The following is a 72,089-nucleotide window of genomic DNA, read 5'->3' as shown; positions in this document are numbered from 1 at the left end:
AAAATGGGGTTTTTATTTAGCAGCTGATAAATATTGAGTTTTATCCCTTACCTACTTTTTATGGTAAACCGTAAAACTATACACATGTAACGATAGATACTTTTAGTTTAACGTAAAAAATTTAATATTAAAAAATAATCTTATATTAAGTAAATAAGCAATTTTAGAAAATACTTAACATAATTGTTTTTTTAAGTGATCTCATTTTTTATAGTTTTCTAAAAAACCTGTCATAAGCGATTGTTTTGTAATTTACAAGCTTTATTATTATACTTCAATTGAAAAAGCTATTTTAATGTAATAATAATACAATAATTAAACTATATTTGAAATTTTTTTTTAATAAAATAACTCAAACAACAGAACAGCAATTCGATTTGATTCTTATTGTTATCTTAAAAACTTTTGTTAAGTGAACAAAGGACGTTCTTGTAAGAATTTAAGTTACCGTAGAAATATTTAATTGATAGTTAAACAAGTTTTTTAAGATGAAAGAGTAAAATTTAACGTTTTAAATGCTATAAAATATAATAGTGGAAAAAAAAAAGATACGAAATGTTTTTACAAATTATAAATATTTAAGAAACCATAAAACTTTTTAGCAAGTGTTTTGTGGTTGATTTTAAAGTATTTACAAGCTAATTTAGGTATTAAAGATCGGAAATCCAGTCTTTGCAAAAGCCGAAAACCCAAGAACTTAGAAGTAGAATAAGCAAGCTTAACGGTTTTGTTAGTTTTTTTATAGTTTTTGACGATAGACATAAATTTGAAGTAAATATATTATGTTCCTACTAAGGTTATACAAGACCGTCAAAAACTAAGTAGTGTCGACATTTACAAAATCTAAATTGAGTTATTTCAAGTTTAAAATTAGAGTTAAAACTACAATACCAAAATTCTTAGAGTTTTAAACATGTAAAATTCTCAATCATAATATTATTAAGGTTAAAAAAGCTCAAATGTTTTAAAAGCTTAGGAAATAAAGCTAACTAATCTTTCATCTAATAAAAAAACTTGGCCAAATTATTACCAAGAATATTACATTACGAACTTTATAAACACCTTACAAAGTTACACAAGTTTTCAAAGTTTAGGTCATACCGTAGACATTTTTTATAAATTTTATAAAAAAATGTTTAAATCAATGTTTATGTAATAGATTTTTATTTGTATATAGATAAACTCAAATGAGCTACTTAGTAAAAATTAAAACAGTTAGCGTATTAAAAACCACAGCTATATCGAGTTGTAAATTTATAATGTATACAAACTAAGCTTAAGCCGTGTAAATTTTTGTAAAACTGTTTATATTTTGTTTACCAAAACATCAAGCAAGGCAGAACTTTTGTTTTTAATACTTACAATACATCTTAAATAGTATGTTGATAAAACTCAATGTTTTGTATGAATAAAGCATCTTAAAACTCTGTCTGATGATTTAAATGATTTTTTCTACTGTTCTTTTATACCTTCTAAGATAAAATAGTTATAATACTTTTGAATAGTAACTATTCTTAACTATTCTTAATAAAAGTTTTATTTGTTAGTTTTAACATTAGTAAAAACAGTTAAACAATTTTTCTGTTTACTGATTTTTCTCAACTTAAACAAACTTTAATAACTATTAGAATAAAAACTTTATTGTAAGATGTTTGTCTTATTCATAAACCTTTGTATTCTATTTAAGATTGTTTAAATCTAAACAATTTGGAATTAAGTATTTCAAAATTTTTATAACACACATGTTTTAGATATAAATAAAAAGAAAATATTTTTGTACTACATTTTCTTTATAGCCTTAATAAGTTTTTAAGCTCCTTGTTTTAGAGTTGTAAAGTAAACATACTTACAGTAAAAATTATATATTTAAAATAAATTTTATTAAAATAGTTCATTTGTTTCAAAATAAAATTCTGAGGTGGCTTTTGAAAATTAATTCAAAACCGTTTTCAAACTAACTAATTTTCTTTTAAATTAGCTAAAAACGTTTTATATTTTAATAAAATAGTTTATCATTATTATAGTTTGTCAGTGAATTGACAATAATTGTTAAATATTCAATTAATATGAATTAAACAATGAACGTTTTTTTAATAAACAAAAATATTGAAAGTTTTCGTAAAGTATTTTGCTTAAAGATAGCAGTTCACTAATACATATGAAGTATTTAAAGTTTAATAAAGTAACATATGTATACCAGAAAAACATGTCAAGCAACAGAAACACTATAAACCTAAAAGTTTCAAGCTTATATGTAAAACTTGTTTTGTTTTTTACAGAAAGAAACATTAATTTAAGCTGAGATCAATTTCATCGAGGCTTTATTACGTTTAGAATTTAGGAAATTTTGAGTAAGCCTTCCTCTATGATTAAGCTATTATATGAATACAAAAGAAAAGGTAAAACAAAGTTCGGACACACATATTCTTTTGTTCAGGTGTAACCACTTCAAATTATTTAGATAAACCACTAAATATACTCAAATTTATATCAAAGTTAGAAAGCAGTTTAATAAAGAGATTAAATAAGTTTAGCTAGTTGAGTACTTTAGTTCATATTAATAACACGCAAGTTCTGTTCTTTTTTAATGTGAAATAAATACAAGTGCTCTAAAAATATATTGAATTTTTGAGTTTTTTAACGATTATAAGCATAAAAGCATTTTAGTAACTGAAAAACTTTTAATAGCTTTAATGAGAAATTTTTATAGCGAATGTTTATATTTTGTTTTGGGGATTACGTATCACTATATAACCTTGTGACTTTTCATATACTTCAATCTGTTTTTCTGGCGCTTTGTAAAAAAGTTTAGACTATAACTTTGAATATAGCTTTAAAGAGCTTTAGAATAATGAAATTGTGCTAATAAAAATTATTACAGTTTATATTTTTATCTAACTTAGAAAAATCAATGTCACCTGCTTTTAAATGATGTGGTTATAACATGACATGTATATCGAATTGTACTAAATACTTAAATTAAAGTTGTTTATACCCTTTATTTAAAAGTAGAAAAAAAGAGTAAAATACACTGTAAGTTCAAAACTTCACCAAAATTTTTTTAGTGTAATTTAAGTTTATATTTTTTTACATGTAGACCAAAAATCTAAAAAATAAGTTTTTGTATAGTTATTATTTAGAAAGTACTTGGTATACTTTAATGGACATATTAGATTTTCTCTTATCTTCATTAATAACTAATTATAATAAAAATAAGTTATACATTAGGTCGTGAAAGCTTTTATGTTCTTAAACTAGCATTTAAGCTTTAAATTGGGTATGTTGCATTTTTATCTGTAAAGCTTGTTTGCGCATATTTAATTAAAAGCCATCAATTAATAAATGAGAAGAAATATACTTAAATTCTTAATAAAGTAAGTGGAAAAATTATCATTTAAGAAAACTAAATATAAATAAATATCCATAAGTTTAATATTGAAAATTAAGTAAAAACAAAATGAACTATTTTATATTTAGATTACTTTAAATAGACTATTATTCTAAAAACTTGAAAATTATCCTCTATGAAATTACTTTCTATAGGCTAAAAATAACAAATATCTTTGATAATTTGTTGGTTATTGTTAATGCATAAGTTCTTACAATAATCTCACTGTTAACTATAACTACTAAATAAATATAATTTATCAATCGTCGAAGCCTGAGAATTTTTTCTGATAGATTGAAAAGCATTAAATTTGATTTAAAGCTTTAATATATATGGTTTGAGGTATTATATGTAATAAACTACAATAAGTTGTTAATCGATTAAAACTTTTCATTACTGTTAACTATAACAGCAATAATAAGTCGTTTTAGAATGCTACTATATGTTTTTGCTTATCAGATATATAAATCTAATTTTTTGTACCATGAGGACATGTTGTATGCCAAAGGAAACATCACATAAACTGCAAAATAATTAATTAGGAGATTTTATACATTAAAACAGTAGATTATTGGTTGAGATAAAAATTTGACAAACCAAATTTTGAAATTTTAAAAGCCATTATCATTTGAAGTAACTTGAGCACAAGTCTGCTTAAAGCAGAGTTAAATAAGTAGTTGGTTGAGAAAAAATAAGAATAAAATCATTTTTTAGACAACATCAATAGAAATAAAGAGTTTTAAAAACCAAAAACTTAACAAACGATCGTATGTTCTAAGTCTAACTTAAAATATTATGCTCGAATATTTTTCAAGATTCAATTCAAAAGAATTTCAGATTGCCAATATGCTATTAAGTATTTAAATCATAATAAAGTTTAGTTATTTATGAAAAAGTTAAAGTGATAAACAAATAGTTAAACAGGTACAAGTACAACATTATTTATAATTTTCTATAATTAGAAGAACTACTTAATGGTAGGGTAATTAAGTAAAACTAAAAAAGCACTAAATTAATATTGTAAGAAGCTAAAAAAAGCATCAAATTGTCTGTTTACGCTAAATGTTCTCTAGTAAGTATACAACTTACAATACCTTGTTATTTTACGAAAGGGAATTTATTATTTAAAGTAGCATTTATACCTTGTAAGGAAATGAAAATTGATGTATACTTTATCAGAAGAATATTTATTTTAATTTATTTTGTGTATAGTGTATTTTATTTACTCAGTTATTTTGAAATTTATACAACTCACATCTACAGTCTTATTTTATATCTTGAATTATAAATTTACTCTATAAGCTTTGTAAAATTATTAAAAATAGTATTTTAGAAAAAAGAAATTAAACTATGTAACTTTGTTTTATTTATGAACAATTTTTATAAATTGATTTTAACTTTATTGCTAAACAATAAACTTATAAGTTAATAAAACTGACCAAACTTTTAGTATTTAATAATTCCTAACATAAAACACGGTTAAATTTATTCTAGTTTATTTAATAAGAAAAACAGAAAAATCTAGACATAAAATTTTGACAAAGTTAAAGTTTTTGTTCCGTGTAAAACTATGATATTTGATATGTAAAAAACTTACGCAACAACAATTACGTATTTTTGCTTTTTCAAATTCAAAATAAAGAAATAAATCTCTACTTTTAAATTATAAGATAAAATCTAGCCTAAAATTACTTTTTTATTATTTGAGTAATACGTTAAATTAGCTTGTTAAGATATGATACTAAGTTTTTTTTTTGCTTGTAGTTTTATAAATAAATACTCAACTATTACTATTATAAAAGAAGATAAATAAACTGTATTCTATTGAACTTACGTATTCTTCTTGTTATAATATTTGTCAAGAAAAACAATACTGTATAATTTTTTAATAAATTATGTTTTTTGTTATGCTATAATAACGCTTTCTAGATGTGGTTACTGTGAAATTAACCTTATTGTAGAGCTTTTTACATAAAGTAGTAAAAATATATGACAGGGGTCGGGTCTGCGGGCCAAATACAGTTATCAAAACCATTATCTGCGGCCTGCGAAACGCTTTTTAACTCAAAAACGAGACATAAAAAATATACATTATGTATAAATTATATTAAATTTTATGTGTATGTAAATTGTGAACTTTTTGAGTACAGTTTTAATCTAAGGTCAAACCACTAAAATTAGAACATTTAAAGCATTGCGTATAAAGTTTAGAAGTTTATAAAATTCAAGCACTTTTGTTTAAAAGTGTTTTCTTAATGTGCACAGAAACACCACTAAAAAATTCATCATTTTTATGCAAAAGGTTTTTTAACTTCCCGTAAAAGAATAACACATAATATGTTTGTAGTATGAAATATAGTGAACTAAATGTTTGTCAAAATCTTAAAATGATTAAGCCTAATTAAGAATGAAACTAAAACTAAATACTATAAATTTTGAATATTAAAGTTTCACAATTTAATTACTTAATAAACTACGAAAAATACGGTAAAAAACAAGCTGTTTTTAGTTTATGTATGATATATTTTCAAGGCTGTTTGGTATATATAACACAAATACTATTTCTTTATTTGAATGATTAGTCAATAAGTTTAGTCAAAACATTGCTATACTTTTTTTTTAAATATAGCTAAGCTTTTTTGAATACTTTAAGGTAAATTTAGAAATTAAAGATAAAACGTTAAATTAATTAAATGCACCAAAATTATTTAAAAATACGTAAATACAGTGTGAAAATCATACACTATTTATTTGCTCACCTAATTACGGAGAAAACTAGAATTTTTTTCTTATTGGCCGCAGTAATATAAAATAATTGAAATTATAAGTTTTGAAATATTTTGTATACAAAATCACGATAAAACAAGCACTAATAAAGCTCTAGATATTAGTAACTATTAAATAAAGGGCCTTATTAAGCAGGATAAGTTTTCAATTGTTCTAAAAAAAGTATGTTTCGAGCTGAAAAGCATATACTATTACGTTGCGGGTAGCAGTTTGCCGATCCCTGAATTAGAAAGTAAATTCAAGATGAAAAGTTAAAATAATAAAATTAGCAATAATACATCGTTGCTGATTTAATGATGTGGTTTAATTATTACTGAAAAATATTTGTACGATTGTGTTTTTAGTATTTTTAAAATTATACGCTTATCGGTTAAATTATAGAAATATTATTTTCACTGTCACACTTGAAAATAATTTTGTAAACTAAACATACTTTTACCTGTATTACCATTATATTAAAACAACTACCAATTTCATCAGTTTACGGTTACCCTATAAAGTATAAAGTGTTTTAATACATACTTTAAAATTTTAGTTAGACGGATAGTACCAAACAAAGTTATTGTGTTCAATCGACCTTTACTAGTTTATGTTCAATAAAAATTTTGTTCCAGTGTTAACAAAATTAAATAAAACTGTTATTTCTCACAGATTAAATAAATTAAAGCGATAGTCACATTAATTTCAAAAACTTGTGAACTATTTAAGCACTTACATTTTTATCAAAAAAATGTTAACTGTATTTATTCCGTATGTGATAACCAATCGAGACTGTTAATTTTATGAAATTTTAAAATATTTACTTTTACAACTATTAATTAGAGCCTAGGCTATTCTAAACTATAACTTTTTACTTGGCGCAACGTTAAACTTGGTATACTAAAGTACAACTACTTAAATAATTTGGTCAAATTTTTTCTAGGAAATATGCAGCTATTAAATTTTTATAATTTTAATTTTTTTACACTTTTTATCGATATATCAAATGAAAACAAGTTTTTTTTTCAATTTAACCTTCATGAAGCTTAAGTCAAATCAGTTAAAATAAGAGAGAAACTGGTTTTTCGACAAAAAAACGTTGTTTTATAAATGTTTGAAACTTTAATGCATGCTTTTGTAAAACAAAAACGTTTTTACGCAATTTTAAAATCTAATGTTACAACAAAAGAAGTTTTGTCTGTGAATTATTAATATACTCACGTTTATTTATTTATAAACAACAAAAGGCTTACAATAATTTCTTTTAAGTGACCATAATAGGACTAGACATTTCTACTAACTTCAATGAAAATTTCGGGTTTTATTTGTTTTGGTATTAGATAATTTATACTGTTGAAAAGAAATTCAAAAAAAGAAAAAACCTTTGACTTAAGCTTTAAAAAATGTTAAGTTCTTTAAAAAAATTTAGCACAGTCTTCAACAGTGCAGTTCAGTTTTTGTAAAACGTTTTATAACAGCAACTAAAAACTTTAAATCAAGTATTGTTTCACAATATATTTAACAAAATATGTTTTTTTAAACTGATTATAAGACGGAAAAATTATTAAAAATATCTTTTTATATATGAGTTGAAAAAAGCCAAAAAGACTTATAATAGTTTAGTTGTTATATACGAAAATAATTTTCTTAGTACTTTCTCTAAAATAAATAATACAATTTTTTGCAAAATTGGTCTTGTTTAAAATGTTATTCAATAAAGTAAAGTTAACAAAAATAAAATAAACTTAAAAAAAGTAAAAAATTTAAATAACTGCTACGGAGAGTGATATATTTAGAAGTAATACATTAATTAAATTTTGTACAACTTGCTAATAAATAAAAATAATTAGATACAAGCTTTATGCTGTTTGCATAGAAATTACATAACATTTTACCTTTAATTTAATTTGGTTAAAGATAACAGTTTTAAAAAAAAATGTTTTTTACCGTGAAACCAACAACAATAACTTACAAACATTTAGTCTTTTTTAACTTTTTTCCATTCTGTTTGTTATCAGTTAAAAACTATTTTCATTTTTAGCTTTAAAACTTCAATTATTTCACAAAATTGTAGTAAAAAGTGGTAAAATAAATGAAATATTTTGCCAAGATGTTATAACAGTGACATTGGTGGTAATTACATATTTTATAAACATTACAATGAGAGTGAGTTGAAACATTTATTTAATCCTCTTAAATAAGTAAACTGGTTGCAAATAAAGCGGCGAGCTGCGTAGTCTGGTAACAATACCAAATAACAATAACTTGAAACGCTTCATATACTAATCATTTCAAGTTCAAAAACTTATAGTCTATTGTTTCATGAATCAGAATAGTTATGTAAATAAAACTTTTAATATCTAAGTTATTATATTGATACCCCGAAATTACAAAGCTTTCTGTCATCACACACTGACGATATAGTATATAATTTAAACTTCAAATTCAAGGCTGTAATTACCTAACTCTGTGAACATTAAAAGGACAATGGATAGTGAAGAAAAATAATTTAAGCCGCTCAAAGGAAGTAAAAGTTGCTAAGAAACCAGTAAGTTGACTGGCAACAAAACATCAAAAATAGTTTGAAACTGTTAGTTGTTCAAACATATGAACTTCGAAAATAGTTGTATGTCACTTAAGAACTTGTGTAGTTATTTTTCTAAGGCTGTTAAGGGCTGAGTTATTATATTGTTGCCAAAATTGCAAAGCATTATGTCGTCAAAAACTAACGATAAATTTCAACTAGACAAACAATCATATCTGCAGGCGATTGAACTTGAGAATTAAGAAATGACGGATTAACTTTATAACAAGTAGCACAATGGACTAACGTCAATAGACACCAAAAAAAGATTAGTCATAACTGTTCTTTTGTAAAAAACGTTTAATAAAACTTATAACGTTCTCCACTTAAACCACTTTTTTAATTACTTGAAATAGTTTTTCGGGTTTCTTAAATCAAAGTATCACAAATAAAACTTAATAATAATTTTGTAATGCATTAGAACAGTTTCAACTATACTGTTGCTGGGTTTGTATTTATTTTTAAATGCAAATTTTGAAAAGCATTCGAACTAAACTCTTAAAAATTTCTTATTATCATAAGTTTAAAAGCTATTTCACTTGTATAATTGAAGATAGTTTTTTCTGGTTTATTATAGTACGACAATATTTTGCGCAACCTATAACATACATCTTCATTTTGTCCTTTGTCTAATCGGTTAACCGGTATTTTTAGTAAAAACAGTTTTACTTTTTGTGTTGTTTTTATACTACTATTTGAGGCTATCAGTTCATACTACTTGCAAATGTATTTAGACACATGGTTTTATATTTAACATTTTGCAAACTTATTGCGGCTAATTTCTTAGAAGCAATACGTATTTATTACATAACAATTAAAATTATTCTCATTTTTTGATTTAATGGTGAGTCTTTTGTATTAATGTCATGGTAACTATACGTTTTATGCCTTTGTATAAGGTCTGCTTATGTTTTTTTATGTTCTATTTCAGCTCAAAGCATAAGCCTTTACATAATTCCGCTTTTAATTTTTTTTATTTTATATCTTTGTTAAATTTATAAGCCGAAATTTCAACACACGCGTTTCAAAGACTATAAATTAAGCATAATTTTTTTTTAAATTAATCACATCAATAATGTTAGAATTAAAAATTATATAGACTATTTATAACATTTTTAATGATAAATTATAAGTCTTTAGTTTGAGTATGTCCTTATTTATAATGCATAGGAGAATTAGTTAAAAGTTAAGTTTTTAAAAAGTAAAACTAACAAAGTATATTATAGTAACTATCAGAATAGAACTAGTTTTACACAACTTAAATTGCCTTTGTATAAATAAATGAAATAAAACGTTTTCAAACATTGTGAAATGGTGCCAATTGTTTTTGTTCACACTTAGTTCTCAAAAATATCATAAATAAATGATACATATGCACTTATATACACTATTTTTATTTGTTATCCTATATACTAATAAATATAAAAGTGATTAAGTTTTTTTTGTTAAATTATTAACTTTATATAAATAATATAAACAATTTATTTTCGACAAACTGAATGATAAAAAATTGTTAAAAACACTTAACATTAACATTTAGTTTTACAACAACAACTTTTACCTTTCTAAAAGTTGATAAGTTTAAATTAAATTTTTTATTTATTTAAGTATTAAGAAAAGTAACTATTAGAACAATGTACTTTTATCAAGAATTTACATGTCCTACTGATATCCAAGGCTGCAAATTCATAAAATGTAATATCAATTAATATAATTACCCTGAAATATGACAAAAAAATAGCAAGCAATATATTTCTCGATTATTGTCCTTTAGTTTTCGAAATAAAAGAATAAAAGACTTAAAACATTGAAAATAGTTTTAGTTTTAATATTCAAAAATCTTCTTTTGTTGCATTCTTTTTATTACGTTAATAAAAAAAACTTACTGTTAGTTTTTTGTTTATTTACAACATTTTTTTGTTCTTTCTCATATTATTTTTGATATTGCTTAAACTTAAAAATTTGATTATTCAGATGATAAGTAAAGTTTGATAAACCTTTATATTTTATAGTTTTCTCAACTAAGTCTCAAGTAAAACTGTTTTAAATAACTTTTAGTTATAAAAAGATTTTGATCAATACACTATTTTTACATACAAGACTAAATTTGTACAATTTAGTTACATGAAGCGGTGAAGCCAAAAGGGATTAAGGAAACAAAAACCACATTACAATAAATTTCAGTTTAAATAAAACTATTGTATGTTATTATAAAAAAAGATGTCTCTAATAAAGCTTTACACGTCAATTATTTCTAAGCGTGGAAATCGCATTTAGTACAACACAAAATTTTCTATTAAACACCTTTATAAGTTTTATTCAAAAATAAATAAATTTAAATTTATTAGAAGGATTTTAAGTTACTTAAAGTTGTAAAACTTTATTTTTATATATTTAAAACTTTTAGATATAAGATAATAAAATATATGTAAACTTTAAATATTTTGAGTTTAAATTGATGAAAGTATTTTATAAATTAATACCTTAAATTGTTAAAACTAAAACAATATTATTAAGTTATAAGTAAAGTAGAATATGTTAAGAAAAAATATGAAAATAGTTTTCACAAAAATATATATATTTTTAGTGTTGCCTTTATCAGTGTCATTTGATATTATAATAACTTATACAACAGCAGTTTAAATGTACGTTTTGTTCTACATTTGAAAGCAAGAAATATTTCAAAACAGATTAAGTTCAAAAGTAACTTTTGTAGCTACAGAAAGCACACCTACCTATAAGATTTAAAAAATATATTTAGTTTAAAAGATTTTAACTTTACATACAAATATTATTTTTTGTAGATAAGTTTATGGTTACTTCATTTACAAAAAAAAGTTATGTCACCACAAATCTAAATATTTTTTTATATAGAAAGTTATATAAAAACAAAAAACTGTTAACTTTGTTTTTTTTTTTTTCCCTAGTTATTCAAAGAAGTTAATCTTGCATACTTTTTTTTAAATTATTTTTGCAAAAATACTTCTACTATTAAAAACCTTTAAGTAATAATGTTTCTTAACTTGTTAAAAAACGAATAAACAACAATAAAAGATTGTAAAAGTTTAAACTATATATGTTAAGCGTAAACTTATTTAAAGATATTTTAAGAAGAATTTTGAACTAATTAAGTTATAATATTAATTATATCAGATAGTTTTATAAAAAAAGATTATTATAAAGGTATAGGTAAAAATTGAATTAAATATTTGTAGATTTGATTATCAGCAAAAATTAATCATTTGACTTGAGTTTACTACTTTAAAGAATTTTATAAAATGAAATATTTCAAAGTATTTATTTTAAAATATGCAAACGAATAGTTTATACAGATTTGTAAAAAAGATGTGGTAAAATTAAACGTAAATAAAAAATTTCAGACACAAAAATTAATTTCAAAAGCATAACAATTTTTTGCAATAACATTTGTTTTAATTTATGTAAAACATTTAAGCTTATACTTTTGGGATGATTTTAAAATTTTTACCTGGTCAACTTAAGCAATTTGTATCGGAAATCCAGTCTTAACAAAAGCCTAAAACTTTAAAGTTTATTGCTAGCTTTTATCATTTTTAGCGGTTTAGTTTTTTTTTTTTCCTTCTCTGATGAGGTATAAAAAACTCTGATGAAAATGTATTATTTGGTTTGTTTTTGAATAAAATAAAAATTATTTTAAAATTAATATTGAAGTTTCAAAAGATAATAGATTTACATTTTTTATTACAAATTTAGCCTAGTTACTATAAAATCTATATGCTATGCTATTTTAGTATTTTGTTGTTGTTGCTAGTGATACTTTTTTAAGCACAACCAAAGAAACTTTCTAAAAATTTTAAAGACTAGAAGTTTGTAATCGTAAAAAGAAAAACAAAACTATACTGAAAATTTTATTTCAATTTTCTTTTTCTGTTTTGCTGAGCTTAACGTTACTAATAATTAAAAAACCTCATTTTTCTATGTTTTATAAAAACATTTTTTACCTTTATAGTTTTACATTACTAGAACTAAATTGTTTTGACTAAATGCTTTAAATTGTATTATTACATTTATATACATACGTGCGGTTTAGTACAAGTTTTAAGATATATCGTATAAAAGTCCACTATTAATTCCAATTATTAAATTATACTGTGTAAAAATGTGATTTTAAGCCGATAAAAAATGCTTTAAAACTATTTTTATATTGTTTACTAAAAATATCCATTAAGATTTCTTCTTTCTTTTGTAACACAAAAATAATTAAGATTTACAATAGGTCTTAATTAGTACGTAAATAAATCTAATAAACGTTCAAAACGAAAATTGAGTCTAATTGAGATTAAATTTATAATTTCATATTTTTTATGTAATTGCTCTAAATATAATATGTTAAAGCATAATTAAATATTACAGTAAACTAATGGTATAAAAGAACTTATAATGCAACTTTTTCGAATAAAAACATACATGCTTTTATTTTGTTAAAAACAGATCAAAATATAAAACGTGCTAAAAATTACACTCTCCGATTATTATCTATAAATAAACATCGAATAATTTTGATAGAACTTATAATAAAAGTGTTTTCTATTACAATTAAGTTGTTAATAAAAAATTGATGTCATTTTTAGAATGTTATTTAAAAGCATGTCCGTTTACAGTTAACTTTTTTCTCTTCTAACATTAGTTATATATGAATTTAAATAAATCTTTTCATTCTATGTTTACTTATCAAACCAAAACATTTGATCTGTTTTGCTTGTGAACTAAGTAAAGTGTATTGGATATAAATACTTTTTATTACTACAAAATATTATTCTGAAAACTTTGGAGTAAAAACGAAAACTTTTATCTTCAGCTTTGAAAAAAGTCTAAAGTTTTATTAAAACAGTTTAAAGTTTTTACTTTATACAGTCTAAGGCTTAGTATTTATTTTAGTTAGCTTTCTGCAAATATAAAAAATTAAAAATAAAAAAGTTTGTAGTTTATTTGATCGTAATATGTAAGATTATAAATGCAATTAGTGTTTTTTTATTGAATTAAACAAAAATTTGGTTAAGTACTTCAAATTAACACCCATTTGGTTTTAACTGTAAGTATTTAAACTGAATGAAAACTAACATATAAAAAGTATAATCACCAAATAAGCAATATATAAATTTTAATATAAAACTAAATAGTTAGTGTTTTGATGCTTACTAATTATGTTTAAAAGTAAGTAAATTTGTAAGTGTCATTGAAATAAGTTAGATCTAGTTTTTTTATAAACAAATCTACTATCAAGGTTAAGAATTAAACTAAATAATTGATTGACTAAGCATTTAAGTTTAAAGTTTGAATATTTATTTTTTAAAGTGAAAACTACACCGTTGTATATTGTATATGTTTCTTTAAATATAGAGTTGACCTTTGAGTATATTTTTTTTTTACTTATTACTTTATTGTTACACTAAGAAACGTAAATTGGTATTAGATAAAAAATCAAAACTTTTTTATTAGCTAATAATCAAATAATTAGAAAGACATTTTGAGAAACATATGTTTCTATAGAGTTTTTGTTTAATCATTGCTGAAAATGAGCACAATCTACTATCTTTTTGTATTAACTTTTCTTAAACTTTATAACTATGTTCACAATCTAAATGTTTTAAGCAAAAAATAACAAGCATTATCATTTCAAAATATACAATCCTATCTGTAACTTTTAATAAAACGGAAAACAAAGCTATCTAGTCATTATTACGTTATAATATATAGGAAACGCACAGTAAGTCCTCCTCTACGATTACCCTACTATTGAAATACAAAATAAAGTATACGATAAAGCTCCAACACACGTATTCGTTATATTATTACAACCACTTAAAACAAATGACTTAACCACTAAATGGGCCCATGTTGATTCATATCAAAATTGAAATACATTTTAATGAAGAGAGGCAACTAGTTTAACTCATTAAGTAATTTAATTCACGATAAGAACACATAAGTTTTATTGTTTTCAACTAACAAATAAAATGCGACTGACGTTTAATTTTGCTAAGGTTTTTATTGTTAGCCAATTAGTTTTAAAAATATTTTATAAGTTTATTCGTCTAATATACAGAAAAAGTTGTCACTTTGTTTTATTTTAGTTTTAATACTTGTATAACTATTACACTAAAACTAAGTTAAGCTGAATAAACGACTTTAAAATTGGTAGTTAATGATTAAAATTAACATGTAAAAAACATTATTACCTATGTATTTTTGTCTGTTATTAAGTAATTTAATATGTGTACAAAAATGTGAAAAGTGTTTTGTAGAAAGTATTTGATGTACTTTAATGGAAACATTAGATTTTCTTATATCTTTAATGATAGTCAATTAAATGCTAAAAGAGTTAGGTCGTAACAGTTATTTTGTTCTTAAACTCGCACATAAGCTTCAATTGAAGTTGTTTAGTTTTTTTTGCAAAAGCTAAATTGAGTACATTAACATTTTTAAAAGTTTTCTACTTTTCCTAATGTTCTAAAGAATTTAAAAAAACACGCCTAACATAATGAAAATTTATAATTGAATAACTAAACTAGTTTTTTTATTGAATAGCTGTAACTAGTATTTTTTGTTTAACAACTTGTTTAATCTGTTTTCCTTTTTTTATATTACATCACTTTTTGAGTAATCAGAAAAACTTTAAACTTAGTTTTGCATAGCGTGGGAAAGTTTTCCAAAGGATATGTAGCTGAAAATTGCTCAAGAATTTAATTTGCAACCTGTCTTACGAGTATACATACTTTTTCGTCCGATTTAAAATCTCGCTAGAATAAACACGCTGTTTTTTTAAGAGAAACAAAAAACTCTCAGTGCCGTAAATTATAAAATCAATTTATTTTTTAAACTAAAAAAATATTTAACACTATTTCATAAATGATACAAAGTAGTCTAAAAATATTTTGCTTTATACATATTTGGTTCTAAACTGCAATAACTTAATGTATATTTCTTAGTTTTATTCTAAATTAATGACTCATAGAAAAATATGTTTTACTATTTTATATGATATACAAATAACAAACAATAACTTTTGCATAAAATTTTTAGATCAGATTTTTAAAACACTCGGTTTAAAAACTATTAAAATATTTTCTCTTGATTAATCATTAATAAGATCGAAAATACTTTTATTATTATAATTAAATATTTTCGGTTTAGCATTTTGGAAGTTTTTATGGCTGCTAGATTTTAACCTTATTTAATAACTTTAGCATATAATGTTTTGAGTATAAGGCAATTAGAAAAAAAAAAACGGTAAAATATGATACCTTATAACAATCTTCAGCGGAACAATTGTTTTTAAACTCCTAAGTTTAAGCTGAACATTTTCAACTTTAAAAAAATATTTATACCGAGTAGCTTTTAAATTTGATTAATTAGTATCTTTTTTAATAAAAAATACAATAATATAAGTTTATACTAATACAATACAAAACAAAAAAAACGTCTATTTTTGAAAGGTCAGTAAATAAATAAGTTTCATAAACAAACAAATTCAAAAAGTTACAAACTGCTTGTCTAGATAACCTTACCACAACAAGCACACGATTTTAAATTAAATCAAACTTTTCTATCTAATCTTACAATCAACTTTGATTCAAAGAAAATACATAAAAGATGATAAATATTAAGATAGCTCAAGTTCAATCTGATAAAAAATTCAACATTTTTATTGAATAATTTTGTTTTTGTAAGCTGGGTAATACTTAGATAAAAAACGTTTTACTGAATAATAATTTTTCAAAGAATATTATTTTGATCTTTTGCCCTATAATATTTTTTTTTAATGCAATGATTAAAATAATATTTAATATGAATAACAATTAAATCTGAAGTAAAAAAAAAATATTTACTTAAACTCAGTTAAATAAAGTTTAACAAAATAAAAATAAACTCTTTTTAAAATCTATTTAAAATTGGAATTGTTGTAAACTAATTAAAACAATGTTTGCTTAAATTTTTAAACAGCTAAAATATATTTTAGACAGGAGATAAAAATTATTAATGTTTGGGCTAACTTAAATATAAAATATTAGATAAATGACCTTCAAAAATACTTCTTATTAACTTAATCTAAAATAAGTGCAAAAAAGAACGTTATTCACTAAAATTAATGTTTTAATCTACATTAAAAACATGTCTAATTTCGAAACAGCTTGAATTATTCTAATAATATAAGCTTTAGATTTAACCATTAAGACTGACTTAAATAACGCTTAACACTAATGAATAAATTTCTTTCCATTATAACCTAATGTAAGCAGTTGTAATTTTGGTTAAGAACAGACAAGTTTGGTTTTTATTGTTTTAAATTTTGATGAATTAAACTAAAATGACTTAAAAATACGCAGAAAACTTTTTTATTAATTTAAAATTTTACAAGTTTTTATAAAATTATCTGTACTAATTTTAAAATTTTTTTAACGGACCAAACTAGTTTTAGTACTACAAACTAGTTAAAGTTTGTATTACTTTTTAAGCAGCTACTTAAAGTTTACTTAGCGTTAAAATATTGAATTTATTTTAACAATATCTTAAATTTTTGTGGTTAGTTTAACTTTTATAAGTTTTGTTTTAGAAATTTAAAATAATAATACATAAAGTTTTTATCTGTAAAACACAAAAACTTTTTAGATGTTTATAAAATAATTTATTTCAAGGTAAAAATTTAGTACAGTTGATAATTTTTTTTTTGTTTTAAGATTGTGAACGCGAAGTCAATAAAAATTAACACTAAAAAGCGTCGAATACTGCTTAAACATCTTAGAATAATCTAAAAAAAGAATTAAACAAAAACTAACTTTATGGTAAGTATATATATTTTATTTACAGCAGTTAAACTTAGTCAATTAAATCTGAAAACTTTTTAAACACAGAAAGTATGTAGAAACAGTTATCGCTTTTAATCTAGAAAAGGATCGTTTTATAAAACTGTAAAAGACTATGTCTAAATGTCACACAATAATTTATTAATTGATTTTTTTAGACATAACATAACAACTTTTAAATTGTAAAGAACAATTTGATATTATGTATAAAAAACACTTATAATGATTTAGAAAGTTTTAAAATTACGTAAAGTCTTTTATGTCTTACGTTTGCATAAAAAACACATTGAGCAGCATAAATAAAAACATACAGTAAAGAAAACTGGCAAGTATAAAGAAAACAAAGTTTAAACAGTCTACAAGGAAATTTATGACATAAACTTTGTCCAATCTAACGTAGTGATTGAACAATCAGTTTGAAAAATATCGAACTAAAAGATAGAGAACCAAGTAAAATTTCGTCCCCGTTGAAACTGGATTTAAAAAAACGTATAAAAGAACAAATTTAATTTGAGTAATTTACATAGTGCAAGTCATTTGCAAGTTGTCGAATTTCGTTTCTTTGGTACTTCTTAGCATTATCCATCGCATTACCTGTCAGATCGATAATATTTATTTTATCGAGGCTCATCCCAGACACCTCGAATGAAGAAAGTTCCTACAAAATTTATAGTAATTTTTGTTGGCGTATATAGAAATAACAAACAAGCATAAAAATAACATTAAAAAATACATATAAAAGTATATAAAAATGTATTAAAATAAACTAATAATTAAAAACTAACATCGCGAGGATTTTCGTTTCTGAAAATTTTAGGAGAAAGGTTATTTAGCTGGTTGGCTTGTAAATACAACTGGCGGATATTTGAAGATTTATCAAAAAACTTTTCAGGTAAACTTTTCAACTTGTTACCACCCAAAGCAAGGTACTCAAGATCAGGATTGTGTGCTAATAATAGCTGGGGAACACCTACTAACCCAATCAAGTTGTCTGCTAGATTTATTTCCTTTATCAATAAGTTGTTTTCAAACATGTTTGCTGGAATTATTTGTATTTTGTTCGAGCTAGCGCTAAAACGTCTTAAATTTTTATTATGAGACAAAATATTATCGGGTATTTCTTCCAAAGAGTTTGAATCAAGGTTTACTGATTCCAATAAGCTATTTTTGAAAAATATGTCATTCGGTACTTCTTTTAACTTGTTTTCAGAAAGATCAACTTCTTTTAAATTTTCCATCATGTCAAACACGCTTCTGTTCAACTCATCAATTCTGTTTCTCGCTAGCAAAAGGTTTTCAACATTGGGGGTTTTAATAAGAAGTTGGCTAGGAACTTTATGAAGATGATTTCCATCGATGTTAACAATTTTAACTCGATCTGCAGTTTGGTCTTCTTTTGAATGTATTATGACGTCAGTAATTCTATTATCTGTTGAAATTTAAAAAATGAAATACATTTTATTTAAACTATATGAACACTCTATAAAAATTAGTATTTAATACTTCTATTAACATTAATAGTGGTTATACGAATCACCATTCAAGTTTGGAGACTAGGATTATATAAATATTTTAAATTTTGCATTTTAATTATTTTTAATGATACCTTTGTTCAACTTAATGTTGTAACTGACCTTAACAAAAATAAGAAATAAGACTATTTTAATAAACCACTTACCATTGAAGTTAATTTCCTCAACATTTGTCATATCGTCAGAAAATGTTAAAGTAACCGAACCACTAAGTTTGTTTGAGTCTAGTTTTAAGTTCTTAAGTTTCGGGTTGTTTACGAAAGTAGCATTTCCTATCTGCAAAATTAAAGTTGCTTGTAAATACTTCAAAACTAACCACAAAACACTAGCTACACTGTTTTTGACAAATGTGGCTGCAGAAACATGATTTGTTAAAACCAATAAAAATTTCAAAAAACACTTTTGCACACAAGCTACTAGTAGGCAAATGTGTTAGTAATACTTCAATTAATTTTAAATAAATTACAAATCATAGAGTAGTTTAAGTAATAACTTTGTTGAGCCGATTTGAAGATAATAACACTGATTCGAGTAATCCATTGTTGTCAAACATGTGAACTGGTAAATTGTTTATGTAATTTTTACTCAGATCAAATGAGTACAGCTGACCATTGTTTTTAAAAAGATCCCCAGAAAATTGTTGTATATGGTTGTCACTCAGTTTTATGTTCTAAAAAAAAGAAAAGTTATAAACTGTTTTTTTTACAATACACAACATTAGTTAAACCAAGAAGTAATTATCTACTAAATTTAAATTGTTTTAACTTAATTGTTCTTAAGTCAAAGATATTTTAAGTGTTTTCATGTGAGTATTAAATTTATTAAAATTGAGTTTTTAAAAAGAATTAGTTTCTAATCATAAAGATATGGTTTAAAACTTTCAATATGTTAAAACTATATACTTATTGTTTTCCTAAAGCACTTGCTAGGCAACAAGTAATACCAAACAAATAAAGTATTATTCTTCTATTATATTATAATATATGCTGTTGTGTTTGAATTTGATTTAACATGATTTTTGGCTCACCATAAAAAAGCGGTATAAACCAAACTTATAAATATCAGCCGCTATAGAATTTTAAGCTACCTTTGACAGGTAATAATGTAGTTTTTAATGAAATTATTTTTTTCTACTAAAGTAGATAGTAGACGTGTAACAAAAGTTTTAATTAAACATTAAAATTTAACACTTTATAAAATTTACTTAAATTATTCAAAAATTTAGAGTATATGTTTTCACCTGTAAAAAGGTATTTGATGCAAACAACTTTTTAGGAAGTCCATTTATATTGTTGGAACTAATATCTACTGATTGTAGAAAGCTTGCTTTTTTTAGCATACTTTCATCTAAAGTTCCAACAAAATCATTACTTTGCAATTCTAAGTTCCTAAGTTAATTAATTCAGTTTATTATTTTATTTTCATAATAAGCTTTGTTTGAACAATTTTTTTCACTTGAATAATAAAAATACAAACAGGTAGTTAATTGGGTTATTTTAGATCTCGTTAAACTATATTTATTTTTTAAATTTACCTTGTTTCTTTGAATTGACCTAATAACTCGCCAATTTCTTTTGAATCACTCAGCAAGTTACCGTTTAGTCGAAGTCTTCTCACTTTTAAACAAACATCTTTTAATACATCCACACTTGTAAGTGCTCTGAAATAGTTGTAATTACATTAAAAAGGAAAACAGTTTTTAGTTGTAAAAATCAAAGCTGTTACAAAAAACTAATTTATTTTTACATCACTAGTGATCATAAGTAAAGTTCAGAGCTACGTAATTCTTATTTACGTCTATAGACACTAGTTTACAAAACAAAATACACCAATCGCACAATGGTAAATATTTATGAATGACGTCATTTCCATGAAAACGAGAACTTTGAAAGTGTTAAAAAATAAGAAGTATATTTAATCAATATCATAACATACCACGAATTAAATGTTATTACTAAGTTCTAAAGTAAAGTGTTCAAGTAAGTAGTAAAGTTCTGTACAATTAATATTACAAATTTAATGTTAAATATTGAATTCTCGCAAAACTATTAAATGTAAGTAAATTCAAAACAAACTTCAGTCTGGAAGTTATAGTACAAATTCCAATCTTTATGTAAACACTGACAATCATTCTTAATTGTTTATACAATTTAAAGCAGATAAAAAAATGTAAACCATATAATATAAACAACAACAATTTATTTTCTATAATTTAATTTATCAGAAACTAGTTCCAACCTGTGACTACAATCAAGTGTGTGGGTTTCAGCATCAAATTCACACGGATGCCTCACACAAGTCACATAACCGAATCTCTGAAGCGCATTTTTCAGATCTGATAAGTTTTTGTACGGGGATCCACGTCTGAACTGCTGTCTCAGCGACCATGGCAATCCTTGGTTGTTAAGCAAAAAGTTGACATGCCTGAAAAATTTTTGATTAGTAAACGACATTTTGCTAAAAAACTAGCTTATTTTCTTGCATCTTTGTAAATTAAAGTTATAAATTGAATAAACAAGTTGTAGCTGTTTATTACAAAGATAACATTTATATCGTAAAACACTAAAAACAGTTAAAATATTCCAAAATGTGCCTTGAAAATGTATAACTGTTTTTTTATATAAACAATTTTGTAGCGTTATTTTAGAACTTATAAAAACATCATTTCAACTTCATTCTTGGTATATTGCAATTAAAAAAATCAATTTACATAAGTTTTTCAAGTTTACCAAAGTACGTGCACATTACAAATTTTCATTTTAAAAGTTTGTTCTAGATGGTTTATTATGAATTTATGTGAAAGATTATTTGTTTTAAATAAATAAAAATTAGCTGTGTTATAAACTTTAATTTTTATATTTGGTTACTGTTTGTATGATTTCTGTAGCTTACATTTCATTTTAAACTATTTTATCTTGTAGATTTTGATTAGTAAATAATATCTTACATCCTAATAAAATCTAAACAGTCATGTTTTCAAGATAAATTCATGTGAGTTAATATAAACATTTACGTTTAACAAGTTGTTTTATGAAAAAAAAAATTTCAATGGTACACATACTTAAATATTCTTTAACATTGAATGAAGTCTAATTTAGTTGTTATAATATCTCAATTTCATATAAATATAAGTCATAATGATATTTTTAATTGTTAAATCTCAAAAAACATAATTAAGACAAACTTTAGTTGTTTTTGGTAGATAAACAAAGTTTGTGGTAAACACCGCAATTTGTTAGCCCACAGTCTGACAGATTCTAATTTAGGGTTGTTGTAAAAAATACTATCAGGTAATACCTCGATATCGTTGCTTCCGAGATGAATCTAAAATAAGTTTATTAATAGTACTTGCATAATTAAATTTAAGGTATAAACTCAAATAAAAGTTGCAGGAAAGTTAAGAAAATTTACCATAAAGCTTAAGTATTTTATTGTTTTGTTTGTTAAACTTAAACTTGTAGAAAACAAATTATGACACTAACACCTTAAAAACCTTAACTATTGTGTTTTATTTAATATAAAAAACAACTAAATACTAAAGTATAATTAAGATTTTATTTAATTTTTTATTAGTACAAACTAAATTATTTAACAAAATATAATCAAATATTTTTTTAAATCTTTAGACGTTTAGAAATATGTAACCATAAAAAAGTAGTAAGACTTTCAATTTTTTAAACTAAAGAATATACTTTTTGACATTTATATCTTTAGCTATTTTGAACTATTTTTTAATTACTAAGAGCTAAACAGCTAACATAAACATGAGTATATAATTTCTGTTTGTTGTTTAAAAATTCAACGAATAAACAACTTTTATAAAAAGCCGCGGGGCAAAAACTCCATAAAGTCTGTGTTTTGTCGCAATGTGATTTTGTCGTGTTTACAAAACACCAAACAAAAAACACAAAAACCACTAGACACGAAGCTCGGAAATTTGGAATATAGTTACAAAACTAAATCATTAATCTTTAATTTTGATGCAAGTTTGATGTAGAAACGTATTTGTATTCCGAAAACTAATTTGTGGTGTATATGTACGTATATCAACTACTTTGTAAGTTATGCGAACTTAATTAAAGCTAAATTGGAAATAGTTACTGTACGTTTGATATGAAGTTTGACTAATCTATGAACAAGTAAGTATAACTTATTCTACAGAACAAAAGAAAATACTTGAACAAAATTTTGAATTTCAAATAAAAAAAAAATTTGAAATATTTTATTATAACAAAATATCATTTATCAATAATTCAGTTAAGTATAAATTTTAAATATAATTTTAATACATTTTTACTAAGTTTTGATGAATTTAGGGCCAATCAGAAAACTAATTTGAAATGTTGTTTAACAACTTTACAAATATAAGACTTTTTTATAATTGATTACTAAAAATTTAAACAGTCGAATCAAGCATTTAATACCAAGATTATAAAAAAACAATGGTTGGCAAGAGATCTTTAATACAATAGTACTTGTAGTTCATCGATTACAGTTAACTGAATACTTTTCAAACAAATTAGTATAGTTAAATCATCAATTATTTATTCGTACCTTTAGTTAAATTGATTGATAGCTGTGTTAAATTGTTTATGAACTTAATTTTTTTTATGTGAACTTTATCAATAGACGAACTTGTATTAGTTCTTTGTTGTGTTGAAACGATGCAGGTGACAAACATTTTATTTTGTTTTTAAATGCAGAAAGTGTTTTGAGATTTGTTAAACTTTCCAAAGCTCCATACGGAAGCAAAGTCAATTTATTCCAACTCAAGCTCAGTTTTTCAATGTTGTAGTTGTTTCTAAAGAATAATATATTTTCAACAATTATCTATATCTATTAAGTAGGGTGTGTATTGTTAAAACCAGCTGTATTTGATTGGTATTAAAAGTTTCTTAAATAAAAGTATTGAGTGCAAAATAAGTTCAATTAAAAAGTAGTTAAGTTTTAATCTTTTAGAAGACTTGAAAATACTGTATTAAGTTTACATGAAAGCTTTATTAGTTTATTTTGATACTAATCTTGCTGTATCAGTTTAGATATTCCTATAAAAATAAATGAAAACAAAAACATGAAAGCGATCAAATCAAAAAGAAGATATTTTTTATCTCATTTAATATTCTCAAGCAGTACACAAAACAATTTGTGAAATATTGTTACTTATGTGGAAGAACACATAAATGTCCTATAATTTTCAACACGAAGCATAAGTTTGTAAATTTGTGTCAAACTAACATAAATATGTCATCAGATAAATCTTCAAGTTGATTTTTCCATAACTGCAGGTCAATAAGCATCATATTGTTTTTAAATGAAGTTGGATGCAACTGCCTTATTTGGTTGTTACTTAAATCGAGCTTTTTCAAAAGCTGCAAGTTCTGTTTGTATAGTTGTAACTTGTATGTTTACTCTTATACTATTAACAAAACAACAAAGCTAAGAAAGTTTGATTTTTTAAACAGAGAATTTTAATTGAATTTAATTTTAAGTTAATAACTATATTTATAAAAATAAGCTATTCTACATTGTAAAACAATTGTAATGTTATTAAATGTTTGCTTAAAACTATGACTGTGCTAAAAACAGTGAACTTGAAATTTTTACACATTACCAACCTCCAGCAATTTGGCAGGGATTGATACCAATAAGTTGTTTCTCAAAACTAGTTCAGTTATGTTAGGTGTGTTACTAAAAAGGTCTTTAGGTAATTTTCTAAGTTTGTTAAAACTCAAATTTATTGTTTTAAGATTGGGAGACTCATTCAGCACTAAATCCTGTTAGAATATATTGTGTTAAAAACGCATTAAAAAGATCTATAATAGATTACAAAAATTTATGTGAAAGTTTGAAGCTGAATTTCTTTATAAAAGTAATCTAGATCAAATACACCGGTTAATCAAAGTTGCAATCTCTAAAAAGCACTATTATTTGCCTATTAGAGAAAAATAAATGACTTCGATAAAAAATTAGGGTTAAAAGTATCACTTATAAATAACACCTATTCATATCTATTTATAAATAGTATTTTTAAAGTTATTTTACATATTTTTATTTTTAAGAATAAATCTATTGTTTTTGATCTATACTAAGAAATATTTTTAAATTTAAGGTATAAGACCTCACTAATAGATATAAAAAAGCACAAAAACAAATGGTTTACGAAATCACAGTCTCTTTAAATTATTCTGAAAATGAAAACAAACTCTGAATTTAGAAGCGTTGTTCAGTCTGCTGTTAATGACATCGATGTGTTTCAGGTCTCCTGGAATTGAACCTGGTTTCAAATTAACATCCAATCGAGCGAGAGTACACCTCAGTCGCGACAACGTTTCGGAATGGTAGCAATTACTGAAAAGGTATGATAATTGCTTTTATTTCGCACATCAGAACTCGGTGCATGATAAACATTTACATCATAGTAATAACAGTTTGAAAGTATTACGTACTTTATTAGCATAAATAATTTTCTTGAAATAATCTTTGTTTAAAACTATTTAAAATGTTAATCGGAAATTAGAATTAAAATACTTAAAAGGCGATTATGTAGTTTTTGTTTAGAATGTGTGTAGATAATTCTAATTTAATTGTAGGTGTACTAATAGTTAAACAAAGGTTATAAAACATAAAAATACGTTTTAAACGTTTTTCATTTAAATATAAACAAAGTAGATTTCAATCGAAAATAATAAAAAGATACTCAGATGCTATTGGTAAACGTTTTAATATACTTTCAATGTATATACTTAGAAATATTACTGCAAAATAAAAAGGTTTCAAACACAGTTTTAACTAAAAGCAACAACATAATATCTTGATTCTAATTAGTCATTAAGATATTCTTTTGTTGTTTTTAGTGAACTAATAAGTATTAAGATATCTTATTTTAGTGAAAAACTTCGTTTAAAACCTTGTTATCCTGCAGTAACGTAACTGAGGATATGCAGCGAAAATATATTAAAAACTTAAAAAATAGCGTCTAAGTATTATTATTTTTTCGATTAATATCTACTTTATTTATAATTATAATGACAAACATTTATTACATTTGTTGTACTATTTTAAAGTTTTATAACTTTTGTAAAACTATGAAGATACGTACAGTTAATCTAGGTTTATCCACACACATACTAAACAAAAACTACATAATCGCCTTACAAGTATTTCAGTTCTAATTTCCAACTAACTTATAAAAAATGTACGCAAAGCTACTTAATATTAGGAAGCTTGGAAAGAAATTAAGTTGATAAATTAATCTTAAAGCCGATACGCCTAGAAGTATTTAAAAGTATGAAAAACTTGTTAAGCTACTTTTTTTATTGTTTACATAACAAGACGTTGTAGTCTGATTGCTTTGATTGTTGTTCTATACCATATATTTATAATAAAAAATATTACGTTTATATTTGAAAAAAACATAGTTTGCTTTTAGCTAGTTTTAAAAATAGAAATGTTAAGTTACCTTTACTTAGTTTAACATTTTAAAAGAAAACAATATACTCTAAACTTAACAGTAAAAGCGTAATAAGTTTATACATAACACTTACTGTGAAACTAATTTAGCATCAGGTCCACGGACAAATGCACCAACTGAAGAAAATGACAAAAATATGAAACAAAAAAAATAAACAGGTAATTGCATTATACTTGGCATGTTTGAGATTTAACGGGTTTAACTTAATACATTAACCTTTAAATTAAATTAATTGAAATTTAGCCCAAGCTTATTAAGAACAATTTTAAATCAAAAATATTTTTGTTTTTTTATTGACAACCAAGTCTATTTAAAGTAATACAAATTAACAACTGTCTTTTCAGGGTTTTTAGGTTAAAAAAACACTTTACGGTTTACTACCATCTACTATTGTTGCTATTTGTTGTATTTAAAATAATACAAATTAACAACTGTCTTTTCAGGGTTTTTAGGTTAAAAAAACACTTTACGGTTTACTACCATCTACTATTGTTGCTTAAAAACAACTGCGTAATATTTTCTGTTGTCCTGCTTTAAATCCCAAATTTCATTTTCCTTTTTTTCTTCATTCTCAAGTTCAATCGCCTGCAGACATGATCGCTTGTCTAGTTGAAATTCTATACTTAATCGTTAGTATGTGACGACAGAATGCTTTGTAATTTCAGTAACAGTATGATATGTTAAGTTTAAGTTGACAAACACAACACTATAGATTGTTAAAGTTACTAGTAGTTCACTATAGAGCTTTTCAAATTATTTTTAATATTTATTAAGAATGTACAGCGGTTCATTGTCTGCTTAATATCCAGTATGCTTCTTATAAACGGCTTAACTTATTTATTCGTTCCACTTATTGTTTCTAGTAATGCTTTAAGAATATGGCAATTACCACCAATATCTAGTGTGATAACATCTAAGCAATTTTTTTGATATAACAAAAACTCTTTCATTGTATAATATCTATCCGAATGAGATTTCTACTGTTTAAAAATACTAATAAAGTTAATTGGATTTTTTACAGAACTTACAAAAGTATGACTATATTTTAGAGTATACTTTTACTCTGTTTAAACAAAAAGTAAACTTTTGATAAGCAACTTAAGATAAGATTTTTTCTTACTTTTATGATTTGTGCAACGTTTTAAACTTTATACATCAACAGTGATTATTTCAAGATAAACTTCCTAATTTCCGTTAGTTTTAAAATTGTAGTAAAACTTCAAAAACTAATAGTAGACTGAGGTGTGTGTTTTTATTTTATAAAACTTATTGAATAAGTGTTAACAAATAAAAATAATCAATTTAGTTATCATAATATCTTTTTCTGCATACTTTTCAGATTAGTTAATAAGCAATATTGTACAACGGCTTTTAAGTAAGCTACTAGTGGTTAAAAAGTAGAAATATATTTTATTATGTTTTACTTCAAAATAATAATTCGATAAACATAATAAGCCACAAAAGGTTGTATTATACACAAACTAAATGTTTCTTAATTAGAATTTGCGTCAGAAAGTTTTGAGTGATTAAAAAGTTTTATCGCAATACACTATGTAAACAAAATAATTTTATATTTTTTCACAATCGGTAGCAGTTTGAAATTTATGATTAATTATTTTTAAGTCTATTTTAAATAAATTTATGTTTTTAATTTAAAATTCAAGTGATTACTTCGTAAAATACTCAAAATTTTTCAATTTAATATATTTAGAACTAAAACTTGAACTAATATTTAAGATTTTTGTTAAATAATATTACATTTCAAGTAACTGCACGTCAATTATTACGTAAATGTTTGAAAAAAACAAGTAAGTTGTTTATACATCTGTAATTTTTTTGAATAAAACGATGGTATATTTATAACATTAATTCACTTTATAGGTTTTTCGTCTGAAGTTTATGAGCAAACAATCGTTAAATGCTGTTGCATAATTTTTTATAATATTGAATAACACCATTTAAATATAAGAAAAACCAATTTCATAGAATGTTATGTCTCTGTTTTTTATTGTTCTTTTACGCATAAATCGAACTTTAAGGTTTAATTTTTCAATCTAAATCTAATTTTAGATGCTATCAAAAAAATATTGAAAATAAAGTTATAAACTTTACTTCTACTTTTATTAAAAAACTGCAAAAATTAAGTACATGTGTTTTTTTTTTAATAAAAATATTAAACTTACACGGTCTTACAGCTAAATATAAATTAAAAAAGATTGTCAAAATTATTTATTGAAACTAGTTGTTTGTAAAATGACGATTTTTTCAGATTAAATTTTTATCTTTTTTCAAGATAAAAACTTTAATGAAAATATTCAAACTCAAAACACAAAAATCGTAAAACACTTGTAGCATACGTAATTGAATTATGTCTAAAAAAAATTGATTATTTTTACCTTGCGACATTACTTAGTACATCATAATTCAGTTTTACAGTAAATAATTAATAATAATGTATAAGGTATGTTTTTCTAACTAGTGTAATATGATGGTTTATGTTTACTTAATTATTCGGTGAAGTATTGATGCAATTTGTTATTTATATCTAAAACCGATTGCATAATAGTGCATTATATATTAAGTTCAATGAAGTAACAGTGAATACAAGTGACTTGAACTAGATTAAAATATAAAAATTTTACAATTTATAACTATAGTACATGTTTAAAAGCTCAATAGGTACTTAAAATGTACTTTAAATTTCTAATTTATAAGTTGCTTTTGATTTTGAACTCAGTGTTTTTTAAATTAAAAGTTTATTATAAAACAAATAATTACTTATAAACAGCATACCAAAGACACTCAGTGCGAAAATAAAGATACATTTCCCGCTATTTTCATCTGCTAAAACAATTAGTATTGTGATCAGTTTTGTGTAACTGATTTTTTTTGTAATTAATATTTGCATATGATGATTATTACTGTTATTATATAATTTTGATTTATCTATGCTCTACTAAAAATAGCGTGAAGTATATCTGGAACTTTGCACTGAGTGTCTTTCGTATATAGTTTAATTTCGATTTTAAATGTTGGTGTTATAAAAAAAAAACTACTTTACAACATTATAAGTCAAAGTAAATTGTTTATTAAAAAATATAAAATTAGTTTTTTTTTACTTATGTATTTTCTAAATAGTGAAAACATAAACATATATAATTTTAATACCATAATTTTAATATCTTTTAACCTGAGATGTGTGAAATTTTTTAGACACTAAGAAAACTTTATTTTAGTTAAAAATTATATTTCACTAAAAAAATTAAAAGTAACTTAATATGATACAAGTGAAAGCCCAAGTATTCACCAAATGTTTGGAAATGCCCAATCCTTTTACAATTATTTAAAGGATTTTTTATCTACGTTATTAGTTGTTTATGTACAACGAAGCATCAATGTATTCATAATTTACATACAAACTATTGTTGTGTTTACTAAAATGCTGTAATATTTATGTAAGTATCTGAATTTTGTTTTTTGTAGGTATTTATCACAACAGCAAATTCAACATTGAGACTATCTAAAGTAAAATTATTTTAAAATGTTATGCATATAAACGATTAATAACTATATATTTTTTTACGACATGCGTTTTACTTAATTGAAATTGCTTTAAATTTGTACTGTATTAAACTTAAAACAGTACTTACTTTTGTTTGATGAATCGACAAAGCGGGTAAAAATTTAAAACCTAAAGAGTTATGATAGCTTAATAATTTCTAAATTAAGGTTTATTAAATGTTTTAAGCTTTCAAGGTTATTAAGTAGCACAAAGAAGTTAACTGATGTTTAAAGTAGGAAATAGTTTTTTTCAAACTTGTTTTTTTAATATATTGTTTTAGTAAAAGAAAACTGGCGTTTTCTTAAAACTTATTTCTCATCCTTGCTTTGTATTTAAACCAAATGAAATTATATTGAAAGTAGTAACTTCCAGCTGATACTCAGTCTATTTTTATCAATCTTGTATATAAACCCTTCATTATTCTTATAGATGGTTACTAAATATAAATGATTTTTAAAAATATAAAGTATTTTTTGCTTAAATCAGTACATTTTAAACAACTCAAGCGCACATTAATGTTATATCTAAGTTTTATCACTTGGTATTTAACATTTTGCATTAAACAATTTATTTTTATGTCTAGGATGGTAATAAAATTTAGTTTAATAATTTTTCAAAAAATTGACAATAACTATTTAAAGTAAGATTCAATTAAAGAAAAAAGTGTCTAAAATATAGATTTTTAAATTTTAAAATTACTTAAAAATTATTTTCAAAACTAAACTTTTAAAACTATTTTAAATAAATTATTTTTTATTAAAAAATACTCAAAAGTTTAAAAGCATTTATAAGTTGTTTTATACAAATTTTGAATGTATTTTATATGATTTATTAGACTTATTCCGCACCTCTGCTAAAAATTAATCAGGTTTATTAAAACAAATTTAAGAACTTCTTCAACTATATAGATGTAAGTTGTTTAAAGCTAACTATAATACCACAAAAACAATCTTTTTATTGTAACATTTGATTGTAGCACGATTGTGTCAAAGTTTAAAGGTAAACTATCAGTCATTTGTAGATAAGTTTCAAATTATACATAACAAAAGCAATCAAATAAAAACGTGTCATTTCAAATTTGTCTATAATTCACGTATTTAACCGCACCATTAAAATAGCAAATGATAATGTCGGATTATAAAGTCACGCATGAATTATAAATATATACCGCTCTTATTTAATACAACATTTATCTTCTAATATTTTTTAAAAACAGTTTTGAAACTAATAAACAATTAAAGTACTTGTTTTTTTTGAAACCACACAAACTTATAAAAATGTTTTCAGTAAACATACCGGTTGACCAGCTTGACAAAAAAGTAGCAGTAATTTATTATATGTGTAACGGTTAAACCTAGTTAGAATACCTGTTTTGAAATTTGAATAATTTGCACAGTGTTTGGAAAAAAAAATTGTAAAATATACACTTTAAATTGTTAATATATAATTAAAAAAATATAATTACAAAAATAGTATACAAAAAAAAACCCACAAACCAGTTGTATTATCAAGATAAATAAATTAAGGAATATAACAAAATATGAAAATAGTATAAGATGTTTTAGTATAATGATATGAAAAACTACCTTGAATAAGTTTATGTATAAAAACTTTTCAATAATTCTCCTTTGCTTTTTAACAAATATATTTAAATAATAGTTTTAGCCGCTATAAACGAAAGGTTTTTTCGTATATGAGGTCCGTCAACTTAATTTTTTGAGCGCATTTTTCGTCGTTTAATAAACAAAACACCTTGAAAGTTATGAACTTTAAAACTATTAGCTGAAAGCTCTAAAAATTTTAAAGAGGCTTAAACTTGAATAAGATACAAAGTTTATAAAGTTAACAATTTAAACACACTTTAAGAGGTTTAATAAAGAACACTTAAAACATTCCCTTATATGTTTTAATATTTAGAAGGTATTTAATTTCAAAGCTATTTTTGTAGTTCTTTGACAAATCAAGTATTATACGGAACTTTATTTTAAAATTGAAAAACAATCGTCTATTTTATATTCGTTATTAGACTTTCATGTTTTTACATTTGCTTAACAGACAATGATTATTTCGTTAACTATTTAAAATGTTGTATCATTTTGTTTGTTGTCTTTATATCTAAATAGGTATTTATTTCACTAAGAACTTTGAAATATATCTATATTTAATACTCTAAATACAATCAGTCAAATAATATTGAAAATTGCTAAAACAACAAGTTAAATGATTGTGACAAACGTTTCTTGACTGTAGTTTTTAAAAAAACACATTACTACTTTTCAATAACTGAACCAAAAATAACTTTCCGAAAAACTATATACTATGTTTTGACATAAGCTTCGTTCTGAGTAATATACAACGATGAAAATATGTTTATAACAGAATTGTGTGGACGTTTCAAGCTCAATTTCTAAACCTTTTGTTTCGGCGGTTAGCCTGAATTTTTAACGTTTCTTAAGCAATCTTGAAGACTGTTTTCAATAATGAAATCATCGTTACAATATTTAAAAACCACACTAAAAAATCAGCAAATGAGATTAGTTTCAATGTTGCGTCGTATTTACGTATTATTCTTGGAATTTAACCGCCGTTAATTAATACAATGTTTAGCGTTAAAGCTTTTTCTAAAAATATCATCATATGGAAAGAAGTGATAGTCGCAACATGTTTTTATAAAAACAAAACATGAATTATAACAAAATATTCTAAACATGTTTGTTAACCAACCAGTCAAAGGAAATGAAATTTGTGTTATATGTTAAGACTAATACTTGCTCATTTAAAATTGACAAAACCACATTGTATTTTAATGGTTATACATTGTAAACATTTATTTCTATTACAAAAAAATATCATAACACTCTTCTAAAAAGTATCATATTTTAGATACAATTTACACAGTATAAAAGTAATAAATAAAGTAGAATGAATTTTTACTTCATTTAAGCTAATAAAACTTTGCTCAATTTAGAAATTAAAAAACTTTAGAAACTAAAAAGCGTTTCACAGTGGTTACAATACCAGCGATCATAAGTTAGGACAAACTTTTTTAAAATTTTACATGAAACAAAATTTAACGAAACTAGAACACTTATCAAAAACATAAAATAGAGTGGTAAAAATAAATTTAAATATTAGTTTTCAGTCCTTTAAAGTTATGAACTTTTAAACTTTAAGCTCAAAATTTTAGGCATTTAGGTTTTCTCTTAGTGGTTTGACCTTTGATTAAAACTATAATTTGAAGAGTTCACAAGTTAAATACTCACTAATTTAAAAAATAACGTCTATTCGTAAGACTAATTGTTTGTTTTAGTATTTGCATAATTATTTGTTATATAACTAGTCTTTAAAATACTTAATCTATTACGACTATACATATTAGTTTTTTTTTTAATGTTTTAGCACCTTTTTATTTTGAAGTAGTCAGAATTTTAAATGTTTAAAAAAGTATTTTTGATAACAAATTGATTTATTTGTTAGACTTTTAAATTATAAATTAGATAAGTATGTTTGTAGCCTCTACATTTAAATTTTAACTTAAATAAAAATAGTGCTTCATAACCTATATTTAAGTTATACTGGAAAAACTAACAGCAATAACAAATTCATTACCTTACTAGTTGATATTTAGTTGAAAACTTGTATCTAACTATCTAATACAATTTTATATGGTAACCCCACAAAATAAATTTAAACTTAAAAATATTTTTTATGCTTTGGTATAATTATAATTGTCTTAACAACTATAATATTGCAATTAATTAACTTTTATGGTCTATTTTTTTTGTTACTAATTTTTTTTTTAATTTATTAAATTTTGTGTAAAAAATTGTGCAATGATGATCACTGTGTTAAAAACTAAGTTTAAAAAAGTATGTTTACAAGATCTTTGCTAAGAACATAGATCTTATTTTTTATTAAAAATGAGAAACGAGTATGCTAACATTATTATAAATACACTTATTTCGAATAAGACAACCACACTTTCATTAAAAGTGTAAAATAAAATGATGCATATAATATGTTTTAACAGTTTATATTTAGTTAAATCTTTGTAACCAAACCAAGTAAGGGTAGGCTATACCAAAGCAAAATTATCAAAGTTTGATATACTTTAATAAAAATGCATTTGAAATTTGAAATTTTAAGTTTGTTTTATATATTGAAAATAATTATTTTAGTAAAACTTTAAACATAAAGCTTTGGAACATGTTTAGATGTTTTATGTAAAATAAATAAAAGTATAATGTTTTTTTATAACTTTAAACAAACTTTACTATTTAAATCCGTACTCGTTAGTTAGTTTCGGATAGGATAGAAGTAGCGTTATTTTTGAACAGAAAAATGTTTAAAAACTGTATAAACAGATTAACTCTTTGTATAGTGACTTAGTTTACGAAGTAATTTATGAATATTTGTAAATACTTTATTAAAAAACCAAATCCGAAAATTTAACTTTAAAGTTGTTCGTACATTTATGTTTTTTTTATCAACAAATTTTCTTTACTTAATTTTATTATTTAGTCTAAAATATGTTTATTTTCTTTATTATTTTTTTTTATACTAAGATAGTAACATCTGCTTAAAAAAATATTCTGCTGTAATAATTTTGTTGATGTATAAGGTTGAATATTTATAAGAATTGTAATATATTTTGTTATAGTAAAGGGTTTATTTCAATTTCAAAAAGTTTTGGTTAAAACAAATCTTGAAATTTTGTAATCAAAATTATTTAATAATTATAATACATAGACACCACTTCTAAATTTTGAAATAGAATAAATTTTTTTGTCTTATCTTACCGAAATAATTAAAAACGTATCTTAACTTTATTTTACTTGAAATATTTATATTTTAATTTATTACTTTAAAAACTTAAAAAAAAAAAAAAATGTTATCTACCGTAATGTTAATGATTCGTAGTAATTTTTTTATATTTTTTTTTTAATATTTATCAATTATTAACCATTAATAAATTGCAAAACAGTAGTTTAAAAACAAAAATTAAAAAATACTGATACTTATAATATGTATATTATACTAGCACTCTGAAAGAATTTTTATGAAAGTTCAACATAATTGACATTTTATACTAGTATTGTGGTGTCAGTGTAATTTTATTAGTATACTTTCATTGTACATAGTAAAACCTTAAATTAAATATAGACAGACTAAACTAAAATAACATCTTCCCTTTTAACACCATAATTTTGAGCATATTATTGATTTATTAAAAATAAAAACATAAAATAAGTAACAATAATGAAAATAGACAATTACGTATACTATAACGGAAAGAACCTTAAAAAGATAAACAAGTAATTAGCATTAAAACTTTTACTATTTCCAATTTTTATTAAGTTATATAAGTTTTGTTTTAATGACTAAAGACAAACTGTTGATTATTTAAAAATAAAAACTTCAGTAGTAAAAATATATAAATTGATGCATCATAAAACTTACTAACATAAGTTTAAAAAATATTTATATATTGAACATAAAATTAAGTTTTATACTATCACTTGTAAACTATTAAATTGTTAAATTATTAAGATTGTTTAAAAAGTTGTGAAAAAATGACACTATTCAACAAGACTTGTTTATGTGGCATTACTTTTTGAACAAATACGTTATAATCCTACTTTATATAATACTGTTTAACTAGGTTAAAAGTGTCGTTATTTATTATCGTTTAACAAAATAATAAGAACTTAAAAAGGGGTTATGAATAATAATTTAAATATGCTATCAATATACAAAAACCTATAATAACTAGAAAAAAAAACCCTGAAATTTATCAAAAATTTAAACAACATACTTAACAGTTAGTTTGCATTTAAAGGAGTTGCAAAACTTAAGTAAAATCTAATAAAAGGTATTATAATTAAAAAAAAAATTGTTGTATTGCTAAATCTATATTTTATCTAATATTTGCATTAAAAAAATAAACAACATATTGGCAGCTTTATTAAAAATGTACAGTGTAGAACACTGGCAAGGAATTACGAAAACGGATTGTTAAGGAACTGTATGAAAACATTTTGACTATTCTTGTTGAATAGTGTGTTTTAAAAATTTAACAAAAAAAAAAAAATTGTATAAAAAATCAAAAATGCTACAGTAACTCACATATTTAATTTTTAAATTAAATTAGGAAAATATAACAACTCTAAAGCTCGTTATTTACATGGTGTAGCTTATAAGCAATTTTAAAATGAAACAATGTTAAAATAAAAAAACACTTAATCTGCGTAATTAGGATAGCGAGTGTGATCTATTTGCGTGCTTTCGAATTTCTTTTTCTTGATATATATTTGCAACTTCAATTACAAAATTTATTGTAATTGTTGTTGATCTATACTAAAATAACAATCTTAAAATAACGAATTATACTAAAAAGAAGTTGATGTAACTTATAATAAGTAATATAAAGACTTTAGAAGTTTCAACATGAATTTTTTTTTTTAAATATAAATAAATTTTTAAAACTTATTAACAAATAAAAACATACATCACGAGGGTGTGCGTTTCTGAAAGTTGAACAAAAAAGTCGAAAACACTTTTGTTCAACTCATCAGTTCTATTTCTGGCCAAAAGAAGATTTTCAGCATCGGGGGTTTTTATGAAAAGGTGGTGAGGAGCAGACATGTTAAAAAGCTCTGCTTTGTTTACTCAAGCGTGAAATTACTAACTTAAAACAAACCAAAAATAAAACACTTCATTGCTGAATTACCATAGTAACTTTTAGCATTTTAACATCTCTGGTGAGGAGTTTTGTGAAGGTGGTTTCCTTTAATGTTTATAACTTTCACTCAATTTTTAAAAATTTTATTTTCCTTTGTTCAAATTAAACTAGGCTGTGAGTTGGTTTTTACAGCTTTCAAATGTGAAAAATAAACTCTGAATCATAGCAGGTTAAAGTCTGAGATTACAATAGGTAAAAGTACTAAAAATCTATATCGTCCTAGGTTTTTTGACGTAAAAGTTTTAAGTATTTAACAAATGGGTTGTTTATTTTTTTTATAAAAACTCTTCTTAACAAATTTTAACCAGTTATTAAAAGTACACTAACAAAAAAAGAAGCTTTTATTAAGTTAATAATTCTCATTACAAGTTATTATTGTTACAATAAAAGTTAATACTAGTTTTGGGTGTTTTTGTTATTAGTTTAAGTAAAAATATCAGAAAAGTTTAAGTAATTATTAAGGTTCTAAAAGATGAAATGTTTCATGTCAAATGTAATTAGAATATTTTATATATTAACAATAAAAAACTATTCAAACCTAAGATTGAATAAATTTTATACAGCAACATAAAACACTTCATAAAAACAAATGTTAGATTAAATTCTTGGAAAATTGTAATTTAGAAAATTGAACTACTTAAGTTTTTCAAGTTAACCAAAACAAGTGCTTAATCACATTACCAATTCTCTGTTAACAAATTAGTGATTAGTGGTTATTTAGAAGTTGTGTGAAATGTTTCTTTATATTAAGAAATAAAAGAGTTATGGTAAAGACGTGTACTTTATTTTTAGATACTACTTGCTCGTTTTCTATTGCTTATATTCTAAACATTTTTAAATTGTAGTATCTTGCTTAGTAAATAATGTTTTACATATTTACAGAACAAAAAAACAACTCCAACAATAATCATGTAATTTGATATAAACATTCTTGTTAAACAGGTTAAATAACAAAAACCTGTACAACATAATACTACGCTAAAAATTACAATAGTTCTAATTAATTAGTTGTTATAGTAAATAAAAAATATTATATAATGTTTAGTAAAATATCCTAAAAAACAAAAAAAAATTAATCGTATTTTATGCCGTTTTAACTTTAGTTATTTACTTGATTAGAGGTTTTAATAGTTTGAAGATATAAAATTAAAAGATAAAAAATTACTTTAACTGATTTTGGTATATAAACTAAGTTAGTGGCAAACACTGTAACTTGTTAGGCCATATTCTGACAGATTCTATTTTAGGGTTGGTGTAATACTGTCAGGTGATACTTCGATATCGTTGCTTCCAAGATGAACCTAGAATATCATTTTAATTTATAGCTAGTTTTATCACTAAACAAGAAGGCGTTAAACTTTTAATAATTTCAATTTTATTACAAACAGTGAATAATATAATAATGAAAAACTTATACTACCGTTTTTGAAAAATAATGCACAAATACTTCTTAAAATCTGAATGATTACAAATTTAGTTGTTCGTATTATTATAACAGATGTTTTCTAAATACAGTAAGCTGTACAGCTTAAGGAAACATGAGAACATAATTGTTATTTTTTTTTGACATTCAATGAACAAACAACTTTTATAAATTGCCGCGGGGCAAAAACTCCATAAATTTTTGTTTTTGCGCAATCTGTTTTTGTCGTGTTTACAATAAATACCAAACAAAAATCATAAAAACCACGACACACGAAACTTTGAAATTGTCAGTTTATTTACACAACTAAATCATTAAGTTTTAATTTTAATGAAAAATTGATAGAAATTAATCTAATTTGTGATGACTTTGTAGGCGTAATACCTATTTTGTAAGTTGAAGTTATGCGAACTTAATTAAAGTTTAATTGGAATTAATTACTAAATTTTTTATTTGGCTTTCGTTTATAACTTTAAAAAAATTGACTTTAGTTAGAATTCATAAACAAATGACACCAAATTGAAATTCCAAGACAATTTTTCATTCCTATGTCATTTTATAAAAACCTCAATAATATCACTACTAACTTAATGGTTAAAATAAAAAGAAAGACCATTATTGTATCTTTGACAGTAATATAGTTTTAAGTAATTAATAGTCGTGAATCTAGTAGCTTAAAACTTGTTATATCTTTATAGTTTCGTTGATTACCAGAATTAAAGTATATAAGTAGAAGAATTTTTGTAGTTGGTTACTTTAAATATGTATCAAACAATCAAATAAAATATTTTACTAACAAAGTTCAAACCATCTTTGGTTGGCTAATATTTAAGCTCTAAGTAGTTATCAGCTACTATGAAATATTTTAAAACAATACTAAATAACATCTAATGTGTCTTTAGTATATTTATAAATAGTTAAATTAACCTATTATGTGATTTCTTCACACATAAGATTTTAAAAAACTTTAAAACATGATGCAGGTAACAAACATTTTAATTTGTTTCTAAATGCAGAAAGTGTTTTGAGATTTGTTAAACTTTCCAAAGATCCATATGGAAGCAAGGTCAATTTATTCAACTCAAGCTAAATTTTTAAATATTGTAATTGTTTCTGAGAAAGTATATATTTTCAACAATTATTAGTATATCTTAAGTAGTGTGTGTAATCTTAAAATCAGCCGTATTTAATTTATATAAAATTTTATTGTATTGAGAGCAAAAGAGTTAAATTAAAAGTTCGTTAGATTTTAATCTTTTAAAAAACTTTGAAAATAATGTATTAACTTTAAATAAAAATTTATAAGTTAGTTTTGATAAAAATCTTGCTTTATAATTTGAGATATTTGGAAAAACAACATAAAACGCTCTAACCAAATAAAAAAAACATAAAGCGTTCATTTAGTTTCATCAAGGTGTAAATAAAATTGTTTGTTTTATATTGTTATTAACATAGAATCCTAAAAGAATATAACTAACTTATAAATTACAAACAAATAAAAAGTTTTTAAATTGATGTCAAAGTAACATAAATATATCACCAAATAATTATTCTAGGTAATTTTTACTTAACTGCAGGTCAATAAGCATAATATTGCTTCCAATCAAGTTGGATAAAACTGTCATATTTCAGTATTATTTAAATATAGCTTTTTCAAAGTTTGCTTGTTCTAATTGTATAAGTTTAACTTGTTTGTATACTTTAAAATTATTAAAAACAGCTAATCTAAGAAAGTTTGTTTTAAAATAAATACAGAACATTTGTATCCAGTATGATTTTTGACTTTAAAATACAATAGGAATTATATAAACTAACCTTCATTCTAAAATAATTATAATATTATTGTTTAAAACTTTGACTAGACTAAAAAAAATGAGTTTAAAATTTGTAAATATTACTAAATACTACTGCTAACTTCTAGCAAATTAGCAGGAATTGACACCAATAAGTAGTTCCTCATCAATAACTTAGTCATTTAAGGTGTGTTACTAAAAACAACTTCAGGTAATTTTATTAGTTTGTTTAAACTCAAACTTATTGTTTTAAAATTTTGAAGACTCATTAAGCTAGGCCTCTTAAAAAAGAAATAAAATAAACTAAATTTTAATAAAAATGTAATATCAGACAAAAATACATATATATAGTAATAAAAGTCGTGTGAAAATTATAAATTTAATGCTCGATCTCAGTATAAAACTAGTCTAGATGAAATGCACCGGTTAATCAAAGTTGCAATCTTTTTAAAGCACAATTGTTCGCTTATTAGACAAAAATAAAAGATCTTGATAAAAAATTAGGGTTGAGAGTTTCAGCTATACATATCACCTATTTATTTAAAATAAAAACTAAACTATTTTTTACACTTTTGTATATTTTTCTTTTTTTAATTGTGACATTATTATTTTTGATCTACTGAATTGTAAACTTAAATTTTAACTATAAGATCTTATTAATAGATATATAAGAGCTCAAAACCAAATTTAATAGGCTAAATAATTGTTTTATCAAACTACGGTCGCTTTAAGGTACTTCAAAAATAACGACAAATTGAATTTAGAAGCGTTGCTCAATCTGCTATTAATAATATCGATGTATTTCATCTCTCTTGGAATTGAACCTGGTTTCAAATTAACATCTAATCGAGCGAGAGTACATCTCAATCGCGACAACATTTCAGAATGATAACGGTTACTGAAAGTTGCAATGTAAGACTCAATTTTTTGCTTATTAGAAAAACATTTTAAGGTTGAGTAATGACATCAAAAAAATACAGTTTTGAAATTTTTACTCACTACATAAAGATAAGAAACTTTTAGGAATTCGTTATTGATTCTAATCAAAATTATTTACGTATGGCAATATGGATGTAACTAGGTAGAAATAAACTTTAAACACTGTACACTATGGTGCATCTGTTGCCCCTCAAAAATGAAAATACTTGATTAGCAAAATGATAGTTTTTTCAGCATTGAAAATAACAAAAAAAAAAACTAGCTTCCTGTCTTTTACCACCGTTGCAAAGTTTATTTTTATACCTGAAAACAACTCATATATAAATTGAATGGGACCTTAAAAATTAAATACTTAGCTGCAATTTTTTATACATGTAGTGATCATCAAAAAAACACATTTTTCGCGTTTTAAAAAATTTGAAGAATTTTCACAAAAGAACTTCTTGATTTTCTCAAAATAAAACTTTAAAAATAGCAAAAAATGATAAATATGTACCGAAAACCTAAAACGCTTCTATAAAAGTTTCTTCAAATCGTTTAGAGATGTTTTAAAACATCTCTAAACGTGTAGAGTGTGTTTTTGTGATGATTACATGCAATAGTTGAACTTTCAAGGTCTCATACAATTCATATAAGGGTTGTTTTCTGAAAAAACGTAAAGTGCGCGACGTTTGTGAAAGCTTGGAAGCTAATATTGTTTGTGTTGTTTATTTATGTGATTCCTCACGCTGAAAAATAAATCATTTGGACTCGAGGGTCGGTGCAACAGATGCACCCACCCAGTAAATGAATCACTCATTATATGTACATTTAAAATACATTTAAGTAAACTTTGTTAATGCTATTATTAAACTTTAAATATTAGATGCATTTAGTAGTCAATAGTATGATGTTTACGAAGAAAGTACATAAAATAAATAAATATAACAAAAATACAATTTTCGTTTCAAATATTAATAACAAAAGTAACTTTGTTAGAATCATATGTAAACAAGTGGTAGCTTTTGTGGTTCTTTAAAATTTTAGTTGTAAAAAAATTACTTAAAATATTTTCAAATTACTTATTTAATTATGCAATGTTAAATATTATTCAATTTCTATATTGAGTACAAAAAAATAATTGATCAATTAAGAAAACTACACAAAATCTACCTTTGTCTGCACACATATTAAATAAAAACAGGTTATTCTCCATATAAATTACTTGATTTATTTTCCAATTAAATTAAATAAAAGTATTTTTACGCAAAACTATTTAATAACAAGAAGCTTGGAAACAAAATTAGGTAAACAAATCAATATTAAAGCATGATACGCCTAGAATTACTTTAAAATGGAAAAACTAGTTAAAGCAGTTTTATATTTTTTATATAAATAATAAATCATTGCAATTTGATTTCTTTATTAATTTTTTAAAAGGTGTTTTTTTAATTTCGCTTTTATAAAGTTACTAAGGATACACTATTATTTTTTATTAACTACAAAATATTTAATATTTACACCCTTTTTATTATTTTACTGATTAAAAAAACGTTAAATGCTATAATTTGTTTTTTGAGAAAACAAATGTTAAACAATAAATAAAATTTACTATGATACTAATTTAGCATAGGTTTCACGGACAAATGCATAAAGTAAAAAAATTGTCAAAAACATTAAATAAAACAAGTAAACAGATAATTGAATACGAAGTATTGACATGTTTGAGGTTTTACGGGAGTTATTGACTTTAATTACCTAAAAAAATCATGTTTATATTTTATTTTGATTATTAGGAACACACTAATTTATCATTTGCTCAATTAGAATTTGAGCTAAACCTAATAAAAGTATACTTTATAAAACTAAGCGGCTTTTAAAAATATCACTCTACATTTATGTACCACCAACAAGTGTTGCTTAAAAACAACTGTGTTATTTTTTTCGTGTCCTTCTTTTAATAATAAATTTCATTCTACCTCTTCTTTCTTCGTTTTCAAGTTTAATCGCTTGCAGACATGATCGGTTGTTTAGTTATTCACTTATATTATATTGTTAGTTTGTGACGTCACAAAGCTTCGTAATTTTGGTAACAATGTAAAGTTTTGCCTAAAAAACAAACTTTTAAGATCAAACGTTACTGCTTCATAAAATGAATAAAACAAGTTCTAAACATGACAATTTTACTATATAAAATTTTTTAAATCTTTTCTTACTATCTTGTTACAAAGCACCGCAGTTCATCGGTTTATTATTATCCTGCATGCTTTTTATAAACGGCTTAATTCATTTCATTGTTCTTAGTAATATTTTCAGAATAAAGCAATTACCACGAATAACTACAGTGATAAAATCTCAACAAACATTTTTCATTATAAAACAAAAGATTGTTTCAATGTATAACTTTTATTCAAATTAAATTAACATTATATAAAATAATAAAATTACTGAAATTACTTAAACTTATGACTACAATTTACTAGAAATTTCTAATGTGTATTATAAATAATAAACTTTTGAACGTAAAATTAATATTTTTAAAATTTAAATAACATTAATATTTTTTCTACTTTATACATAAACATATAATTTTTTAAAAACAATTATTTAGTAATTTTCTATTTTTGTTATAATTAAAAGAAGTAGTTATAAACTAAAAAAAAATATTTCGTACATTAGTACTTGACTTAATCCTTTAACACTTATTGAAAAAGCACCTAAGTACTACCATTAACTACTTATGGATAACTGTTTATTTCTAATACATACTTTTAACATAATTAAGATTTAAGATGCTACTGAGTCTTATAAGTAAGCTCATTGTGGTTCAAGCTATATAAAGACAGTTACATATATTTTTTACACTTGCTATATAATTCGATAAATAGTAATAATAAACAGTATTGTAACATTAAAATAATGAGGTTTAAACTAAATGTTCTTTGTTTCAAAATTACGTTCAAAAAGTTTGAGTGATTGAAAAGATTTAATCGTAACACACAACGTAAGCCAATTAATCCTTCTAGAAATGTTTCTGTCATTGCAGTTAAAACTCCATGACTTAACATTTTGAAGGTTTTAATAGTTTTGTAAACATAAACACTTGATTAATATGTTAATTGACCAATTAAGTAAATATGTAGTTGTTTGTAACATTGCTTAAAACAGTATTTGTAAATGTTCTTACTAAAAGTTTTAATTTTAAGAGTTATAGAGAAAATATTACGCAAACACTACAAAAAAACTGTGTAAGCTGTATAATCATTTTTAATTTCAATATGGAGAAGTGCTTATAATATCAAGTATATATTAATCATATTTTAAACAAATTTCAAAAGTTTTTTTTTTGAAAATCCAAACAGTTCTAAATTTCTTTTGTGTAACTTTATCTAATATGAAATATCACTACCAAAACTGAATAGAAATTTTTGAAATCTTTTAATTTTTGAAACTTGATGTTCATCTAGTATTATATTTCGTGTTTACAAATAACATTAACTCTTAAGATGACTAACTAATTAAAATACCAAAAAACTATTTTAATATGAAAAATAAATCATGTTTTTTGATCGTATTTTATTAGATAAATTGTACGGTTAGTGATTTATATTAAAACAAAACTAAGTTATATTTTGTAAATTAATAACAACTATATACTTAGACTGCAGTACATATATATCAAACAGTGATAAACACATTAAAGATTAAAACTTCTTTAATGAGTCTATAAGATTTAGATCTTCCTTTATTCTTACTTTGATCTTACTTTAAAAATCTATTCTTTATATGAAGCTTCGATGAAAATATAAAATCGCCGTCTCAGAAACACCAACTTATCTTGCAATAATAATTGGTATTCCAACATACTTAAGTAAATTTAAGGATTTTTTTAAACCTATAACGATGGTTAGTTTGTTTGTTATTTTTTAATTACTCAGTCACTATATTAAAAAAAATTAGATCGATAATTTTTATTGAGTACTTGATTTAAATTTGATGCAATTTTCTAGTTCTTAATTTATTGGTTGTATTGTATTTTCATTACATTGAAAAAAGCTTGCACTCAAATTTTACATGTTTTTATGCATAATTTTACAATTTTTAAATGTTACAAAATAAGTTACGTGTAAAAACTAAAACTTTTACTAAAGTCGAAAATAAAAATAAATACTTTAAATAATTTGTTATAGTTAAGAAAAAGCTATATGATTCAAAATATATATGTTTATAAATTAAAACTTTGGTAATTATAGTAACTTTATTATTTTAGATTTATAAATTTAAGGAATTTATTTAGTTATGTGGAAACCATAACTACTTTTATAAAGAATACTAAAAGTTTATTAGAAGTTTTTATAAAGATATTGTTTTTCAAATTGCATCGCATTGTATGAATTAATTATGTTAAATAGTATCAATTATTTAGCTTTGTAAATAATTATAATATCACAAATATAAAGAGGAAAAGGATTTTTTAGAATATCTTAAGAGGATTATTTCCAAGCTTGAAGCCGAACTAACAGTCATTTAAAGATAAGCTTTGAATTACAAATACACAAAGCCATCAAATGAAAAAATATCTTTTTAAAAATTGTCTTTACCTCACTCTATAAATAACCAAACCATTAAAAAATTTAAAGGACAAGGATTTTTTAGAATATGTTAACAGGATTATTTCCAAGCTTGAAGCCGAAATAACAGTCATTCAAAGATAAGCTTTGAACTACAGATACACAAAGCCTTTTAAAAACTTCTTTACCTCACTCTATAAATAACCAAACCATAAAAAAATTAATAGGATTATAAACTATAGGTCTATGTTTAATGTCACGTTTTTTTACGTATCATTTTAAGAATTCAGTTCTAGTAACTAACACAACTAATAATAATAATAAAACTATTTAGGAAATTAATAAAACCGTTCATTCGCAAAATGCCTACTTAAAATGAAACTAAAGTTTTACAACAGTTTTCAGTAAACACCGATTAACCAACCTGACAAAAAGTAGCGATAACTTATTATATGTGTCACGGTTAAACCTGTTAGAATACCTGTTTTAAAATTTGAATAATTTGTACAGTATTAGAATAGCATACATTCAAAACTCATTGTTATACTAGATTAGACGTTTTAATTTGTAGTATGTTAAAAGCTTGTAATAAAAAGAGCCGACATACTTTTAAAAATATTTGAAAGAAGTAGTCAGGTAAAATAAAAAGAATTGAAAGTTGCATATTATATTATAAAACACGAAAATGTAAAACTTTAAAAAATTAATCTATTTAAAAAAATATGTGAACGTTAATGAAATACCTCTAGTTATTGGTGTTTTGTTGAAATTTTTGTGAACTTTTCAATTTAAAACTCCTAATTAAAAAAATAATAAATTTTGATGTGGTTTGACCTCAGTCTACTACTTTATTTAAAAATTACTAGTTTAGATACACTATAGTAGATTTATGCCTAAATCCGCGTAAGTATAATGATAACTTAAGTTGTATAGTTACTTATATGACTGTTTCTTTTAGTATTAATTTAGTTATATTTTTACTGTTTCATCTATCAAATACTTTATTAAAAGTTTCTTTTTAATTCTATTTTTTAAAATTATATAAAATATACTTCTTTTATTTCAAAATAACTGTCAATAACTGTTTGAATTTTAAAAACATATTTTTTACAGTTTAGAATAAATAAAGTTACCATTAAAGCTACATACTTCAAATTATGCTGAAATAGTAAACTTTTGTTCAAAATACCTATAAGTTTAAAAGTATTTATAAAGCTGTTTTTTTTGTTAAAATTAGTGCACTGTATTGTCTCAAGTAGACTTATACAGTATTTGTAATTAAAATTATTTAGCTCGAACAAATTTAAAACTAGTTTAAACTTTGTAGATGATAAATGTTCGAAAACATCTATAAAATCACTAAAAAAACATAATAATATTTTTAGCTGATGTTTCTAAATTAAAAACTAAATTTAATTTATTGAAAGACAAGCTTTGAACTACAAATATCAAAAGAAAACAAATGAAAAGTATAGTAAAAAACTATTTTCTACTAACGTTCGAAACCACACCACACAACAACTAACTACGTTTATCTTATGTATTGTTCTTCGAAATTAGCCGAATTTAATTTATACAATGTTTCTTATCTAAATTATATCTTAACATGTTTGCAATTATTAGTTCCGTCAACTTGCCATAAACTGGAACTAAAGTTTTACAACTGTTTTCAGTATACAAATTAAATAACCGAATTGACAAAAAAGTAGAAGTAATTTGATATTACATATTTTGTAAAAATAATTAAATACACTAAATAACATTCTTTTGATACTATTATTTACAATCATTACTACAATTTTAATACTGTATAAATATAATTTAAAATTTAATAAGACGACATAGTATGAAAGTTATACGTGAATTTTTTTTACATAAAACTGAAAATTTATCATGACATTACCAAGTTTAAAAGAGATAACTTTTTAAATGATTTCTTTATAAACATTAACAAAATATCTTTGACCAAAAGTTCTAACCTTGAAAGTTTCTAAATTTTAAAACTTTCAAATTAAAACTTGAAATATGTTAACTACTTTTTAGTGGTCTGAACTTGGGTAAAAAATACTACTGAAAAGTTCATACATTTAATACACACTATAAAAAGTAAACTTAAAGTATTCTTTGTTTGTTTAAATATTTGTACAGATTTATGTTTTTTACTAGTTATTCTATGTATTAAATAATAATAATTTTTGGAACTATATGCAACAGTATGTTTTATTGTATAACATTTGTTTATTTAAATATATTTAGTGTATTTTTATGTTTTTGCAATTGCTTTACAGATAGGAAGTACGTTATTGAATATTTTAATTAGGTGCTATATTAATTAGTTTCTAATTTATGATAACAGTAAATTAGTTCTATGAAAAATTTGAAGTTTACGTACAACTAATGGTTAAAAGAATACTCATTATTACATATTTTAGACTAAACTAATAAAAAAATATATGACAAAACTATTGCTTTTTTTCTTAAATTTATTTAATTTTAAAGTAGTTTGTTTTTGTAAAAGTTTTCAAAAGTGTAGTTTTATGCCATTTTTATCGCTGGTTTAATTTAGTTTGATTTTAATCTAACAAGTTTTATTAGTACAGCAAAGTTCTTCAGTATTTATAAGCATTTATTGAATTTTTACACTTGATTATTACATTATTTTATATTTTAAAACTGTAAACTACAATATATCTTTTGTTTCAATTCAGTTTAACTTAGAAAGATACAATTTTTGACAAGCCTTACTTCGAAAGTACTCAAAATAAATTTAAGATAAAATTAAATCTTCTTTGTTATATTTTTTAAATAAGATATGCAACGGAAAAAAGTTGTACAAAACTAATTGAAAAACTAACTGATTGTAATATAGTTGGTTAGCATTTAACCACTACTAGAGGTTTTATAAAAAAATAAAAGTACTTATTGCAGTTATTCATTTTTATGTTGTATAGCTTTTGCGAATTTTGTTTATTATTTACGGTAGTTATTTAAACCCTTACTACTAATTTCTCTATAGGTGAAGCACAAAACAAAGTACCTAAAATTAACATTTATTCAATAATATAAGCTACATTTTTAAGGCATACAGTAATTAAACTTTAATCTTGACCTAATTATGTTAAAATTCCAAGCTTAACTTTTGTACTACAATAATCAGCAATAACCAAGGAGACTAAATATACCAAAAGCAGTATGATTAAAAGTTATAAATTACAAACTCATAATAACATTACATAAAACCACAACATTAAATCAAACGAGATTATTTTCAATTGTTACGTTGTATTTACGTATTATTCTTGGTATTCGACCGCTGTTATTAACACAATCTTTTATCTGAAAACATCTTTTTAGTATAATTACGAGTACAGTGCTTCCTCGCTAATCCGGCCAAGTTGGGCAAGATTTTTTTGAAAATACGGCCGGATTTTCCTTTAGCCGGATAAGAACAAAATATCGCTTTTTTTACAAATTATCTACCTTAGTTATATTATGAATGTATAGAACAAAACGTACTATAAAATTTCTGTTAATTTAATTTATTTTACTTTATTCAAAGAAAAAAGAATTAAAGCAGACAAAACTAAACGAAACAAAATTTTATAAGTTCTAAATTAGTGAAAAAAAACTTCACTGTTAACACTTTTACTAAATTAAGATTTTTGTTGAAAAAAGAAACAATGGAAGATTGTTTTACAGTGCTTTCTCGTTTCTTAGCAGAAAACTCACGGAGGCTTTTTCTAATAGTATTGGGCCAGTTATCGGACAACCCTTTTCACGTTCCTGACGAAACCAAATGTAAAAGAGCGCTGTCTAGTTTGTCAAAGACACCTCCCTCTACTTTTTTTACCGTTTTAGCAACTCCAATTAGTCCCAGATCCTTCTTTTCGGCTTTAAACTTTTTGAACTTTTCTTCGCCTCTCAAAATTTCATTTAAAGTTGACTTACCAATGTTAAACTGGCTCATTATAACAGCTTTAGGCACATTATTGTTTGCCATTTCGCAAACTTTTAACTTGTTTTCAATTGTTAGTTGAACGCCTTTTCTTTTCTTTGCTGTCTTATCCATTTTTTAACCAGATATGTTGATTGTAGTATATTAAAGTGTAACTTGCTTAGCAAAGACAAAAAAATTGCAAATGAATAATAAACAAGTTTGTTACAACTGAGCGGGAAAAGTATGAAAAAAAAACTTAATATTATACAAATGATACTTTATTTTGACGTAACGATACATTGCTTGCATACTTATAAAACGTAAGTTGAATACTTTTTCGAAGTAAAATGAAATTAAACGCTAAAAACGCTAAAGTAAATAAGTGACTTCTCGACTAAAACCGGCCGGATTAGCGAGGAACCGGATTAGCGAGGACCGGATTAGCGAGGAAGCACTGTAGTAAGAACTGATAAACGCAATATGTTTTTATAAAAACAAACCTAAAATACAAAACAATTTTCACTAAACACATTGGTTAATCAACTAGACAAATGAAAAAAAAGCTATTTTGTTGGACCAAAACATCTTACAGAAGTATATTCTTCTAATTAATTGAAAAAAATGTAGTATGTTTTAACAATCAAACCTTTTTAGTCCGAACTTTTTGTCATAACTTTTGAATAAGATACACATTACACAATATAAAAGTAACAAGTGATATTTCATCACATAAACTACAAAGTATAAAAGAAATAGCATACTTGTAAAAAACAAACTTCATTGATGTTAATTTGCAAATGAAACTATATTTAAACAACAGTGTTTCAACCTCGAAGTTTGTGAACTTTTAAACCTAAGACCGACACTTTAAATATTTTAATAATTCTTTTTTTCTTTTGGTTTGACCTTAGATTAAAACTATGATTTGAAGAGTTCACAAGGTGAATAATCAATAAATTATATAAAAAAAGTTTCGCTTGTACCATTATTTATTTGTTATTTTATTTGCATACTTTTTCGTTTCATAACTAGACTTTTAAATATTGATCTACTAAGGCAACACACATTAGTTTTTTTAAATGATGGAAAATCTCCTTTTTTTTAGAAGTGGTAAATATTTTATTGACTTTTTAAATTGTTTTACGGATGGTAACTGCAAAACAAATGATAATTTTCATTAGTTTGTTCGAAATATTTATATTTAAGTCTTATAAAAGAGTGCTTTATATAATCTACAGTTAATAACTATTAAAGATACTAATTGTTGTAAAGGGTTTCTTACTGTGTTATTTAACAAGTTCACTTGTTACTAAAAGTTTGTTTTTCAGTAATTACTGAAACCACAATGTGAATTTATAAGGTTTGCCCACAAACTTAATTTAATAATAAAGTTTACTTTTATGCATGGAAATAAAATATTTATTTAAACATCAACGTGTTGTAATTAAATAGTTTTTTTGGTTTAATAGTTTTTATTACTAAAATTTACAAAAGTTAATGAAAAAATAAAAATGCTTTTTTAAATTCACTAAATTTCGGTGCAAACTATTATGCACAGATGCTCATTTTGATAAATACTGACAAAAACATTATCTTCGCTAAAACCATATCACTTAACTTTCCATTAAAAGCGAGATATAAGTATGCACAAGATTATAAAAACACTTAATCCTAATAAATATAACCACACATTTTTGTTAGAAGTATACAACAAAGCAATGTATCTAATACAATTTAAAAGATTATACTTACTTTAACTTTTGTGGTAAAACCAAGTAAGAGTAGCCTATAACAAAGCAAAATTATTTAAGTTGTATATTTTTAAATAAAAAAAGCATTTAAAATTTTAAAGTACGATATTATTTGCTTCTAGGTAAATAATTTAAACATAGATACAAAACTTTAAAACATCTTGTATTCAAAAGCAAAAAGTATATAAAAGTATTTAGTTTCTAATTTTTTTACTTTATAACTAAGTTTATTATTTATTTAAACCTAATAAGTATTAATAACCGTATAGCATATATTTTCATTTGGTTTGATTCTTTACTACGAAAATATTTTGCATCAAGTTGACCATAAGTAAATTATAGTAACCTCTTGCTTATTTACGCACATTGTGTCCACAGAAAAAGTGCGTAATGATATGAGAGATCGTAAAGATACGAGAGGTACCAAATATATTTACTATAATGACTGTTTTTTGATATTGCTTCTAATTAAAAGCAGACTGGTATTTTCCCACTTTTAACATTTTTTCACTTTATTTATAAATATAAAAAGAAAAATAAAATTTTACATATTTTAAAACAAAGAAAAAAGGGTTTAATTTTATATAAGATAATAATACTTGTTGAAAAATTTTACAAGTTTTAATAACAACGAAATTTTATCCTAATCTTTATTTATATATGACTTATTTGACACTTAACATTTATATTCTATTCTACCAGCATATTTAGTTTACAATTAAGCACTTGTTTATAATTAAAAAATGGTGTGGTGTCTATATTAAAACTTGTTTCTATAGCCTTTTACAAAAATCAAATTAGGTGTTATAATGGATTTCTTCTTTTCAACAAAAGTATAAGTAAAATGTTTGATAAAAATTGTTTATGTTACTACAACTTTTTTAATTTGACCTTTGACTACATAAGGATAAACTTGTCTTGCCTTGTATTAAAGATATATTAATGAAATTTTTGAGTAGGAATTAAATTTCATGTCATAAGAATTTGAGGAATTGAAAATCATCTTATTTTTTGAAAGGTACAAAAGAAGGGGTGTTAAGACAACTAAGCTAAAAAGGTCAAAGCCATATAGTACAACAGGCTCCTTATGTAAAGTATGAGCTAAAAATACAAAATTAGTGATATGTTTAGTAAAAAAAACAATTGATATTTGTGTTAAGTGTAAGCTCTATATTTGTTAAGTACAATTGCTACTTTTTGCTAGAAGTTTCATTAGATTTCTTTTTTAGATGTTTATTCATACATAGGGCAAGAATGCTGTATTATTTATTTGTATTTAATCTTTCTTTATTTCATTAAACTTTCATTATTTAACAAAGTCATATTTCTTTCAGAATTTTAATTTAATCTTTTACTGTTAACAAAATTTCTGATATACTGAAGTATAAATAAATGTTTATCAACTAGTCAAGGAACATAAGTTTACAAAGTCTAAAAATATCGAGAGGTTAGTTAGCATTTAGAAACATATTTTAAATTTAAAAATATACAATAAAACTAGTTTGTACAATATTAAAAAAAAATTTCTGTGGAATTTTAAATTGCGTAACTAAACGAGAGTGCGTAACGTCACGAGTGCGTAAAGATGCGAGAGGTTACTGTAATATCTAAAATTTAACTATGTTCATAAGTTTCTTTTACCTAATGTAGTATTCAATTACTACTAATATAGGTTTTACAATAAACACAACTATTAGTTTTATTTTATTTTAAATAGATTAGGTTAACTTACCTTATAACAAAAAAACTTTAAATTAATTACTTTGTAAAATAGTTATAAGCTGATATTAGTTGACTTTTCATTAAAGCAAAAAAAAATGTTTTAATTTTAACTAGTAGAAAAACTCAAAACAAAAATAAAAAAGTTATTGTTTTTTTAGAATCTTGAACTTTTTTTTAGTTTTAAGTAATTGTTTTGACTCATACTAAATGTAAACCCTGTAAATTTATAAGGTAAAATAATCAAAACTAAAAAAAAACACTTCAACTTTTAAACTGGAACAATATAAGTTGTGTTAAAGGTATTGTTTATGAGAATAAGTTATACAATTTTTTAAATTTTAAGCGCGATAATTATAGACTTAAAATAATCTGTTATTGACAATTTTAATATTTAAAACACTACAAAAATAAGTCTAATATAAGCTAAATAAGAGTTTAATGTAAATTTCTATCGAACAAAATAAAAGTCTTACCAATTAAATGAATTGACTTGATGTCATAGCTTTTGAAAGTTTTACAAGGACGTAAAACAAACTTATATATTTGTAATTAAACAACAACATTAACACGTTTTCCTTTAAATTAAACGATAAACTAACTGAATAACACACAAAAAACAAGAGCAAAACTAATTACGATCTAGTGATCTTATTACTCCATTACTACGATTAAATTAAATTAGTAGCTTTTAACTTTTAACTTTAAGAATTATCTATTTAATTCAAGTATTCAAAGTTTCATAATAATCATTTGTTAGTAAAGATCCTGGCGAAGTTAGTTATACTTTATTTAAAGGTGTTTTTAATCACTATTTTTAAAGTTTCAATAACACAATTTATATTTTTCACAGATATTTTAGTACTTTTTTATGCTTATATTATATATACCAATATTATTAACTATATATATTAACTGAAGTTATTCACAGCTGCTGAATAACAAATCTAAAAAAGTACCTATACTTATATTCAAAGTAAATTGAAGCTATGTTATCCGCAATTACACTGAGTTTGAAAATATAATCTATAATATATTGTCAATCATAAATCTTTATTGAAGGAAATGAAAAAAAAAACAATATCTAACATGTTCATCTATTAGATGTAATGTACAGTTTACTAAAATTTTAGACATTTTATATGAAGTTTCCACTTAAGCTATATGGTGGTATAAATAATGCGGTAAAACTTATTTTTAGAAAAGCGTTCCAAATTTATATAGTTTAATCTTAAATTGCATAAAATGTTTACATACTTCTAAAGTAATTTAAAAGCATATTATTGATTTTTTATCATAACAAAATTCAACAAGTTAAGCAGCAACGATAGACAAATAGTTACGTACATTCGGAAGAAAATTTGTAAAGTAAAGGAAAAAATTTAACAAAGAAGCTTTTATGATTTAATTTTTTTAACTAATTACATAAGTTTCGTTTGGTATGAAAAATATAGCTGTTGATTGTTGAAAACATACATAACTGTTAAAAAGTAGAATTACATTTATTTATTTTGTATTAATTTTAAATAGTACCTTTGTTCATTAAAGTTCAAGCTAAAAGTTTAAGTTTCGTGATAAATTATAAGAATTGAAACAATAAGAACTAATGGAGTTATGATCATCAAAGAAAAATATGCTTTTAAAAAAGAACATAATACAAAAACTAAACAAACTAAAAAAATTAAACAGTTACACTTGAACAACATACTTTACAGTTGGTTGGCAGTTAACAACTATTACCGATTTTATAAAGAAAATAAAAGTACTTATTGCAGTTAATTATTTTAAAAATGTACTCTCTCGCTATATTTTATTTTTTATTTAAATAAAAAGTTTAAAAAAATTACAAACTATTTAAGCAGCATAAGAAAACAGTTACAGTAAAGAACAATGGCAAGTACTATAAAACATTACAGGAACAACAACATGTGAAATTTACAATGTTTTTTTTGAACGTTGTGTTAAGATTATTAAAATAAATAAAAAACAACAAAAAAGTGGAAAAATTAAAAAGGCATAGAAGTTATTTTTTTGGAACTTAGCTTTACAAAACAAACTATTTGAAAAAAAAATTAAAGTTCGTTATTAATATGATGTAAATCATGAGCTAGTTTCGGAATTTCTTTTCCTAGATATTTCTTTCCAAATTTTATTAAGTTACTTGTCAAATCAAAAATTTTGAGTTTTGAAGGACTTAAGCCGGATACATCACCTTTAGTTATGTCCTATAAAACATTAAAAGTAATAATAGCTGAAATGTATGATAAAAAATATTTTTTCTAAAAGAAGTTTGAAATAAACTAATAGGCTGATAATGATGTTTGTTAAAAATCAAGTATTTTATTTGATAGTTAAAGCTAAAAATAAAAACAAAAATATTAAAACTTACATCACGAGGATTTTCGTTTCTGAAAATTTTAGCAGAAAGATTTTTTAGCTGGTTGGCTTGTAAATACAACTGGCGAATTTTTGAAGATTTATCAAAAAACTTTTCAGGTAAACTTTTCAACTTGTTACCACCCAAAGCAAGGTACTCAAGATCAGGATTGTGTGCTAATAATAACTGAGGAATACCTACTAACCCAATCAAGTTGTCTGCTAGATTTATTTCCTTTATCAATAAGTTGTTTTCAAACATGTCCGCTGGAATTATTTGAATTTTGTTTGAACTAGCGCTGAAACTTCTTAAATTTTTATTATGAGACAAAATATTCTCAGGTATTTCTTCCAAAGAGTTTGAATCTAGGTTTACTGATTCCAATAAACTGTTTTCAAAAAATATGTCATTTGGTACTTCTTTCAACTTGTTTTCAGAAAGATCAACTTCTTTTAAATTTTTCATCATGTCAAATACACTTCTGTTCAACTCATCAATTCTGTTTCTCGCTAGCAAAAGGTTTTCAACATTGGGGGTTTTTATTAGAAGTTGGCTAGGAACTTTATGAAGATGATTTCCATTGATATTAACAATTTTAACTCGATCTGCAGTTTGGTCTTCTTTTGAATGTATTATGACGTCAGTAATTCTATTATCTGTAGAAATTTATAAAATGAAATTCCTTTCATTTGAACTATTTGAACAATCTATAAAAATTAGTATTTAATACATACTTTTATTAACATTAATAGTGGTTATACGAATCACCATTCAAGTTTGGAGACTAGGATTATATAAATATTTTAAGTTTTGCGCTTTAATATTCTTAATGATAGCTTTTATTTAACTTAATGTTGTAACTAACCTTTGCAATTATAAGAAATAATACTATTTCAATAAACCACTTACCATTGAAGTTAATTTCTTCAACATTTGTCATATCGTTAGAAAATGTTAAAGTAACCGAACCACTAAGTTTGTTTGAGTCTAGTTTTAAGTTCTTAAGTTTCGGGTTGTTTACGAAAGTAGCATTTCCTATCTGTAAAATTAAAGTTGCTTGTAAATACTTCAAAACTAACCACAAAACACTAGCTAAACTGCTTTTGACAAATGTGGCTGCAGAAACATGATTTGTTAAAACCAATAAAAATTTCAAAAAACACTTTTGCACACAAAGCTACTAGTAGGCAAATGTATTAGTAATACTTCAATTAATTTTAAATAAATTAAAAATCATAGAGTAGTTTAAGTAATAACTTTGTTTAGTCGATTTGAAGATAATAGCACTGATTCGAGTAATCCATTGTTGTCAAACATGTGAACTGGTAAATTGTTTATGTAATTTTTACTCAGATCAAATGAGTACAGCTGACCATTGTTTTTAAAAAGATCCCCAGAAAATTGTTGTATATGGTTGTCACTCAGTTTTATGTTCTACAAAAAAGAAAAGTTATAAACTGTTTTTTTACAATACACAACATTAGTTAAACCAAGAAGTAATTATCTACTAAATTTAAATTGTTTTAACTTAATTGTTCTTAAGTCAAAGATATTTTAAGTTTTTTCATGTGAGTATTAAATTTATTAAAATTGAGTTTTTAAAAAGAATTAGTTTCTAATCATAAAGATATAGTTTAAAACTTTCAATATGTTAAAACTATATACTTATTGTTTTCCTAAAGCACTTGCTAGGCAACAAGTAATACCAAACAATTGTAGTATTATTCTTCTATTATATTATAATATATACTGTTGTGTTTGAAATTGATTTAACATGGTTTTTGGCTCACCATAAAAAAGCGGTATAAACCAAACTTATAAATATCAGCCGCTATAGAATTTTAAGCTACCTTTGACAGGTAATAATGTAGTTTTTAATGAAATTATTTTTTTCTACTAAAGTAGATAGTAGACGTGTAACAAAAGTTATAATTAAACATTAAAGTTTTACACTTTATAAAATTAACTTAAATTATTCAAAAATTTAGAATATATGTTTTCACCTGTAAAAAGGTATTTGATGCAAACAATTTTTTAGGAAGTCCATTTATATTGATGGAACTAATATCTACTGATTGTAGAAAGCTTGCTTTTTTTAGCATACTTTCATCTAAAGTTCCAACAAAATCATTACTTTGCAATTCTAAGTTCCTAAGTTAATTAATTCAGTTTATTACTTTATTTTCATAATAAGCTTTGTTTGAATAATTTTTTTCACTTGAATAATAAAAATACAAACAGGTAGTTAATTGGGTTATTTTAGATCTCGTTAAACTATATTTATTTTTTAAATTTACCTTGTTTCTTTGTATTGACCTAATAACTCGCCAATTTCTTTTGAATCACTCAGCAAGTTACCGTTTAGTCGAAGTCTTCTCACTTTTAAACAAACATCTTTTAATACATCCACACTTGTAAGTGCTCTGAAATAGTTGTAATTACATTAAAATGGAAAACAGTTTTTAGTTGTAAAAATCAAAGCTGTTACAAAAAACTAATTTACTTTTACATCACTAGTAATCATAAGTAAAGTTCAGAGCTACGTAATTCTTATTTACGTCTATAGACACTGGTTTACAAAACAAAATACACCAATCGCACAATGGTAGGTGTTTATGAATGACGTCATTTCCATGAAAACGATAATTTTGGAATTGTTAAAAATAAGAAATATATTTAATAAATATCATAACATACCACGAATTAAATGATATTACTGAGTTCTAAAAAAAACTACAAAAGTAAGTATTAGAGTTCTGTACAAATACATCTTTAAAAATTTATTGTTATTTATTGAATTCTCGCAAAACTTTTAAATGTGAGTAAATTCAAAACAAACTTCAGTCTGGAAGTTATAGTACAAATCCAATCTTTATGTAAACACTGACAATCATTCTTAATTGTTTATACAATTTAAAGCAGATAAAGACATGTAAACCATAAAATATAAATATACAACAATTTATTTTCTATAATTTAATTTATCAGAAACAATTCCCAACCTGTGACTGCAATCAAGTGTGTGGGTTTCAGCATCAAATTCACACGGATGCCTCACACAAGTCACATAACCGAATCTCTGCAGCGCATTTTTCAGATCTGATAAGTTTTTGTACGGGGAACCACGTCTGAACTGCTGTCTCAGCGACCAAGGCAACCCTTGGTTGTTAAGCAAAAAGTTGACATGCCTGAAGAATTTTTGATTGGTAAAAGACATTTTGCTAAAAAACTAGCTTATTTTCTTGCATCTTTGTAAGTTAAAGTTATAAATTGAATAAACAAGTTGTAGCTGTTTATTACAAAGATAACATTTATATCGTAAAACACTAAAAACAGTTAAAATATTCCAAAATGTGCCTTGAAAATGTATAACTGTTTTTTTATATAAACAATTTTGTAGCGTTATTTTAGAACTTATAAAAACATCATTTCAACTTCATTCTTGGTATATTGCAATTAAAAAAATCAATTTACATAAGTTTTTCAAGTTTACCAAAGTACGTGCACATTACAAATTTTCATTTTAAAAGTTTGTTCTAGATGGTTTATTATGAATTTATGTGAAAGATTATTTGTTTTAAATAAATAAAAATTAGCTGTTTTATAAACTTTAATTTTTATATTTGGTTACTGTTTGTATGATTTCTGTAGCTTACATTTCATTTTAAACTATTTTATCTTGTAGATTTTGATTAGTAATTAATATCTTACATTCTAATAAAATCTAAACAGTCATATTTTCAAGATAAATTCATGTGAGTTAATATAAACATTTATGTTTAACAAGTTGTTTTATGAAAAAAAAAAAATTCAATGGTACACATACTTAAATATATTTAACATTGTATGAAGTCTAATTTAGTTGTTATAATATCTCAATTTCATAAAAATATAAGTCATAATGATTTTTTTAAGTGTTAAATCTCAAAAAATAAATAAGACAGACTTTAGTTGTTTTTGGTAGATAAACAAAGTTTGTGGTAAACACCGCAATTTGTTAGCCCATAGTCTGACAGATTCTAATTTAGGGTTGTTGTAAAAAATACTATCAGGTAATACTTCTATATCGTTGCTTCCAAGATGAATCTAAAATAAGTTTATTAATAGATTAATAGTATTTGCATAGTTAAATTTAAGGTATAAAACTCAAATAAAAGTTGCAGGAAAGTTAAGAAAATTTACAATAAAGCTTAAGTATTTTATTGTTTTGTTTGTTAAACTTAAACTTGTAGAAAACAAATTATGACACTAACACCTTAAAAACCTTAACTATTGTGTTTTATTTAATATAAAAAACAACTAAATACCTAAGTATAATTAAGATTTTATTTAATTTTTTATTAGTACATACTAAATTATTTAACAAAATATAATCAAATATTTTTTTAAATCTTTAGACGTTAAGAAATATGTAACCATAAAAAAGTAGTAAGACTTTCAATTTTTTAAACTAAAGAATATACTTTTTGACATTTATACCTTTAGCTATTTCGAACTATTTTTTAATTACTAAGAGCTAAACAGCTAACATAAACATGAGTATATAATTTCTGTTTGTTGTTTAAAAATTCAACGAATAAACAACTTTTATAAAAAGCCGCGGGGCAAAAACTCCATAAAGTCTGTGTTTTGTCGCAATGTGATTTTGTCGTGTTTACAAAACACCAAACAAAAAACACAAAAACCACTAAACACGAAGCTCGGAAATTTGGAATAAAGTTACAAAACTAAATCATTAATTTTTAATTTTGATGCAAGTTTGATGTAGAAACGTATTTGTATTCCGAAAACTAATTTGTGGTGTATATGTACGTATATCAACTACTTTGTAAGTTATGCGAACTTAATTAAATCTAAATTGGAAATAATTACTGTACGTTTGATATGAAGTTTGACTAATCTATGAACAAGTAAGTATAACTTATTCTACAGAACAAAAGAAAATACTTGAACAAAATTTTGAATTTCAAATAAAAAAAATTTTTGAAATATTTTATTATAACAAAATATCGTTTATCAATAATTTAGTAAAGTATAAATTTTAAATATAAATTTAATACATTTTTACTAAGTTTTGATGAATTTAGGGCCAATCAGAAAACTAATTTGAAATGTTGTTTAACAACTTTACAAATATAAGACTTTTTTATAATTGATTACTAAAAATTTAAACAGTCGAATCAAGCATTTAATACCAAGATTATAAAAAAACAATGGTTGGAAAGAGATCTTTAATATAATAGTACTTGTAGTTCATCAATTACAGTTAACTGAATACTTTTCAAACAAATTAGTATAGTTAAATCATCAATTATTTATTCGTACCTTTAGTTAAATTGATTGATAGCTGTGTTAAATTGTTTATGAACTTAATTTTTTTATGTGAACTTTATCAATAGACGAACTTGTATTAGTTCTTTGTTGTGTTGAAACGATGCAGGTGACAAACATTTTATTTTGTTTTTAAATGCAGAAAGTGTTTTGAGATTTGTTAAACTTTCCAAAGCTCCATACGGAAGCAAAGTCAATTTATTCCAACTCAAGCTCAATTTTTCAATGTTGTAGTTGTTTCTAAAGAATAATATATTTTCAACAATTATCTATATCTATTAAGTAGGGTGTGTAATGTTAAAACCAGCTGTATTTGATTGGTATTAAAAGTTTCTTAAATAAAAGTATTGAGTGCAAAATAAGTTCAATTAAAAAGTAGTTAAGTTTTAATCTTTTAGAAGACTTGAAAATACTGTATTAAGTTTACATGAAAGCTTTATTAGTTTATTTTGATACTAATCTTGCTGTATCAGTTTAGATATTCCTATAAAAATAAATGAAAATAAAAACATGAAAGCGATCAAATCAAAAAGAAGATATTTTTTATCTCATTTAATATTCTCAAGCAGTACACAAAACAATTTGTGAAATATTGTTACTTATGTAGAAGAACACATAAATGTCCTAAAATTTTCAACACGAAGCAAAAGTTTGTAAATTTGTGTCAAACTAACATAAATATGTCATCAGATAAATCTTCAAGTTGATTTTTCCATAACTGCAGGTCAATAAGCATCATATTGTTTTTAAATGAAGTTGGATGCAACTGTCTTATTTGGTTGTTACTTAAATCGAGCTTTTTCAAAAGCTGCAAGTTCTGTTTGTATAGTTGTAACTTGTATGTTTACTCTTATACTATTAATAAAACAACAAAGCTAAGAAAGTTTGATTTTTTAAACAGAGAATTTTAATTGAATTTAATTTTAAGTTAATAACTATATTTATAAAAACAAGCTATTCTACATTGTAAAACAATTGTAATGTTATTAAATGTTTGCTTAAAACTATGACTGTGCTAAAAACAGTTAACTTGAAATTTTTACACATTACCAACCTCCAGCAATTTGGCAGGGATTGATACCAATAAGTTGTTTCTCAAAACTAGTTCAGTTATGTTAGGTGTGTTACTAAAAAGGTCTTCAGGTAGTTTTCTAAGTTTGTTGAAACTCAAATTTATTGTTTTAAGATTGGGAGACTCATTCAGCACTAAATCCTGTTAGAATATATTGTGTTAAAAACGCATTAAAAAGATCTATAATAGATTACAAAAATTTATGTGAAAGTTTGAAGCTGAATTTCTTTATAAAAGTAATCTTGATCAAATACACCGGTTAATCAAAGTTGCAATCTCTAAAAAGCACTATTATTTGCCTATTAGAGAAAAATAAATGACTTCGATAAAAAAATTAGGGTTAAAAGTATCACTTATAAATAACACCTATTCATATCTATTTATAAATAGTATTTTTAAAGTTATTTTACATATTTTTATTTTTAAGAATAAATCCATTGTTTATAATCTATACTGAAAATATATTCAAATTTAAAATAAAATCTCATTAAAAGATATAAAGCCGCACGAAACAAAACAATTTTACGAAATCACGGTTTCTTTAAAGTATTCTGAAAATAAAAACAAACTCTGAATTTAGAAGCGTTGTTCAGCCTGCTGTTAATGACATCGATGTGTTTCAGGTCTCCTGGAATTGAACCTGGTTTCAAATTAACATCCAATCGAGCGAGAGTACACCTCAGTCGCGACAACGTTTCGGAATGGTAGCAATTACTGAAAAGGTATGATAATTGCTTTTATTTCGCACATCAGAACTCGGTGCATGATAAACATTTACATCATAGTAATAACAGTTTGAAAATATTACGTACTTTATTAGCATAAATAATTTTCTTGAAATAATCTTTGTTTAAAACTATTTAAAATGTTAATCGGAAATTAGAATTAAAATACTTAAAAGGCGATTATGTAGTTTTTGTTTAGAATGTGTGTAGATAATTCTAATTTAATTGTAGGTGTACTAATAGTTAAACAAAGGTTATAAAACATAAAAATACGTTTTAAACGTTTTTCATTTAATTATAAACAAAGTAGATTTTAATCGAAAATAATAAAAAGATACTCAGATGCTATTGGTAAACGTTTTAATATACTTTCAATGTATATACTTAGAAATATTACTGCAAAATAAAAAGGTTTCAAACACAGTTTTAACTAAAAGCAACAACATAATATCTTGATTCTAATTAGTCATTAAGATATTCTTTTGTTGTTTTTAGTGAACTAATAAGTATTAAGATATCTTATTTTAGTGAAAAACTTCGTTTAAAACCTTGTTATCCTGCAGTAACGTAACTGAGGATATGCAGCGAAAATATACTAAAAACTTAAAAAATAGCGTCTAAGTATTATTATTTTTTCGATTAATATCTACTTTATTTATAATTATAATGACAAACATTTATTACATTTGTTGTACTATTTTAAAGTTTTATAACTTTTGTAAAACTATGAAGATACGTACAGTTAATCTAGGTTTATCCACACACATACTAAACAAAAACTACATAATCGCCTTACAAGTATTTCAGTTCTAATTTCCAACTAACTTATAAAAAATGTACGCAAAGCTACTTAATATTAGGAAGCTTGGAAAGAAATTAAGTTGATAAATTAATCTTAAAGCCGATACGCCTAGAAGTATTTAAAAGTATGAAAAACTTGTTAAGCTACTTTTTTTATTGTTTACATAACAAGACGTTGTAGTCTGATTGCTTTGATTGTTGTTCTATACCATATATTTATAATAAAAAATATTACGTTTATATTTGAAAAAAACATAGTTTGCTTTTAGCTAGTTTTAAAAATAGAAATGTTAAGTTACCTTTACTTAGTTTAACATTTTAAAAGAAAACAATATACTCCAAACTTAACAGTAAAAGCGTAATAAGTTTATACATAACACTTACTGTGAAACTAATTTAGCATCAGGTCCACGGACAAATGCACCAACTGAAGAAAATGACAAAAAAATGAAACAAAAAAAATAAACAGGTAATTGCATTATACTTCGCATGTTTGAGATTTAACGGGTTTAACTTAATACATTAACCTTTAAATTAAATTAATTAAAATTTAGCCCAAGCTTATTAAGAACAATTTTAAATCAAAAATATTTTTGTTTTTTTATTGACAACCAAGTCTATTTAAAGTAATACAAATTAACAACTGTCTTTTCAGGGTTTTTAGGTTAAAAAAACACTTTACGGTTTACTACCATCTACTATTGTTGCTTAAAAACAACTGCGTAATATTTTCTGTTGTCCTGCTTTAAATCCCAAATTTCATTTTCCTTTTTTTCTTCATTCTCAAGTTCAATCGCCTGCAGACATGATCGCTTGTCTAGTTGAAATTCTATACTTAATCGTTAGTATGTGACGACAGAATGCTTTGTAATTTTAGTAACAGTATGATATGTTACGTTTAAGTTGACAAACACAACACTATAGATTGTTAAAGTTACTAGTAGTTCACTATAGGGCTTTTCAAATTATTTTTAATATTTATTAAGAATGCACAGCGGTTCATTGTCTGCTTAATATCCAGTATGCTTTTTATAAACGGCTTAACTTATTTATTCGTTCCACTTATTGTTTCTAGTAATGCTTTAAGAATATGGCAATTACCACCAATATCTAGTGTGATAACATCTAAGCAATTTTTTCATAACATAAAAACTCTTTCATTGTATAGTATCTATCCGAATGAGATTTCCACTGTTTAAAAATACTAATAAAGTTAATTGGTTTTTTTACAAAACTTACGAAAGTATGACTATATTTTAGAGTATAGTTTTACTCTGTTTAAACAAAAAGTAAACTTTCGATAAGCAACTTAAGATAATCTTTTTTTTTTACTTTGATGATTTTATGAAACGTTTTAAACTTTGTACATCAACAGTGATTATTTCAAGATAAACTTCCAAAGTTCTTATAGTTTTAAAATTGTTGTAAAACTTCAAAAACTAATAGTGGACTGAGGTGTATGGTTTTATCTTAAAAAACTTTTTAAATAAGTGCTAACAAATAAAAAAAATCGCTTTAGTTATCATAGTATCTTTTTCTGCATACTGTTTAGATTAGTTAATAGGCAATAATTGTACAACGGATTTTAAGTAAGCTACTAGTGGTTAAAAAAGTAGAAATATTTCTTACTATGTTCTACTACAAAATAATAATTCGATAAACATAATAAGCACAAAAGGTTGTAACATTCACAAACTAAATGTTTCTTAATTAAAAGTTGCGTTTGATAGTTTTGAGTGATTTAAAAATTTGGACGCAAAACACTATGTAAACAAATAAATCCTATAATTTTTCACAATTGGTAGCAGTTGAAATTTATGATTAATTATTCTTTAAATCTTTATGTCTTTAATTTGAAATTCAAGTGATTACTTTGTAAAATGATTGAAATATTTTAATTTGATATGTGTATAACTATAACTTGAACTAATATCTAAAAGTTTTGTTACTTAATATTAAATTTCGAAAAACTGCACGTCAATTATTACGTAAACATTTAAAAAAACAAGAAGTTGTTTAAACATTTGTAATTTTTGTGAGTAAAAAGATGGTATATTTATAACATTAAATCACTTTATAGGTTTTTCGTCTGAAGTTTATGAGCAAACAATCGTTAAATGCTGTTGCATAACTTTTTATAATATTGAATAACACCTTTAAATATAAGAAAAACCAATTTTATAGAATGGTATGTCTCTGTTTTTTATTTTTCTTTTACTCATATATCGAACTTTATAGTTTACTTTTTTTAACAAAATTTAATTTTAGATGCTATTGAAAACAAATCATATACATAAAGTTATAAACCTTACTTCTACCTCTGCTAAAAAACTGCCGAACTTAGGTACGTGTGTTTTTTTTTAATTGTAATAAAAATATTAAACTTACACGGTCTTACAGCTAAATATAACTTGAAAAAGTTAGTAAAAATAGTTTACTGAACCTAGTTGTTTGTAAAATGACGATTTTTTTTAATTACATTTTTATTTCCTTACAAGAAAAAAAACTTTAATGAAAATATTCAAACACAAAACACAAAAATCGTAAAACACTTGTAGCATACGTAATTGAATTATGTCTGAAAAATTGATTATTTTTAGCTTGCGACATTACTTAGTACATCATAACTCAGTTTTACAGTAAATAATTAATAATAATGTATAAGGTATATATTTCTAACTAGTGTAATATGATGGTTTATGTTTACTTAATTATTCGGTGAAGTGTTGATGCAATTTGTTATTTTATTTCTAAAACCGATTGCATAATAGTGCATTATATATTAAGTTCAATGAAGTAACAGTGAATACAAGTGACTTGAACTAGATTAAAATATAAAAATTTTACAATTTATAACTATAGTACATGTTTAAAAGCTCAATAGGTACTTAAAATGTACTTTAAATTTCTGATTTATAAGTTGCTTTTAATTTTGAACTCAGTGTTTTTTAAATCAAAAGTTTATTATTAAACAAATAATTACTTATAAACAGCATACAAAAGACACTCAGTGCGAAAATAAAGATACATTTCCCGCTATTTTCATCAGCTAAAACAATTAGTATTGTGATCAGTTTTGTGTAACTGATTTTTTTGTAATTAATATTTGCATATTATGATTACTACTGTTGTTATATAATTTTGATTTATCTATGCTCTACTAAAAATAGCGTGAAGTATATTTGGAACTTTGCACTGAGTGTCTTTCGTATATAGTTTAATTTCGATTTTAAATGTTGGTGTTATAAAAAAAAAACTACTTTACAACATTATAAGTCAAAGTAAATTGTTTATTAAAAAATATAAAATTATTATTTTTTTACTTATGTATTTTCTAAATAGTGAAAACATAAACATATATAATTTTAATACCATAATTTTAATATCTTTTAACCTGAGATGTGTGAAATTTTTTAGACACTAAGAAAACTTTATTTTAGTTAAAAATTATATTTCACTAAAAAAATTAAAAGTAACTTAATATGATACAAGTGAAAACCCAAGTATTCACCAAATGTTTGGAAATGCCCAATCCTTTTACAATTATTTAAAGGATTTTTTATCTACGTTATTAGTTGTTTATGTACAACGAAGCATCAATGTATTCATAATTTACATGCAAACTATTTTTGTCTTTACTAAAATGTTGTAATATTTATGTAAGTATCTGAATTTTGTTTTTTGTAGGTATTTATCACAACAGCAAATTTAACATTGAGACTATCTAAAGTAAAATTATTTAAAAATGTTATGCATATAAACGATTAATAACTATATATTTTTCTACCACATGCGTTTTACTTAATTGAAATTGCTACAATTTTAAATTTGTATTTTATTAAACTTAAAATAGTACTTATTTGTGTTTGATGAATCGACAAAACGTGTAAAAATTTAAAACCTAAAGAGTTATGACAGCTTAATAACTTCTAAATTAAGATTTATTAAATGTTTTAAGCTTTCAAGGTTATTAAGTAGCACAAAGAAGTTAAATGATGTTTAAAGTAGAAATAGTTTAAATAATTTTTGTTTAAACTTGTTATTTTTTAACATATTGTTTTAGTAAAATAAAACTGGTGTTTTCTTGAAACTTTTAATCTTCTAAATGTTGTAACTCAAACAGTTGAAATTATATTGAAAACAGTAATTGAAGACAATAGAAATCTCAAGCTGATATTCAAACTATTTTTATCTTATTGTTAACCCTTCATTATTCTTAAAGATTGTTACTAAATATAAATGTTTTTTTAACTTATAAAGTGTTTTTTGTTTAAATCAGTACATTTTAAACAACTCAAGCGCACAATACTGTTTTAATTAAGTTTTATAATTTGATATTTAAAACTTTGCAGTAAATAATTTATCTTTAAGTCTAAGATGGTAATAAAACTTAGTTTAACAAAAGGGTTGATCATGCCAATTCGATCATTTCAACAAAAAAACATCGGCGAAAGTCTGCAGAACAGAAGTCCGGACTTTTGTTTGCCGTGAGACAAGCTCAAATTTAACAAAAGGGTTGATCATGCCAACTTATCAATGATCGAATTGGCATGATCAACCCTTTTGTTAAACTTGAGCTTGTCTCACGGCAAACGAAAGTCTGGACTTCTGTTCTGCAGACTTTCGCCGATGTTTTTGTTGAAAACTTAGTTTAGTAAATTTTCAAAAATTCACAACAACTGTTTAATTTAATATTAATTTAAAGAAAAAGGGGTTCAAAATTTACATGTTTAGAATTGTAAATTACTTAAAAAAATTCATTAAAACTACTATTTTCAAAATACTTTTTCATTGCAAATTATCAAAAGTTTAAAAGCATTTATAAGCTGTTTCTTGCAAAGTTTGAATGCATTTTATATGATTAATTAGACTTATTCCGCTTCTCTGCTAGAAATTAATCAGGTTTATTAAAACAAAGTTAAGAACCTATTAAACTAAATAGATGTAAGTTTTTTAAAGCTAACTATAAGACCACAAAAACAATATTTTCATTTGATTGTAGCACGATTGTGTCAAAGTTTAAAGGTAAACGATCAGTCATTCGTAAATAAGTTTCAAACTACAAATACTGAAAGCAATCAAATAAAAACGTGTCATTTCAAATTTGTCTATAATTCACGTATTGAACCGCACCATTAAAACAGCAAATGATAATGTCAGATTATAAAGTCGTATATACGCATGAATTAAAAAAATTTACCGCACTTATTTAACACCACATTTATCTTCTTAAATTTTATTAAATAGTATTGAAACTAATTAACAGTTTAAGTCATAATTTGTTTATGAAACCAAACTAAATTATAAAAATGTTTTTAGTAAACATACCGGTTAACCAGCTTGACAAAAAAGTAGCAGTAGTCTATTATATGTGTCACAGTTAAATATTTTTAGAATACCTGTTTTGAAATTCGAATAGTTTTGAAATATTTTGAAAAGATTCTTTGTATAATATTTACTTTAACTTGTTAGTTTATTAGTTTAAAATATTTTGGCAAATATGAAAAAAGGCCCACAAACTAGTTGTATTCTTTTGAAAAATAGATTAAGGAAGATAACGCAGTATAAAATTGTATAAGATGTTTTAGTAGAATGATCTGAAATTTACTTTGAATAAGTTTGTGTAAAAAAATGTTTCAATGATTTTATATGATTATTTTAAAAATATTTGAATAATAGTTTTAGCGGCTAAAAACAAAACATTTCTTCATATATGAGGTCGTTAGCCCAAAATTTTTGAGTGCATTTTGTCGTTAAAAAAACAAAACACCGTAAAATTTATAAGTTTTTAAACTTTTAGCTTTAAGCCTTAGATATCTAAATAAATCTTTAAGTGGCTTGAACTTAAAGAAAAAGCAAAGTTTTTAAAGCTCAAAATTTTAACACACTTTAATAAATAAAACTTTCTCTTAATTGTTTTAATATTTAGATAGTTTTTTATTTCTAGTTTGACAAAGCAAGAACTACACGAAACTTTATTCTAAAATTTAAAATATTCGTCTATTATAAACTCGTCATTAAATTTTATGTTTTTACAATTGCTTCACAGATAATAATTATGTCGTTGAATATTTTAGATACTATATTAATATGCTTGTAGTATTTCTATATCAAAATAGATATTTTTCACAAATATCTTAGAAATATATCTATAATTAATACTCTAAATACAATCAGATAACTAAAATTGCAAACTACTAAAACAACAAGTTAAATGATTGCGACAAAAATTTCTTGACTGTTATTTCTAAAAAGCACAACTTTTGCACAATTATATAAAGCACAATTACTTTTATATATTTGAATCAAAAATAATTTTCCTATTAACTATATATTATGCTTTGACATAAGCTATGTTCTGAGTAATATACAACGATGAAAATATGTTTATAACAGAATTGTGTGAACGTTTCAAGCTCAACTTCTAAACCATTTGTTTCGGCGGTTAGCCTGAATTTTTAAGATTTCTTTAGCAGTCTTTAAGACAGTTTTCAATAATGAAATCATCTTTACAATATTTTAAAACCACACTAAAAAATCAGCAAATGGAATTAGTTTCAATGTTGCGTCGTATTTACGTATTATTCTTGGAATATAACCGCCGTTAATTAATACAATGTTTAGCGTTAAAGCTTTTTCTAAAAATATCATCATATAGTAAGAAGTGATAGTCGCAACATGTTTTTATAAAAACAAAACATGAATTACAGCAAAATATTCTAAACATATTGGTTAACCAACCAGTCAAAGGAAATGAAATTTATGTTATTTGTTAAGACTAATACTTGCTCATTTAAAATTGACAAAACCACATTGTATTTTAATGGTTATACATTGTAAACATTTATTTCTATTACAAAAAAATATCATAACACTTTTCTAAAAAGTATCATATTTTAGATAAAATTTACACAGTATAAAAGTAATAAATAAAGTAGAATGAACTTTTACTTCATTTAAGCTAATAAAACTTTGCTCAATTTAGAAATTAAAAAGCTTTAGAAACTAAAAAGCGTTTCACAGTGGTAACAATACCAGCGATCATTAGTTACGAAAAACTTTTTAAAAATTTCAAATGAAACAAAAGTTTGACGAAACTAGAACATTTATAAAAAATATAAAATAGAGTGGTAAAAATAACTTTAAACATTAGTTTTTTGTCCTTTAAATCTATGAACTTTTAAACTTTAAGCTCAAAATTTTAGATGTTTAGGTTTTCTTTTAGTGGTTTGACCTTAGATTAAAACTATAATTTGAAGAGTTCACAAGTTAAATACTCACTAATTTAAAAAATAACGTCTATTCGTAAGATTAATTGTTTGTTTTAATATTTGCATAATTATTTGTTATATAACTAGTCTTTAAAATACTTAATCTTTTACGACTATACATATTAGTTTTTTTAACGATTTAGCATTTTTTATTTTGAAGTAGTCAGTATTTTTTAATATTTAAAAAATAATAATATAATAAAACAAATGTTTAAGCACTGCTTTGGTTTATTACCTGGTTTTGGTGAGCGTTAGCTGACCTTGTCAAATAAATTCAAAACAGTAAATAACATTGAGACATTAGCAGTAATGTGAATCTGAACTTATTGATGCGTAAAAAATAAATAAACATTAAATATTCAAATTTTAATGAAAAATACATAGTTAGGAAACTTAATATTGATATTAATTAATAAATAAAAATAAATAAAAAGTTAAAAAAAAACTAAATGCAATATAAACGAAAACACAACAAATTCTTAACAAAATTCTAAAAAACTAAGAAAAAAAAACTAACAGATGATTTAAATGCTATTAATATTTAAATTATTAGGTTTTAGATTCATTCTAATAAAATAATAAAAATTTGTTCCTGTGTCTACAAGAACTCATTACTTCTGATCGTTTATTAATACAATTCTTATCTGCTTGAAGGATCATTAATGCTTCTTTCAAGCACAACCTGCACATTTCTACTCTTGATTTATATTCTTTTATTTATATTCTTTTTTTTATTTATATTCTTAAACCAAAGCTGTACATAAACATTTGTTTTATTATATTTAGCTCTTTAAATTGTGTAAGTTGAGCATCTTTTTTGCATTCAATTTCAATAATATTAAAAAAAAAAATTAATGATAACAAAATTATTTATTTGTTAAAGTTTCAAGTTATAAGTTAGATAAATTTGTTTGTAGCATCTACCGTTAAACTTCTAAGTTAAATAAAATTAGTGCTTCATGAACTACATTTAACTTATACTGGAAAAACTATCAGCAGCAATAAATTTATAACCTTACTAGTTGATTTATTATTGAAAATTTGTATGTAAGTATCTAATACAATTTTATATGGTAACCTCACAAAAATCAATTTACACTAAAAATAAATTTTATGCATTGATATAAGTCTAATTGTCTTAACAACTATAATGTTGTAATTAAATAACTTTTTTGGTTTATTTATTTCCGTTATTAAACAATGCAAAAAAAAAATTACTAGATTTTGTGTAAAGAAGTTTGCAATGATGATCACTTTCATAAAAACTAAGTTTTAAAAAATATTTCCAAGATCTTTGCTAAGAAAATAGATCTTATTTTTTATTGAAAATGAGAAAAGAGTATGCTGAAAATATTTTGGAAACACTTTTTTCGAATTAGACAACCACACTTTCATTAAAAGTGTAAAATAAAATGATGCATCTATTATGTTTTAACAGTTTATATTTAGTTGAACTTTTGTGGTAAACCAAGTAACGGTAGCCTATACCAAAGCAAAATTATCAAAATTTTT

The 72,089-nt window shown here is 23.7% G+C and overlaps 2 protein-coding genes across 2 annotated transcripts; both read right to left on the bottom strand.

Annotated features, from left to right (window-relative positions):
- Window positions 1-17,855: 17,855 nt before the first annotated feature.
- LOC145838340 (uncharacterized) lies at window positions 17,856-26,796 on the bottom strand. The gene is made up of 13 exons (XM_082945914.1): window positions 26,658-26,796; window positions 25,317-25,461; window positions 24,729-24,887; window positions 24,349-24,491; window positions 23,749-23,914; window positions 22,298-22,437; window positions 21,352-21,537; window positions 20,648-20,773; window positions 20,354-20,501; window positions 19,607-19,783; window positions 19,260-19,389; window positions 18,367-19,010; window positions 17,856-18,239 (listed from the first exon to the last, which is right to left on the bottom strand). The coding sequence occupies exons 1-13, from the start codon at window positions 26,762-26,764 to the stop codon at window positions 18,087-18,089; spliced, it is 2,424 nt and encodes an 807-aa protein (XP_082802040.1). The 5' UTR covers window positions 26,765-26,796; the 3' UTR covers window positions 17,856-18,086.
- Window positions 26,797-55,072: 28,276 nt separating this feature from the next.
- On the bottom strand, window positions 55,073-63,825 carry LOC145839060 (uncharacterized). Its single transcript, XM_082946671.1, has 13 exons — window positions 63,691-63,825; window positions 62,350-62,494; window positions 61,763-61,921; window positions 61,383-61,525; window positions 60,783-60,948; window positions 59,324-59,463; window positions 58,380-58,565; window positions 57,675-57,800; window positions 57,381-57,528; window positions 56,635-56,811; window positions 56,287-56,416; window positions 55,390-56,033; window positions 55,073-55,225 (listed from the first exon to the last, which is right to left on the bottom strand). The coding sequence occupies exons 1-13, from the start codon at window positions 63,795-63,797 to the stop codon at window positions 55,073-55,075; spliced, it is 2,424 nt and encodes an 807-aa protein (XP_082802797.1). The 5' UTR covers window positions 63,798-63,825.
- Window positions 63,826-72,089: the final 8,264 nt, after the last annotated feature.

Source organism: Thalia democratica, chromosome 6 (assembly GCF_965202585.1).
Source record: "Thalia democratica chromosome 6, ktThaDemo2.hap1.1, whole genome shotgun sequence".
NCBI classification, from domain to species: domain Eukaryota; kingdom Metazoa; phylum Chordata; class Thaliacea; order Salpida; family Salpidae; genus Thalia; species Thalia democratica.
This window is presented reverse-complemented; position numbering and strand designations above follow the sequence as displayed.

Coding starts and splice junctions, on each gene's coding strand:
- LOC145838340 (XM_082945914.1), bottom strand. CDS start 26,764: ATGCCAAGTATAATGCAATTACCTGTTTATTTTTTTTGTTTCATATTT. Junction 19,390..19,606: donor CTTCAAATCGGCTCAACAAA/GTTATTACTTAA, acceptor TTAATTTTGCAG/ATAGGAAATGCTACTTTCGT. Junction 18,240..18,366: donor GAAACGAAAATCCTCGCGAT/GTTAGTTTTTAA, acceptor TAAATTTTGTAG/GAACTTTCTTCATTCGAGGT.
- LOC145839060 (XM_082946671.1), bottom strand. CDS start 63,797: ATGCGAAGTATAATGCAATTACCTGTTTATTTTTTTTGTTTCATTTTT. Junction 57,529..57,674: donor GGTCAATACAAAGAAACAAG/GTAAATTTAAAA, acceptor TAATTAACTTAG/GAACTTAGAATTGCAAAGTA. Junction 55,226..55,389: donor GAAACGAAAATCCTCGTGAT/GTAAGTTTTAAT, acceptor AATGTTTTATAG/GACATAACTAAAGGTGATGT.